Raw genomic sequence first — 72,089 nt, forward strand, 5'->3', positions numbered from 1 at the left:
TTTAATGTGCATGAATAAAAGATATCCCTGTGAACTGATGTCGTCCGCAGGCTTTTGAAATCAAACAGTTTTCTACTCCAGGTGAAATGTGGGAATGACAGATAATGTTGTCAATATGCTATATTTTTGTTAGGTTGAACAAACATGGTCAGAACAATAATTTTCATCATATATATGTGTGTGCATGTGTGTGTGGGGAGGTGGGGTAGGGGGAGTATTTAAAGAATAAGATTTAAGGGAAAAAAATCAATAACGGCAGAATTTTCCAGAAAACCTTCAGTGAGAAATATCCCTCCCTCTTTCTCATGTATATTAAAGTGAACAGAATTTGCTGGCTCGCATAATGCAACCTAGAGAGATTAGTGGAGGGGTCTAAGGGGATTAAATAATCACAACATTTGGAGGTATCTGGAAATAAATACCCGCATTCTAGAGCCCATGCAGAGTCAGTAGAATGTAATGGAGGCGTTCTTTGGGTATTGGAGGCTACACCTTACTCCTTCCTTGCCAGGGAAGGAGCACAGATTGATGGCCTGTGAGCAATAGGTTACACTTCGCGTGTGGATAACATGAAATGCAAAAAGTATTTATATCTAATGAGGCAGCCTGAGTGCGATGAATGCAAACTTTGGAGTCAGACAGAGGCTGTACTTGAATTTAGTCTTGGCCTCGGGTAAATAACCTAACTCTTCTAAGCCTAAATAGTCTCATCTATGCAATGGGAGTAAGTATTGCCAGCAGAATGTCTGTTCTTTAAATTATTGCTATTATTAATAAGTTAGTGTGGCAATAATAACAGTATGCCTTTTCTTGAGGTCCCATACTAAGATATCTACTGAATTCATTAATGATTTTAATCCTCACAGCAGCTTCATGATAGCAATTTTGCTAAGGTTGAAATAGAAATTCAGAAAGGGTAGCTAGTGAATTTCATAGAATTTAAGTTCATTGTAAAATGCAACATCACTTTATGTATCACAAAGAGAGAAAAGTATGCTGACAATTCTAACTGTAAGATGCCATCAGTAGTGAGATGCATTCCATTTCAGATGTTAAAATATTTTTAAAAACATTGCCTTAGAATCAATAAACGATGGTAAATTGCCTAAATCATGAATAACTCGTAGGATCAGGATACATACTCAGGACTATAAAAATAAAAAGCTGACAGCTTGTCCCCTTGTTTTAAGGACAGTGCCTGAGTATTGAGAAATAGAGCACCTTTCCAGACATACATTTAATCCATGAACAACACGAGTTTGAACTGTGTGTGTCCACTTATGCATGGATTTTTTCCATAAACATAGTACCTGTATCTTCATTTAACAGATCTTTAAATTACCTAAGGATGGGGGAAAGTTTGTGTTTGATTAGAGATCACAATATGTGGAATCAAAAGAACTAGGGTATGAGTCCTGATTCTATCCAAACGGTTTTCAGCATCTTGCCCTGGGGTGAGTCATTTATCAATTGCTTTGTTTTTGAGGCAGAGATAGCAGAGCATGGATTTTCAACCACGTGGGGGTCTGCAGCCCTAACCCCCATGTTGTTCAAGGGTCATCTTTACTTTGTATTATATAGGATCATATTTTGTGATATCTCAAACAGAGCATCTCGTGTGTGTGTGTATTTCAGGTCAATTTCAATTTGGGGATTTTTCTAAAATAATCATGAAAGAGGAAATAACTTATTTATGTACGTGTTTTTGATCAAAACAAATTCTGGGAATTCTCTTAGGAATGAAAGGCAGAGATAAAAGCAAGGTGGGTTGTAGTTATTGTTGATGTTCTTGAAACGATGATTTTTTAGCACCAAGATTGTGAAATGTACCAGTCTCAGCAGCTGAAAGAGCGGGACCAATATCACCTGTGTGAAGGAACCCAATGCTCAGCTGAGCGGGAGTTAGTATCTCTGCTTTTTGAAACGTATACAGGAATAGCTGGAAGCAAAAATATATATTTTTAAATATATATATATATATATATAAAAATTTGTAATGGCCAAGGTTTCTTGAGGTATATGAAATATTGCGATTGACTTGCTACATTAGAATGAAATTAAGGCAGACTTTGCAAAGTAGAAAAGTTGATATAAAACATGACCAGTTAGAAAGAGCAACACATTAGTCTGACCAGATAATTCATATTACAAATGCATACAATTTTTAAATGCCTATTGCTTGAAAACCTGCTGTGTGTCGGCAATGATGGAAAGTTGGCCCGGCCCTCAAATATCACAGAGCTTGTGTGTTACTGTCAGGAACTCCATAGGTGCTTAGGTTAATTCCCCAGTTACTAAATCCGTGTTCACTTCAGGGAAAGTAACCCACACTCATTACCTACACATTGTTGAGAGCTTTGGGGTTTACCTGACACTACCACATGTGTGGGAGTATTGTGGCATCCTAGAGTCTTCTGGGAAGTGGGCAGTATTTGGTCGTTTTATGGATGGAGAGAGGGAGCCTTGGAGAGGTCAGAGGCTGGTCCCACGTCCACATGGAGGGAAGTGGCCCTGAAACAGTGGAGAAGCACTTAATTGTTTTAGTCAAATTCCAGATAATCAAGATGAGGAAACTGGCCATTTTGGTCCTTCAAAAATTACTCAAACCTATTAACAACTGTCCTAAAAGGACTTCCCAAGCATACAGAGATGAGAGTGAATGCGCTAAGGTTTGCAAAACATATTCACACACATGGCTTCATTTTCCCTTTCAAAACACCCCTCATTTTACAGGTACGTAGACTGAGGCCAAGAAGGGTCAACTAACTTACCAGAAGGCATCAAGACAAGGAAACCAAACATCTCACTTCCAGTCCAAGCATCTTTTCTGCCCCACCATACTCTTGCTCTCAGATGTGACAGCATCTTACCGTAGCCTCAGTAATCCTCAAATCCAGGTTTGTTTGATAGGGATGAGAATAATGATTCGGGAGATTTGACCAGCTCTATTTCATGTTAGTACCACTTGAGTTAAGAGGGAGACTTTGGGGATGACAGAGAAAATATTATCTCAAGTGGAAATTTACCAGAGCCCAGGAACTGAGAAGTGCAAGGAGAGGAATGAAGGGTGGAGTACTAACATTTATGAGGCAGCCTATCTGCATCAGGACCCTGGATAGATGCCGTATCTCTTGGTCTCCACTTTCTCAGTGAGGCAGCTCTGGCTCAAGGAGATTAAATGTCTGTCCCAAAGTCCTCGGCCAAGAAGGGCTGAGCTTCTCTTGAGTTGAAGCAACTTGCCTCTGCCCTCCTAATCAGGCTGCCTCTGACCACTCCCGATTCAACTCCAAGCCATCAGAAAGAAGCCGCTTCCTGGCTGCATAGTTGGCATCTGGACGGAGAGGAGATGAGCTTTGGGGGTTGGGATGCTTAGGTCTCAGAGCCTTGCTCTCATGCACTTCAAAGGGCCTCACAAGGAAGGATTTGATGCCATTTGTGCCCCAGGCAATCCCTCACCTGGATCTAGACCCCAGCTTCTGTCAGGATACATCTTGAAACCTTTCACCTTCTCTTGGCTCAATCTGGGAAAAGAGTAACTTCTGCATGTGCTTAGCAGAGATAATTGACAAGTCAGCCTGGCCAGTGAGGTAGACGTCATCCTCTGCCTCTCCATCATCAGAGCGTCTTATTTCTAAAATGAAATAGGTAGGCCTGTGAGAAGGGTTAGTTCTCCACTTTTGTCTATATTAAAAGTTGTGTGTTCAACAAATAAAATAAAGAACATATACAACAAGGAGAGAGAGAGATGAGCCAGGTCCCGACACCTAATCAGACATAGGAAACAACAATAGCGAGAGACACAAATGTCCCTGTCCCCCAACTCCAGGAGACCAGGAGCCCCAAGGCGGACAACTTTGGCTTCTTGGTTCATAATGCTCTGAAATTTCATCCTAATTAGCACAGGAAGACATTCTCCAGAAGAAAAGAAGAGGCAGCAGGTCCAATCTGACAAGTGAATTACAGTCTTGTCATATCCCTCTATCTCTTTGTCTTTTTCTCTCTCGCTCACTTGCTATGTCTTAAAACTCCCTAAGAAATAGAGACCTGATATCAGAGGTACAGCTAACTGCAAGGCACGCCCTCCAGGAGTCCCATAGACTCAGCCTGGGAGAGTTTCAACACAGCCCTTCAGTCCTGTCCCCCTCCTCCAAGGGTGCTAGCTCTGAAGTTGCCCGAACGGCAGCAGGACGTGGCCGGGCTACGGAGCCCTGAGTCCAGAGCACACACAGCCGCTGTAAATCATTTTAGTTCCATTACAGACATGTTCACTGGCCTCATGTCTCCTTCCTGGTGAATCACAAATCTTTTCTTTCGTTTTGTGGCATGGCCGTTTGACTTTTGTTTTTCCAATGTAGAGAGACGTGTTTGTCTCCTGAAATCTGGTAGCCATAATACTAATGTAGGCCTGTAAACATGGTTACTTCTTTTTCTTTTTCTGCTCTAAAAGTTGTGAGTCATAAAGTATGGAACATAGAAAAACAGTAGAGAGAAAATAACCACATCTCACAACCCAATCATACTTTTACTCTCTGGGTACATCTGCCCATTTTTCCCTTGTGCATAGAGTGGTTTGTTTACAATTCGTGAGTGAGCTCACTTGTTTAAGTTGCAAGGTAGACAGTCGACCCTGGAACCATATGGAGTTAGGGGCACCCACTTTCAACACACTTGAAAATCTGCATATAACTTTAGTCGGCCCTTGTGACCGTAGTTCTGCATCTGTGGATTCAACCAACCTCGGATTGCGTAGTACTGTAGTACAGAATTTAATTTTAAAAAATCCATGTATAGGTGGACCCATAGAGTTCAAATCCATGTTGTTCAAGGGTCACCTGGGTGTATGTGTGTATATATACATATATATGTATAATTTTTTAAAGTAATGGATGTTTGATGCAGAAATTGATGAAAACAAAGTATAATGAAGAAAACCTCCAAATTACTGCCATTTCTGCCATATAGAGTTAACCACTGCGTATTAATGTTGGGATACTTGTCCCTCCAATTTCTATTTTTGAATCCAAATGGATTTGCACAGATGGACTACCTCACTGAGAGTGTGGGTTTTGGATGCAGACCTCAAGGCCAACATCAGTTCCACAGCTGGGTGACCAGGAGCAATGAGCTCCCTGTCTGAGTCTCTATTCCCTCACCATCAAATGGGGGCAGAGCCACCTACTTCCTAGATTTGGCTGAGAACTAAGTGAGATTCATTCATGGAGGATTTATTTTCAGTAAGTGCTCTTATTATTGTGATTATACTTATTTCTATAATGTTATGTTCAAGGCAACTGTGCTCAGACTCTATAAACACATTATGTGTACAATTTTCCATTTATTATCACATCAAGAGCATTTCTCAATGTTTTTGAAAAATCTTTGTAATAAAAAAAGTCTTCATAAAAATAATTTTAAGTTCTGCGTAGTCTTCCATGAGTTGCCTATCCTACAAAACATGCAACTGCTTCTTTTTTTTTTTCAACTGCTTCTTGCGCAGCTAAGTAGTTCCTAATCTTTCCTACCTTAAGTGAAGGTGTGAGGACCTGTTTATGCTTCCCCTACTCTCCTCCAATATTTGCAGGGTTTCTAGCAATGGATTCTTAGAGTAGAGGTGAGATCTTTATGTCAGACACCATGGGAAACTTAAAGTTAATGATATATATTGCCGATTTACTTTCCCGAAGTGGAATCCATATTTCTCCTCCCGCTGCAATGGGTGAGGGACTTGTTTCTCTGTAGAGCCCCTCCATCCACAGCTGTGGATTTAATTTGCTTTGATTCCAGGAAGCAGTCTCCCTGGGGCTTCTGGAGTGACTGATTTTACCCAGTAATGGCCAATCTCTTTGTTTAGCTTAACTGGCCACATTAATCAAAATAGCTACTCTGGTTTCATAGGCAAGGGCTGTCTGTGATGACTGCAGTTCTCTTCCATCCATAACAGTCATGGATTCACAAGGAAAGCCCATGCAGAAGTCAACATTGCCTAAAAGCACGATCTTTGAAGGACTCACTCTGAGCTGGGGAAGGCACTCAGTGTGATGGCTTTTTCCCAAGCCCCTCAACAGAGGCAAAGTGTGGTAGAGCTAATGCTGTGTCCATCACATCGTTTTCTGTCCTGGGCTCGCAGGAAGGAGTTTCCCAGCTGCCTTATGATTAGGGCCAAGTTACGGAGCTCTCGCCAGTGGAAATGTGAGCAGAAGTGATGCTTCTCTCACAGCCTGAGGAAGTTAAGAGCAAGTATCCCTTCTCCACCTCTGTCTCCCTCCCTTCCTTATTCCCTCCCTCCTTCTGCCTCTCTGTCTCTCTCTCTCTCCCACATTGGGGAACTGAAGAACTGAAACCAAGATTTTGTGATTTGTCTGTTGCAACAACTAGAGTTCCTTATCCCACTGCTAAGAGAGTGAATGATTGATGACTATCTGAACCCGTGAGTGAAGAAAGCACACAACATGGACAGATTCGGTGGGCAAGGCCTTGGAGAGATGAAGCAAAATAAACACCACGTGAGAAAACGGATTCTGTAAGCATGTTGTAGTGAAAATATTCGTGTTTAAATGAGGGTCCCTAGCTAAGCTGAAACAGCCAGAGCGGCTGTCCACATGCACCCACACCCACCCACCTCTGCATTCTGCCTCACTTATGGGCATGAAGACTTCGTGTGAGGCATGTGGTCCTCAGGTCCCACAGCATCTATGCAACATCCTCACTGCAGATGTATAGAGAGATTGTGTGAGAGGCACATGGATTCCATCCTGCCACTTTCCATGGGGGCTATGTAGGGAAGCACGCTGAAGTGACTGTCTCTAAATTGCAGGTTTAGTGGTGTTGGGATTCAAGCCCTCACCTGACTCCCAACGTCAGCTCACAAAAGTAGTGTAGGAAAAACTCCACAACATCCTCCAATTTGACGAGCCTTTTATCTACCAAGGCTCTCTCAGAGGGTTAGATGACAATTGATTCCAATGCAATGTGTGCATTGAGCCCCTTCCCAAAAGGACATGTGTAGTGTCCTTCTACAGGAGCTGTCCAGTATCGACCTCACTCTGCCCTGCCCACATGTGAGATGTGACCGTGGACTGGTCCAGATGTTTTTCACTCTTGTCCAAGACCTGTTCTTGGCGCTCAATTGGCACAGTGGCTACTTTCACGGCTAGTGGTCTCAGCAGCTGTACATCTAAGCATCTCTAGGGCAACAGTGGTGTGATGCCCTCCACCCAGCCAGGAACAGCTGTGGCCACCATGACAGACCAGCACTGACCCCTGATGCTTCAGTGCAGATAAAGGGGCTCTTTTTCTAAACTTTCCTGCACATGGTGGTGAAGCTGCCCAGAGACAGGGAAAAGTAGGCACCCAAAGTGGGTAAAAATAAAACGCTTCTCTTCAAGGGATTGAAAGTTTTAGTTGAAGAGTCAATATTTAAACACGAGGGAAAGCTTATCCCCATGGAATGCTAGAAGGAATGTGGAAGGAATCTAGCAGACTAGACTTGATCTCTTAGGGGAAGAATGGCCAGGGAATAAGCAGAAACACTTATATGTGCTCAGACATAGACACAAGACCAACCATCACAAAGCTGTCTGCAATAACAAAGGACCAGAAACAACCTAAATGCCCAACATTAGGGCACTGGTTAAATAAAGATGGTGCATAGGAATTCAATGCTGCTGTTATACAGAATGAAGCAGATACATGCAGATACATGCATGCAGATGCATACATGCAGATACATACAGCAGACACATACATACAGATATATACATGCATATAGATATATACATGCATGTAGATATATACATGCAGATACATACAACTACTACAAGACATGCTCCAAATTACATTGCCATGTGCATACAAAAATCCATACCTACAGAACACCATCTCCTGTGCAGCAATAAGGCAGATCAGATACTCGTATTGATTGTACTGGTACAGGCTATCTCTTGAAGGTTATATAAGAAATTGGTTCAAGTGGTTTCCCATGGGAGGCATTCTGAGGAACTGGGGTCAATAGTGGGAGGAAAATTATATCATTTTTACTGTGCACATTTTTAATTAAGATTGAAATCTTACAATGTGCTATATTACAATTTTCAAACAATATGAATCAAAACATCAGAAAAGTGTTAAACAAATAGAAACTGAAGCTAACCAATGGATTCGACTGCTGAGCTGTGAATGCCTGCTCCCTGACTGGCTTGCCCTGTCCCCTCTCCTCACTTCAGTTTGCTTTTCTGACAAATGGGCACGTTAATGAATCAGTGGTGAGGAGCAGTGAGATCTACATGCAGAAAGCTTGACTGAGAGCCTGGCACATGCTAGTGGTGAAGGTGGTGCCGGCAGCAGCAGGGGATGAAGGAGGACCATTGGAAGCACACAGAAGAAGGTACATTTCTGAGTAAACTAGAGCATTGGGAGGTGGCACACCAGTTTCACCAGCAATTTGAAGTTAAGCCCAAAGATTGTGTTTGTTTCCTCTCCTGGATAGATGCTATTGACCACCATCAGAGGTTGCTCTGGCGGTTACTGAGATAGTACATCTCTAGGGGTCTGGCACACAGTGTGTGTTTAGCCAGGGCCCTCTGTGCCTCTCCTCACCTCACCCCATACCCTCACAGGTAACAGGACTTGGTTCTCAGGATAAGAAAGAAAACAATATTAGAACCTTCCCTCAGTGGACCAGACAGGCTCCGAGAATCAGTTTTCTACCCTGGAGATAATTACACAAGTGCAATGAACATGGAAGCCAGTGGTTCTCAAACTTGAGCCTGCATCCGAATTGCCTGGAGCGCTTGTTAAAACAGAGTACTGCCCCCTGCCACTCCCAGAGCTTCTGATGTGAAAGGCCTGGAAAAGCCCAAGTATTTACATCTCTAACAAGATGAGGCTGGTGCTGCCGGTCCTGGGACCTTACTTTGAGAACCACGTGTAGGAGACCTGACTGTAAAAGGCAGCAGGTCCCTAAATGGCTTGAAGAGCCTGACCAAATTGCTTCGAGTTTAAAATTTCTTTATATATTATGCATAAGAAATTTGCATGGATCAGATAAGTTTTTGTTTTGTTTCGATTTGTTTTGTATCTGTGTAACTGTATCCACAGAGTCATGCACATGTGTCAGGGGTAACTGGGATCAGGGAGAGAGTGAGTGAGGTGGGCTCTGGCTTCCCCACCCTGCTCTATTTTATATATTGGATAGATGTGAGTTATGGTCTAAATGTAGGTGTCCCCCCGCAAAATTCATATGCTGAAATTCTAACACCCAATGTGGTGGTGTTAGGAAGTGGAGCCTTTGGGAGGTAATTAATCATGAGGATGGGTCTCTCATGAATGAGATTAGGGCCCTTATAAAAGAGATCCCACAGAGCTCCCTACCCCTTTCTGCTGGGTGCGGATACACGGAGAAGTCTGGGACCAGAGGAAGACCCTCACCCGACCATGCTGGCACCTGATCTCAGACTTCATGCCTCCAGGACCATGAGAAACAAATTTCTGTTGTTTACAAGCCACCCAGTCTATGGTATTTTTGCTGTAGCAGCCTGAATAGACGAAGATAGTGTAGGAATTGGTTTGAAGGAAAAGTTCTCTCATTTAAAAATGAAAACAAATGAACAAACCAAAACACTTTGGAAACTCTTGGTTCAGATTATAACCAAGGTGACCTTTGGCTTTAAAAGCACATGATTCACTCTTTTTTTTTTTTAAAGAGTGGATATATGTGTATGTATAACTGATTCACTTTGCTGTACACCTGAAACTAACACAACATTGTAAATCAACTATACTCCAATAAAAAGAAGTCTATTAAAAAGATAACAAGGCTTTTCCCACAAACGTTGTTGCTATTCCCAGAAAAAAAAAAAAAAATCAGGCTCTGGGGTGCATCTGACCCATGAGAGTGTCTGTGATTCTGATGGTCCTGGACCAGGCAGGTGATGGACACTGAGTGCCTCTGGACGGTCTGGCTTCCCAGGGGTTCCACCCGTGCAGTCACTCAGGGCCCTGCAACACTCAAAAGGCCCCAGGACTTGGTCTGATGCTTTGCAGTGGCTGTCTTGAGATTCTTACCAACTTATCTTTGACCTTGTGTTCTGTAACTGAATATGTGCATACACCTTCCTTGATGCTCCTTTGGATACAGGGATCACTGTGCCCATAAGCACAGAATCCCAGTGGACCCACGATGCGTGGGAGTTTCAGAGAGACTCCAAGTGAGCCCAAGGTCAGTGTGTTTCATCTCTGACTCAGAGGAGAGGGGCAGGGGCACTCACAATCCCACAGGGCCACTTTTTCCTTTCAAACCCAAACTTGCCTCAAATGCAGAAAGAAGGCAATAGCATTCTAAGAATGGGCAACATCCAAGGAACCTTATCTTACTCATGTGACTTCCCTGTATTAGGCAATCACTTACATTGAAAATGATGACATAGAAGGAAAGGCAGAGATCTCCCACCCCACAGTTCCTCTTCCTTTCAAGCCTTCTTTACTCATCAGGGGGATGGGGTAGAGCATGTTGGCAGAATGAGCATGGAATAAAAACAGATGCATTTGTTTTGTGCGGTGTTTCCACTGTTCTGGAAAAATCCAAATACGTGTGCAGATAGGGCCTACAAAATACAAATTGTGTAATTTTTGGTGGTTCTACATAAGAGTTAAATGCTACTACATTTGAAACGAGCACTGTACTATAGGAAGATGATTTAGTAAAATCCATGCTAAAAATTTAAACTTTTAACTTTACTTAGAACAACATGAAAAATAAAAACCACTATGACAAGTCAAGAGTCTGCTAAAGAAAAGAAAAATCCTTATATTTTAGTACCTTTAATGACATTTTCTCTGCTTTGGGGGTGAAGGTCCCCACAGTTTTATTTTGTACTAGACCCTGCAAATTATAGAGATGGTTCTGTCTTGGTTTACAAGGTTAAGTACACACCCTCAGAGATAAGAAGGAAAATGAAGAATTCTTTACCTTTCAGCTCCCAAATGCCCCCTTAGGAAGTCAGTTCTCCAGCATGGCCCCAGCCTTGTGAAGTTGCCGAGATCAGCCTTGAGAAGTATGGAGTGGGGATGGGCTTATTGCTGAGATTATTAAATCCTCATTCCTACCAATAAGTAGGGACCAGAACTGCAGTCCTGGGAACTACAAGGAGTGTCAGCACATGCAGTTGTGCAGGTTGTGTACTGCACAACTCCAAAGGCAACATGAATATTCTCACCCTTGAAATTACTCACACAGGTGTACATCCTGTCCCTGGGAGCTGGTTTACTTGAGTGGCCTCCTGGGTGCTGGCCTGCCCACCAAATCCCTTCTTTTCTTCATGCCTTCTTCTCTGAGGTTTGAAGACTCTTCTCAGATTTCCTGTCCAACACCCTGGTCCATGCTAAGGCTGTACTCCATCCCTTTCCCCTAGATTGATTGGCCAGGTTCCTGCTTGGCTCTTGATGTGCCCTTTGAAAGAACAGCTTCCACTATGAATGAACTGCTTGGAACCAGCCTCTACACTCATCCAGTAACCCCCACCACCCAGACCTGTCCCCCACCCACCAGCTTGATGACCTAGGAAATGGACCCCATCTTCACCAAGACCTTGATCCCTCTGCCCTCTTTGGTTAGTCCTTGTCACCCCCAGGAGACCTTCACTTCCAGACTCTTTACTGTTAAAGAGCCATACCCTGAACACAGCCTACTATTTTTCTACCTCTTGTCTCTCCCTTCCTTCCTGTCCTCTCAGATTCAGCCCTTAAGCCAGCAAGATCCTCCCACACACCTGTCCGCCTTAATAGGAGACCCCTGGCATGAGCTGGAGAGGAGTGTTCAGGACCATCACCCAGAACATCCCTGGTTCCCATTGCTCCAATCACATCCTTGAGGGGTTCTGACCTCTTTGTTCCCTGACCTGTGGAGTTCTTAAAAAATGCCCATGCCAGGATCTCACTCCAGGATATTCTGAGTGTCCCCCCAGAAGACTGAGTAAGGTGACAGTTAGGCATACTGACTCTGGCATCAGAAAACCAGGGTTTCCATACTGGCTCTGCCGTCTGTGATCTGTGTGACCTTAGGGGATGAATTTACCCTTTCTCTGACTCAGTTTCCTTGTATATAAAATTTGAATGAGAGTGATAATACATATCTTCCAGGATGGGCAGAAAAATTAAATGAGTTAATAAATGTAAATGATTAGAATACTGCCCAGCATATTCAATGGGCATTCAATGAAATGTTAATTGCATTGTTGTTACTCTTACCCAAAAGATTACAGACTTTACTTTGGCCTCTACTCTGGTTCTCGGTGACTGACTTTTCTTAGTAAAGAAGTGCCTTACCTTGGCCTTGGCCAAGCAAACCCAGCCTTGACCCTGGCTTACTGAGCATGACCATCTTGGTTAGATTCAACCCCTCATCATCACCCTAAGTACCCTTGGCTTAATTTTCTACAGCTTCCCTGTCTATATCACTGGGAAAACTCTTGCCCATGATTCAAAATCCAACTGAAACGTCTGGTCCTTTCTTAAGTCTTCCTCAATGCTCCTCTGTATTTATGTGCTCCAAGAATTATTGATTCAGCACATTTTATCTTAACAAATGGTTACTTGCCTGGCTCTTGCTTATTATTATAAGACCTGCAATTTATTTGTCCTCTAACATGAGGCCCTAACGTGGTACATACAGTAGATGCTCAATAAATGATATTTCTGCCAATTAATATCCACTCTGTCCTTTAGAGTCTGATTTCAAACTCGTACAGAAAACTCTGATTTGGTTTCTCTCATGAGGGACAGGATTCTAACCCCTTTTTACCACAGTCCCCATTTGCTCTTCTGTTCGGGTTTTCATGTGAAATGAGAAGTGAGTTTCAAATGTGGCATGGAATGAAAGCCAAGCCAGAACTTGAGCCCCATGGATGAACTTCAAACAGGGACTTAAAACACGCAAAATAAGAACCAGCTTCACCAGGACAGGGTAAGAAGAAGCGAGGCACTTGGTGACTCTCTCAGATGTTCTGGAAATACACTTTGATTTCATATATTTTGAATTAAATTGATTGAAATTCAAAGCTAAAGCCAACATACCACATTTCCTTTGGTCAGAAGTGAAGTGTGAAAATAGTGTTTTGAATTCTCGGTTGGATGCAGAGCTCTGGGTTTGAAGTGTGACAGACTGTGGAGGTTTTGGGTTACTGGAAATTTCAACATTCCACTCGCCCAGTCTTCCAAAGGAATTAGAGACATTGCAAACGTGGAATTGTAGGGTACTGGGATGTCAGAAGAGCATTGGTAAGGATTCCCCTAAGCTCTGTGAATTGACTCAGAGTTGTAGTCATTCCCATTGTGGCTGCCACAGCAGACTGGTAAAGTTGCTTATGGAACAGACAATAGAGTCTTTGTAACTCTTGTGCTATAGGAATTCCAGTCAGTGGAAACATGGGAATGTATTACTTTCCACTGCTGATAGAAATGCAGTTAGGAAAATCCATGCATGTTTATAAGAGAACAGATTTAAGGTTTAGTGTGATAAACAGAATGAAAACTCCTAAGGGCAAGAGTGTGCTTATCTGCCTTTTAAGAGTCAACCTTTGTAATTTATCATGTTACAAATTTCCTGAATTTTGATATTTGTAAGTACGTGGCAATTGGTCATTATATTCGACTTCTGTATTATGTTCAGCAATACACTTAAAACCTTATTTCATACTGTGATGAGGAGCCATCTCTCTCTTCCTACCAAGAAAACAAAACTCAGGATCAAATACAATGAATAAAACGTAAATGTGTGTAGGTTTGTTCAAGGGAAGAAAAATAACCAAGTTTTAGAAATAAAGAGGGAACTCAAAGCCATATATAAGCTAGAGCTGAAGTTTTGGTGGCCTACAGGACTTGGATATGCTTATAGGTTTTAGTGACTAGAAATTTAATACCCACATTGGGGCAAGAGATGAGACCATAAGCCTTCTAGGAGAGTCCAAAAGATCCCTGAAAATAAGTGTGTTTGAAATAATTAAAGAGACAGTAGAAAAACTGAAACCATAAGGAAAGAAAGGTAACTTGTGATTAAAAAAAAAAAGATAGGATTAGAAAAATAATTATATAAGACTTCTAGAAATAGAAATTATAGTAGTTGAAACTAAGAACCAAACTAAAAAAAAAAAAAAAAAAATTTGGTTCTTAATAATGGTTAAATAGATTGGTTGAACTAACCTTCTTACAGTAACAATTATAAACCTGACAGAGAAAAAAAAAATCAAATATTTGAAGGTACTAGAGAGTAACCAAAAGCAGGCAAAAACTGGAGGGAAGTCTATTCTTGAAAGGCAAGAAATGAATTGGCTAAGACTTGGGTGCTTGTGACTTTTTGTCTGAGAGCACACTCCAGCCTGTGCAGCATTGCCTGGAGAAAGGCATCATCTGGTTGGCTTCATGTATAAGAGGGAAGACTTTAGGACTGCCAGTGTGGCTGCATGGCTAACTAGGAAGGAAGAAGATGCTAAAAGCAGGGAGAATTAGAAGGCGTGAGTCTCAAGGAGCCTGCCTGAATCCTTGGCTAACTGCTGAACTAGACACAATTGGGAGGTTCCATAGGATCTGGCTAAAACAAGAGCTGAAAAGAACCGAGGTGACATTTGAGATGCTGTTTACATAAGGGAAACAGAGTTGGGAGTTTTATTGCAGCCAAGTTAACTACCTGCTAGAAAAGAAATTCACACTCCTCAGAGAAACATAACTAAATCCAGTGTCTCTACAGTGTATCACTTACAATATCTGGGATAGAATCAAAGATTACTAGATATGCAACAGGAAAATGTGACCATAGAGAAGCAAAATATAGTTAGTATAAACTGTCTCTGATGCAAGCCAGGTTACTGAATTAATTAACAAGTACTTTAAACACTGATGTGTTATCCGGGTCCTTTAGACCACTTTCTTTCTTTTTTCATTGAATTATATTTGACTTACAATATTATATTAGTTTCAGGTGTACAACATAGTGATCCGATATCTTTACAGATTATACTCCATAAAACGTTATTATAAAATACTGGATATATTCCCTGTACTTTTGAGCTGGCTCTGGGTCTCCACCCTGGCTGATGGCAGGATCAGAGCCCAAGCTGGCTCCACTCCTTCCCTGATCCCTGCACTTGCCTTGGCAATGGCAGTTTCTGCCTTAACAAGGAGCGGGGTTGGAGTAGGAGGGTCTGGAGCAGGAGTCTAGTGTGGGCTGGGTGGGGTGCATGCTGGGGCAGTCCTGGCTGGCTGGCCAGAGCACCAGGTGGTTTTCAATTGGCTGCCTCTGCACTGGGACTGGGAGCAAACAAATCTGTGTCTGTGCTCTTCAAGAGTGGCATCTTGGTTTTATACAACACTCCTATAAACCCCACAGGTTTTCAAACCAGCTACGGGGGCTCATCTTCCCAGTGTCAGACCCGTGGCTGAGTGCCTAGTATGGGGCTCACACCTTAGGGAGAATCCTCAAGCCTGTGGTACCCCTCTTCTCTTCTGGGTCACTCACTAGGGGTGTGGGTCTTGACTAGATCACTTCTCCTCCTCTCCTACCAGACTTTGATGGTTCTTTCTTTATAGCTTTGGCTGTAGAAGAGCTGTTCTACTAGTCTTCAGGTTGTTCTCAGCGAGAGTTGCTCTACATGTAGTTGTAGTTTTGATGTGTCCATGGGGGGAGGTGAGCTCAGGGTCTTCCCACTCTGCTATCTTGATCCTTTTCTGAACAGAATTTGTAAGAATTGGTGTTCTGTGGCTTTTGTTATTTCATAGCAATCTTCCAAAGAACGAAGCATTTTTAAGAATATTTTAATAGAATAAAACTCATTCTATCTTGCAATTACCACAAAGGCCCATTGAATTCATTTATAAATTTAAAATACATGATAAGATCTTAGTGATTCTATTTTTCTTATATCTGAAATATTTTTCAATTTTATCATCCTTAGGATTATTTTATCATTACTTATTAATTATTCACAATTATGTAAAACAATTCTAAAATAACAAAAAATGAAAGAATGATGAACTAGCCTTGAAGGATTATAATAGTGAAATAAATAATTGCTATTACATCACCTTTAAGTATCAATAATTCCATTAAATAAAACACAAAACACTCTAATTAAACAGCAAAGGTTTCCAGATTGGGCATAAAAGCATTATCAGCTATATGTTGTCTACCAAAGATGAACTCTAAATACAAAGACACATATAGGATGAAAGGAAAAATAATAGAAAAGTAAGTACCATGAAAATAGTAACTGTGAGAAAAGTGGAATGGTTGTATTAATATCAGACAAAATAGACTTGAAGACAGGAGTATTTTCTGAGAAAAGATGGGCATGTCATAGCAGGAGTAAATTCATTAAGAAGATGAAAAATTTGTCAGCACCAAACAATAGAAATTTAAAATATAAATACAGTGTAACTAGATAAAATTATCAGTAAGGATATAGAATATCTTAACAGAAATATCAACGATGTGACCTAATTGATATTTTTAATACATTACACACCAGAACTGCAGAGATTATAGAGATTATATTTTTAAAAAGTGTACATGGACTATTCACCAAGATATATCATATGCTGGGCTAAAAAATAAGTCTAAATAAATTTCAAAAGAACACAATTATACAGAGCATATTCTCTGACCACAATAAAATTAGATATTAATGATAAGATATCCAGAAGAGCCCCTAACAGTTAGAAATTAAGTAATGAATTTCTAAATATCTTATGACTCAAAGAAGTAATGAGATAAATTAGAAAATATTTTTCATTAAATGATAATGAAAACATAATATAGCAAAATCTATGGAACACAACTAGAGCAAGGTATAAATACAAATTTATAACTTTAAATGCTTAAATTATTATATATAATTTAAATATAGTTGTATAAATATTAAATAGGGTTATATAAATATTAAATATATTTATATATAATTTAAATACTTATATTGCATTATAGAAGAAAGGTTTAAAATTTATAAACTAGGTTCCCATCAGAAGAAGTTAAGAAAGAAGAGCAAATTAAACCTAAAATAAGTAAAAATGAAATAGAGATAAAAGCAGAAATTAATGAGTTAGAAAATGGGCATCAAATAAAATTTTAAAAAGACAAAAACTGTTTTGTCAAAATTATTACTAAATCAATAAACTCCAATCAAAAGTGATCTAAAAAATAAAAGAGAAAAGAAATTATCAATATCAGGAGTGAATAAGGGGATATTACTAGCAGTACTACAGATTTTAAAAAGATATTAAGAAAGTATTATGAACAATTTAGATAAAATGGACAGAGCCTTTCTCAAAACTAATGTAAGATAAAATTGGAAATATAAATATGAATATGAATATTTTCCAAGTTGTTTTAAAAGACCAGCAAAACCCTGATACTGAAATTTGGGGAAAATATTATAAGTAAATCTTAAACCAATATCCATTGTTAGTATAAATTTTTAAATCATTAACAAAAGATCAGCATATTTCATCCTGTCATATGTTTAAAAAAAGAAAATTATAGACATCTGGTCAAATGAAGTTTTTCCCAGGAGTAAACTTTTAACACTTGAAAATCAATCATTGGTAGAGATAATTTCATCTGGCAAAAGTGAGCATTTATTCATGATAAAAACTCTCAGCAAAATATGAGTAGATGGGAACTCCCCCAATCAGATAATGGGATCGCATGAAAAATCCATAACATCATATTAAATGAAGAAACAGAATATTTTCCCCTAACATTAGGAACAAGGTAAAGATGATTCTAATCAGATAAACAAGGCAAGAAAAATAAAGACATAAACATTGAGAAGAAAAAGGTAACATTGTCTCTTTTCTCAGTTCGATTGTTTAGAAAGTACTCAGTATTCTAATAAACAAATAAATGAACAGAACATTTAGAACCAATAAAGCCTCAAGATATAAGATCAATATAAAATAATAAACTTTATTTATATATACTAGAGAATTAAAGTTTAAAATTCATTTTAAATAGCATAGAATACCTGGTAATGAATTTTACATAATATGTACAAGACCTCTACACTAATAACTGTGATAATTGCTAAGATAAATTAAGAAAACCTAAATAAATAAAGAGATATGCCATGTTCATGAATTGAAGTCTCAATGTCTCAATATTGTTAAGATATCAATTCTATCTAATTCACTCATAGATTCCACACTATCTTAATCATAATTCAAGCTGGCTAAAAAAAAAAAAAAAAAATGACAAGCAGATTATATGAAAATGCAAAGAATCTAAAACGACCAAAGCAATCTTGACAAATAGAGCAAAGGTGGAGGATTTGACATACCAGGCTTCGTCTTACTACACAGCTCCATTAAACAAGACTGTGGTGTTGACATAAGAATAGAGAAATAAATCAGTGAAACAGAATAAGAGATCCATTAGATTTTCAACAAAAATGTCAAAGGGATTAAATGATGAATACAAATTTTTTTTCTTTTAATTATTGGCTACGCAGTGTGGCTTGCGGGATCCTAGTTCCCTGACCAGGGAGTGAATCCGTGACCCCTAGAGTGGAAGCCTTAACCACTGGACCACAAGGGAATTCCCCAAAGTCTTTTTAACAGACTGGATATTCACATGGGAATAAAAATGAACCTCAACCCTTACCTGACACCATACAAAAATTTAATTTTAATTTAATGTAAAAGCTAAAACTGTAAAGCATTTAGATAGGAAAACATAGGAGAATACTTCCACAACCTGAGAGTAGACAAAGTTTTCTTAGAGCATGGAACACAACATCAGTAAAAGAAAAAAAAATTCAGAAGTTAGATTTTATTATTTTTTAAAAAAAATTCTGCTTACCTAGAAACAAATTAAAGAAAATGAACAATAAATTTGCAAAACATTTATCTAACAGCAAGCTTTTATTCAGACTATAAAGAGCTCTTACAACTCAACAATAAAAGGAAAAAGCTAATTTTTAAAATGAGCAAAAGACATGAACAAACAATTCACATAGGAAGGCATGAAAATTGCCAATAAGCACCTGAAAAGTTTTCTGCCTTATTAGTCATCAGGGAAATGTAATTAAAAGTACAATAAGATGCCACCACACTCCCACTAGAAAGGCTGAAATAGTAATGACTGTTTAAGTCAAGATTGTGATAATGTGGAACATGGATCTCTTATATGGCTAACGGGAATGTAAAATGGCATAATCTATTTGAAGAAGTTTAGTAGTTTGCATGTTTAAGTTAATTATAGACCTACCTTTGACCCCATAATTTTAATCCTAGGGGTTCACCCAGGAGAAATAAAGACATATGCCTTCAAACAAATTTGTGCAAAAATGTGAATAAAAAATTTATTCGTAATAGCTGAAAACTGGAGACAGCTCAAGTGTCCATGGATAAGAAAATGGATAAGAAAATCATAACATAATAAAATATTACTCAGCAATAACTTTAAGTGAATTACTGGTACATTCAACAATATTAGTGAATCTTGCAGATATTATAGTGAGTGAAAGAAGCTTCACACAAAGCAGAACATGCCATATAATGTCATTTATATGAAATTCTAGGACAGGGAAAATGAATCTATGGTGAAAAATCAGAACAGTGGTTGCCTCCAGTTGGGAACCAAGAAGGGGGAATTTACTAGGAAGGAATACAGGGAAATTTCTGGAGGATGAAAATGTTTTATGTCTTAGAGGTGGTATGGTTTACAGGGACGTATTTATTTGTCAAACTGCCTCGAACTGTACATTTAAGATTTGTTCACTTCAAAGTGTGTAAATTGTATGTAAAAAGTGGTAAATAAATTTTGAACTTTAGTTAGTAGGTTTGCTTTTCACAGTGGTGTGGTTTAGCAATACTGAAATGGCTTTCTGTGTATTCTAAACTACAGCAAATGAGTAAATATATTGAAGATAATGGGATACAGATTTCTCACTGCTGTGAAAGGAGTTACAAATATGGAGAGGAGAAAACCAGATTCTAGCCTGTATTGTGTTGGTTGAAATTAGAGGACTGACTCAAATTTTTTAAAATAGATAAAGGAAAAAATAGAGATAGACATTTATTTATATTTATATAAGTCATATGTGTATATATGTAGTTATAATATACACATATCCACACACATATGCACACTTATTTTTTAAAACGTTCTACATTTCTAAGTGAAAAAGCAGATTAGACAAAGCTGAAAGAGAATGGGTAAACTGAGGTTATTACCCTGAATACCTCACAGTGTGAAAAAGAGATGGAAATTATGAAAGCAAGATTAAGCCTCATGGAAGACAGAGTTAGAAGGTCCAACAAATATTTAACAGAATTTCTGAAGGGAGAGAATAGCAAGAATTATCAAAAAGATAGCAGATGAAAATAGCCCAAAACTAATGAAAGATAGAATTCTTTGGTTTGAGGGAGAACATTGAATCTTGAAGAAGATGAGTAATAAATCCATAGTTAGACAACTTTGCAAGAAAATATGGATTTTGTATGAGGAATGCCAGTTAGATTGGAAGGAAGGAAGAGGGGGGAGGAGGAGGAAGAGGAAGAAAAGAAAGGAGGAGGGGAGGAAGAGGGGGAAGAAGAGGAGGAGGAGGAGCAGTGGGGCAGGGGAAGAAGAGGAGAAAGAGAAGGAGGGGGAGGTTCAGGGGGAGGAAGAGAGGGAAGAGGACGAGGAAGGGGAGGAGGAGAGGGAAGAGGAGGGGGAGGAGGGGGAGAGGAAGAAGAGGAGAAAGAGGAGGAGGAGGAGGGGAAGAGGAAGAGAAAGAGGAGGAGGGGGAGGTTCGGGGGAGGAGGAAGGGGAAGAGGGCGAGGAAGGGGAGGAAGAGGAGGGGGAAGAGAAAAAGAAAAAGAAGAATGTTTCAAAGTTTTGAGGGAAGGAAACTGTGTCATCTAGAATTCTATACTCAACAAAATTATTATCAATATTGACAGATTAATAATGATAATTTAAAAAGACTAAAAGAGTTTTCTATTCATAGACCATTCTTGAGAGAAAACAGATGAATTAAATGTAATTATATTGAAAATAAAGAATTCTGTGATTTAAATGACACTATAAGAAAAAAAGATGGGCTGCAGACTGGGATAAGGTATTTGCAAAGCATTTAATAAAACATATATAAATTATATAAATTATCTTATATATATTTTAGTATACATGCACACACTCCATCAAATCACTGAGATAGAAAGACAACATAGTAAAAAAAATTGTCAATGAATTTAGAAGGTATTGTAATTCATAGAAAAAACCTTAATGGCCAATAAGTATGGGAAACATCGTCCCACTCACTAGCAATCAGAAAAATGCAAATTAAACCAAGTGACACCATTAAAACAATGTATTGCTATTTCATAACATTAAGAATATGAAATTAAAAAAATATATATTTGATGATATCAAGTGCTGGAGAGGATATGGAGATAACAAAAATCTCCTATACTGCTAGTAGCAATATAAATTGCCACAACCATGCTGAAGAGCAATTTGGCAAAATCCAGTAACTTGGAGATATATGTACTCAGTGATCTGCAATTCTACTTCTGGATGCATTCATGCTACCCAGAATAAATATTGACAAAAATGTACAAGGAGACATGTGTAAGGGTGTTCATTATAGTATTGTTTGTAATAAAAAATAAGGAAACTATTTATATGCCCATTAAAAGAATAATGGATAAATAAAAGGTATGTTAAATAGCAATTGACCTAAATAAAGCATCATGTATCAACATGAATGATTCTCAAATTTTTATTTGAACAATAAAGAGATGAGATAGAGACAGAGAAAGAGAGGCAGACAGACAGAGAGAGAGAAATGAAGATACCGGTATACAAATCTTAAAAAGAATATTCAACACAACATTCTGTATTGTTTAGGGCTACTTTTATATAGTAAAAACAGAGAACATAGAAAACAGTAATAGAGTTCTGGAAAAGATTTTCTCAGGGAGGGAAGAAAGGGAATGGGATTGTATGGTAGAGGTAGGGGGAGATGTGGATGAGGAATGGTCCACTAGCCAAATCTGTAATGTTTTATATCTTTCAAGAGAAAATATCTGAAGAAAATAAAATATTCACATGTGTCAAATCTGTATTATATAAATATCTGTGTCTATTCTATTGTTATCTATATTTTTACATGTTTGGTATACTTTGTGAATACAAATTTTTGGAAAGCATTTTAACAAATAACAACATCATGCCAATTAAGTCACAATTCTACAAATATGTTACAAATTGTTATGTATACCTGAGTAATCAAAGCATAAGGTATGGATGAGAAGAATGCAGAACAATTTCAAAATTCTGAAGACTTCTGGAGATGCAGCAAGAAAAACACGGTCAGAGAGGGATGTAAGTAGACTTAGATTCTCTCCAGAGTAGTTAAAAAAATGTCAAAGTGAAAAATAGCTAAACACTCACATTTGCGAATTCTAGGTATTGGATTAAAACATTGTTATAGTATTTTTTTATATGTCAGTTTGTTTGAATTATTTCTAAATAAAATTATTTTTAGTTGAGTCCTGGTAAATTTTCCCAAGAGTTTTCCACAATTTTAGCATGAGTTGTTCTTACATTTATTCTTCATTCCAGGTAACTTGGATTCCTTGCCTTTCCCAACCATTTTTTTTATTATTTTATTCTAGAGGAAAGAGAAGAGGTAGCATTTGACATCTTCATAGGGACATAACAATGTGTACCCCACATAGAGATACACAGATTTGTACTGAAAAAGAATTGAGTATATATGTACAGAGCCTGCTAAATAATTTGCTATGTGCTGCACACATAGATAGATAGGTAGATAGATAGATGATAGATAGATAGATGATAGATAGATAGATAGATAGATAGATAGATAGATAGATAGTTTGGACCTCAGTTTCCTCAACTCTAAAATGGTTGATGATGATGGCGATGATGATGTTAATAATAGGGTTGTGCGGTGTTAATATGGGATATAAACTAGCTCAAGAACTGAATGTATGGATATATGGCCTGGCACACAGTGACCATTCATGAATAAAGTACTTTGCTTGGACCTTGTACCTATTTCTTTCTCTCTGATCCTCAATGCATTAGCTCTACAAAGTCAAACCATTTATGAATGCAAATTTGTGGCCATTTCTAACACCCAAAAAGGTATATATGTGGGGACCATATTGTCACGGCACTGACTGTGGCCACCTTGGCTCCAGAAGGTGGCCAAGGCATATGGCACCCCAGAGTGTGGCCGCTGTGGCTACTCCTAGCTCGACCACTTACCTTTTTGCACAATCTTGGATGAGATTTGTTTTTTCTCTAAGCCTCAGTTGTCTCTTCTGTAAGTGAAGACAGTAATTCCTACCTGATCACATGAAGTTTAGCGATTCCCAAATGAGAAGAATTATACGAATATTCCTAGTCATCTCCTAAGAGTTATAATTACTCACTGGGATTGCGGTATATGGTGGATCCCTAGCAAAGCATGGTAAATTTGTGTTTGGGCTTTCAGAATTTTGTAAACCTTGCAGCAAGCTTGTGGTTCAGTTCCTTAGACCCTGAGCTCTGGGGCCTCCAGCATTTTTTAATAGAATTACTACCTTATGTAGGAGGGATCTAATTCTTATTATTTAAAGTGCTGTTGGCAGCTGACACATTGAGAAAATTATTAAAATATAGTTTAACTGGCATTTTGGTCAGGAAAAAAACCCACCCTTGCTGTTCATAGAATAACACAAAAAGGAACATTTCTCTTCCAAAATAAAACACTGGCAAACTGTGTTTTACCTCAAAATCTTTTTTCCTCTGGGAATCTGTGTAATGCTTCCTAATTATCAACTTACATTAGGGGAAAGATTACAAATGTTTATGAATTTCTAACAAACTATCATCCTGATGAGGTCCTCGCCAAATGGGAAAAGATTCTGATTCGACTGGTTCAGAGGGCAGGAGTGAGCACATCAATCCTGCATTTCCACTGCCTCCTGGAGAGTTCTCCGAGGATGTCACCTCAGGCTCCACCTGTCACAGCCCTGCTTGTTACCTGCCCCCCACCAAACTAATGCTCCTTCTTGACTTTTCACTTCTCACCAATGTCTGAGTTACCGGCGTGGAAACTGCACCATTTACTCCGTCCTCTCTGACTGAGGGAGGGACACAGGGCTGAGTGAACTGGCCATGAGGAAGGACACATCCCAGCTCCACCAGCCACCACCTGTGCCACCTTCAAGAACCACTGTGTGTGAGCACCCACCGCCTAACCACTTTAGACCTTGGAGCTGATCAGTACTTTAAAGACTAGGGGGAGACGTAAGAGGGAAGAGATATGGGGACATATGTATATGTATAACTGATTCACTTTGTTATACAGCAGAAACTAACACACCATTGTAAAGCAATTATACTCCAATAAAGATGTCTAAAAAATAAATAAAGACTAGGGTCCCAGGTCCTCAATGATAGAAGGGAGGTTTTTAACCAAAAGTTAGCCACTCACTGCCTGCTGACATGTGACAGGGGCCAGACGGGTACCAGGAGACTGGTGGTAGAGACGCTGTCAACTGGTGGTGTTATGGACTGGATTGTGTCCTCTAAAAATTCGTATGTTAAAGTCCTAAGCCTCAGCACCTCAGCATGTGACTTTATTTGGAAATAAGAGTCATTGCAGATGTAATTGGTTAAGATGAGGTCACTAGAGTGGCCCCTGATCCAATAAGGCTGGTGTTCTTATAAAAAAGAGAAATTTGAACACAGAGACAAGCATGCAAGAGTGCCACGTGAAGATAAGGGCAGAGATCAGAGTGATGCTTCTGAATTGCCGAAGACTGCCAGAAACCCCCAGATGCCAGGGGAGAAGCCTGAGACAGATCCTCTGTCACAGCCCTCAGAAAGAACCAACCCTGCTGGCACCTTCATCTCAGACCTCTAGCCTCTAGAACAGTGAGATGATAGATTTCTGTTGTTTAAACCATCCAGCTTGAGGGTACTTTGTTAGGCAGCCCTAGGAAACAAATACAACTGAACAGGATGAGGATAGCCAACTGGTTCCAGCTAACAGCCAAAACGTGGCAGGCTCTGAGCTACTGGACCTTCAGATTTGACAAGATATGCCAGAAATCTCTCAATGTGTGAAACCTCCTAATTTTAAAATGGCAAATGATTCAAAAATTTTAAACAATTTTGCAACCCTGACCCTTTCACCTTCCTCCCCCCACCCCAAAAAATACCATCTCTTCTAGCCACAAATTTTAACTCGCGGACTAAATGACCTTAAATTCCTGTTCAGTTATAGCACTCTATAAAACTATGACTTTCAAACTCCTCCATTGGGAATATTCTTCTCAAATGAGTCAATCAATGAAATCAATGCAAAATCGGGGGTGAAGCAGGAGGTCCAGGTTACACACAGAAGGAAGAATAGAGGGGAACAAATATGTTATGCATACTTCCTGTTGCAGTAAATTGTTGTTTGCATTTTACACACAAATTCTCATATAATCTATACAAGAGTTATAGGTGGTGGGCATTTTTTTCCCCTTTGCACAGATGAGAAAACTGTGAGACCAAAAAATGCAAAAACATTCAACTTCACACAGCTGCTTCCTAGAAAACCAGCTTGTTGGACTCCAAGACACCTGTCTGTGGCAGGCCCCCAGGTGCCTCCAAGGAAGCGAGGAAGGCACTGTTGAAGAGTGAGGTCTTTTATGTGACCCAGGTGTTGTCAGCTCATTAGGAACGTCATTGAGGATGCAGTTGGTGGGTCCTTGAACCCTGAGTGCTTCATGCTGCAGAAAGCCCTGGGAACATTCCCATAAGCGTCCTTCACCTCCCTGCTTCCCTCCTCCGCACAAACCGCTTAATTCTCAACCACGCTGCCTCTCTCTGCTATCACTCCTTGGTGTGGTCACCATCATAGAATGGCTGGACACCTCAGTGATGTCTGGTCAAGCCTTTGTCTATTCATTCCTTTCCTCTTCCTGTTTTCTCTGTCCACCATTGCCATGTGAAGCCCCCTGAATCTCACTCTCTCATTCATGGACAACCCATGTGCAGGAGCCAAGATCCAAGGCCTTTACCTGGACAGCCAAGGCCTGCCCTCCACTCAGCTCCCTTCCCCTCCTCTCCTCAAGCCCTCCCTCTTTCCCCACCAAATCTGGTTCTAGGCTTTTCCTGCTTTGAATATGCCAGAGTCCTGTTTTGAATATGCCAGAGTTCTGCTTCTGGGCTGTTCCCTCCATGTGTATTTTCATCTCTGTACTTTCTATCCAAATCTTCTCTGTACCAACAAGACCACTCTGGAAAACCTGCTCTGAGAACCCTCAGTCTTCCCTACTAAGACACCATATTAATTTAGGGCTTTAGGATACGCCAGTGCATTTTGCTTTTCATTGGAAAAAGAAAAGTGTCACCTCTAAAAGCTGGATTCTTGTGCCAGCTCTTTCATGAATTTATGGAGTGACATTGGGTACATCCATCACCCTCATTGGACACCTGTGGGGTAAGCATAGTGGATTAGAATCAATCTCTCCAGTATTTTACAGCCTCTAAGATGCCATGACTCTGTATACTTATTTTGAGTCCTCCCCACGCTCAGCCCATTGGCTCATTCACAGGCACATTAACTGAGCAAATACCCCCGTGGGTCACGCCTAGTGCCAGACACCGCTCCAGTCAACAGGGACACAGACATAAACGAGATAAGCATATCACTTCCACTCATGGAGCCTGTAGCCTAGGTGGGGAAAGTACTGAAGGAGAAAACAAGTGAGTAAATAAGGCGATTTTCATCTTGATAAGGGTTGTGAAGAAATGAAAAGAGTGGTGAGCTAGAGAGAGACTGAGGTGGCAGGGAACACATGAGAGAGAAAGGTTAAGAAAAGAGTGGAGACCTGAAGACAGGTAGGAATCAGCTCTACAGAGATAAGGAGAAGAACCCTCCAGGCAGAGGGAACAGCACTTGAATAGACCCTACGGGACACCCCTAACATGTTTAAGGAACAAAACAAAGGTAGTGTGGCTGGGGGAGAGAGGGCAAGTGGAAAATGCTGAAAGATAAGCTGGGGTTCAAGGGCGGGGACCGCAGCCCATTGGGCTCTGTTGGTGCGCAGGAGTTTGAATCTTCTTCCAAGTGCAATGAAGAGCTATCGGAGGATCACATTTATGTCAACGACGCAACAGATCTCCCATAACTTCCTTCCAAGTTCAGTGTAGAACATCAATTACATTGGAAACCATCTGACAACAAAGTTCGGCCCATGATTTCATAGTAGGAAGTGGCATCCGTGTGGACCTGACTTAGCTCCAGAGCACAACTTTCCCCGAAGGGATATGGAAATCATGCCCTTTTAGGGAATGACTAAACAAACTCTGAATGTCAGCCCAAGGAAAGAAAGACTCAAGAGGAACACAGTAATGGCTACAGATGCCAAAAGAGCTCTCCTGGGAGAGAAAGGACAGAACGGTGCTTTGGGAGCCAATTAGGTTGAGTAGGGGTGCTCTAGAGAACGATATTTCAGCTACTAGTAACAACCTTCTAAACAGCCAGAGTGTCCCAGTTATGAAGAGGAAAGAACTCCTGGGAGCAGAAAGCTCTGCATCTTGGAAGTGTACAAGTGGTGGCCCAGGGACCATGGCAGGACTTCAGGCATGGCAAGTGGTTAGACTGGAGGCTGTGCCAACACCAGGATTCCATTGCTCTATTGCTTTCTCTCGCTGGGGATGGAAAATCAGTGCCAGGGTCTTACTGGTAGAGAAACTTCAAATTATAATTACAAATTCGCTTTTTCAGATAAAATCACACTAATCTTCTGAAATAGAGCCTGACTGGTTTTAAATACAGCGCATCTTTATCAGATTTAAACTTCCACCAAATATAGCTAAGAGGAAGGGAGGGATAGAAGAAGAACTTAGCCAAGAGTAAAAATGTAGAAATCTGCTCTTTGGTTGATGGATCTGTCCAAAAGCAAAACTTCATTTGAAGTTTCTCAAAATCATGAGAACAATTAGCTCTGGTCAGAGTCAATCTGGAAAATCTCTCTCTCTCTCTCACACACACACACACACACACACACACACACAAACACACACACACACACACAGAGTGATTGGGGTGAGGCGATGGAGGGAACTCTTTAAAAGGCATTAAAGCCAGGCTTTTCCATCAGCAATATTTCCACCGGCTATTTTATATACTCTGCGCATCTCAAGACTGAAGTACCTAAGATTTTCATTCCTAATTGCTCTCTTTCAATAGGGAATGTTTAAAGAGTATTGGTTTGGGAAGCCACCCTGGGTTTCTACCCTAGCTCTTCCAAGTAACAGCTAATCACGACAGCAATGATTCAGTTTCTCTGAGCTTTAAGTTTTACAAAGAATAAAAAAAAGAAAAGAAAGTAGGATGTGTTTTGTTGGGTAAATTTAAATATGAAATGAAATAACATATACAAAGTGCTCAGTTAGAGCACTGAAATTTTATGGCCTGAAATTTTATCTAGGTACAATGTTTAGCATATATATGCCATATATACTCTTTTCAGTGTTTTTCAGTGTTTTTGTGTATTTAAAACTAATTTAAGCCTCACTATAGTAATGTGAGGAATACACATTTTATAGATGAGGCAATTGAGGCCCAGAGGGTTTAAGGAACTTGTTCCAGGTTTTACGATTGGTACATGGTGGAGCTAGGATCTGAACTAAGAGCTGTTGTTCTTCATCATTCAGTGGAGTGCCCTTACCATAGCCCTAAGATATAGAAATAGACATAGGTATAGATACATAGATATAGATATAGATATGTAATACTATAGCAGCATTAATACACGCACGGTATTGAATAGCATCACTGAACTTTTCTACCTTTTCTTTCCTTCTCCCTCTCACCTCTACAGTGGGATCTGCCATGATGCTAATGGTCAGTTTTCTAGAGCACCATCTAAACGTGCATGGCTCTTTTCAAGGCTCTCCCACTGCCTGTAGAGAAAAACTCAAATTTCTCAGCACAGCTTACAACTTTACCTCTTGCTCTGCTAACCTCGTTTCCTGTGGCTCTATCCTTGTACTGAACACCCCAGTCACCCCAAACTTCTCCTTCTCCCCAAGCAATGCTGCTTTCTCATGCCCATGTGCCCTGGTGCCTGCTGCCCTCCAGCCTAGAATACTCTTCCTGCGTCCCCCTGCCACAAACCCTCCACTCTCTGCTTCCTTCCAGGCACCCTCTGTCATGCTGGCCCAACTCCACTCCGCTTAATCTGGTAACAATCTTGCAGGAGAGATGCCCCTAGTTGTTACGTGGGGAAAACCAATTCAGAGAAAGTTTGGTTCGACATCGTACAGCAAGAAAGTGAAGCTGACATTTATTATTTTTTAATGAATTTTTATTGGAGTATAGCTGCTTTACAATGCTGTGTTAGTTTATTGCTGTACAGCAAAGTGAGTCCATTATAGGTATATATATCTCCACTGTTTTTTAGATTTCCATCCCATTTCAGTCACCACAGAGCACTGAGTAGAGTTCCCTGTGCTATACAGTAGGTTCTCATTAGTTATCTGTTTTATACATAATAGTGTATGTATGTCAGTCCCAATCTCCCAACTTATCCCACCCCCCTTTCCCCCCCTTGGTAACCGTAAGTTTGTTCTCTACATCTGTAACTCTATTTCTGCTTTGCAAATAAGTTCATCTCTAACATTTTTCTAGATTCCACATACAAGTGACAAGATATTTGTTTTTCTCTTTCTGACTTATTTCACTCTGTATGACAACCTCTAGGTCCATCGATGTCTCTGCAAATGGCACTGTTTTGTTCCTTTTTATGGCTGAGTAACATTCCATTGTATATATGTACCACATCTTCTTTATCCTTTCCTCTGTTGATAGACATTTAGGTGGCTTCCATGTCCTGGCTATTGTAAATAATGAAGCTGACATTTAAACCCACATCTTTCTAGCTTTAAGACTCGCCTACATCCATCACACAACCTCCCTAAAATAATTGGGGAGATTATATCCTAGCTCTAACTAGACCTGTGAAGGTTGGCATGTGTCTTGATAGGGCTTCAAGGAGTATTTTAAATGTCCCTCTAGTTAATTATCCTGACCCCTGAGTGGTGCCCCCTTCTGCTACATCAGATGGCTTCTGGACCCACACAATCCAAAACACCACTGGTAGATGCAGCCACAGCTCTGGGAAAGATCTCTCTATCTCTCTGTCTGTCTACTATCTGTCTCTGCCTTGCAGGCCCATGCACAAAGCAAGCCTGGCTTGGGAAGCAAAAGAAAATGGAATAAGGGGGCATGTGCATTTTATCAGAACCAAACAAATTGTGGCTATAAACATTCCGTCGCCAGTGAAATTGCAGGCTTCTTTGAAGATCAGTGTCTGTTTTTTAATGTATCTATATTAAAAAAAAAAAAAAAACTGGACCAAATTTTCATTCAGCCAGGATGAGGAGGGGGCTGAGGGGGAGAGAGTCTAGGATTGAACCCGGGAAAATGAAATGAGGGACAAAGAGAAAGGAAGCCTTCTGTCCTGGATTAGCACACTGATTAGAAGCAAGTTTCTTTCTCTCAAGCAGCCCTCCCCGCAAAACCATCCACAGCCCCACAAGCCACTAACCGCAGCTATTTCTTAGGGTCCCTCTTTGCCTTACTTATTTGATATGCTCAGACTCAACTGCTGTGACAGTTTGTTAGGGGTCTTGGGAGACAGCAAAAAAGGCAGTCTTCTAATTGTCTGCAATCAGCTGTTGACATCTGGAAAACACTCTCTCTATCTAGCTTTTAACCCTGTCTTGGGTCAGCCCCTAGGTTCTCCCCACCCCCTCCCTAAACTAACTTCCTGGGGCACAGAGTTGCAGCAGGAATCCCCTGCCCTCAGCTCCATCCTCAGGCCCACACCCTCAATCCAGTCCTTGCATCCTCTGGACCATCTCATCTGAGCCCAGGACTTCCATTACTCTCTACAGAGGGACAAGACCCAAAGCCCTACCTCCAGCTTTGATCAATCTTTCTTACTCCAGAACATCTTCAACTGTATAACAGTCACTCCAGTTACTTTCATTCCTTTGTGGGTAAACATAAACAAAACAAAACAAAACAAAAGAAAAACACACAAATAACTCCTTCCAAACCAAGAACGCCAACTATTATATGTGTAAGCAAGGCTCACAGATTTCTCTCTCCAGCCAGGACCTCTCTCTTGCTTTCTGCACTCATGCATTTTTCTGCTCTGACCTTCTGTTCTTCTAGACATTACATATGAATTTTGTTTAAGCACGTTGAACTCTAAACGTCTAACATTGAACTCATCCCTGCACCATCAAGAGTTGCCGATATGTGCAAATAGCTAAGGATACACCGAGACTGGGGACCAGTGACACCTTCCAGTCTTCTTCCCCCTTGCATCCTTCTAATTCAATACAAATTACAGTGATTTTCCAACTGCAGCCACCACTGTTTTCAGTCACTGCTACTATCATCATTACAACCTTACTATTTCTTACCCAGCATATTTATTCACGTAACGAATTTTTCTTCCCAATCTGCTTCCAAGAAGAATTTGATGTAGCTTTGAACCTGAGAACTAGATACAGTTAAACTGGAAAATAATAAGATAAAATAAAATGAGATAAGATAAAATAAAATAAATGAAATAAAATAAATGAAATTGAACTGGATAAATAAAATAATGGACACCACTCCCAAGGAAATGAATGATTCATGTTGTTAAACATTGTAGACCTGTGTTGTCATGAATGGTACATTGTTCTGTATGTATGTTAAACTTCAATGCAAAGCTTACTAGCAGGAAAATGAACAAAAACATCAATATCCTTCAGAATTTGCCTCTGGGTGTTCCCTCTGTTGGGAATATCCCTTCCTTTATGCTCTGTCCACTGTGCTTGACTTTGAGTCTGTAAACTATTCAAGGCCTGGTCTAAATAAATCCTGCCTCCTTGGTGGAGCTTTCTGAGCTCTTCCCCAGTCAGGGTTTATCTGCTGCCCTTAACCCCCTCCCCATCCTAATGGGTTGAATTTGTCTTTCCCCAAAACCTGGTTCTGGTTCTGGGTTCTCTATCTCAGTGGATGGAACCACGATCCATCCAGAACTACAAACCAGAAACCTGGGAGATGCCCTTGATTCCACACTTCTCATCTTTAATCATTTCCAAGGTCCTAAGGCTTTTATATCCTAAATATCTCTCAAATCCTCTATCTCTCCAATTCTTCAGCTGACACCTTCGCTCAAGCAGCCACTGTATCTGGATCAATGCAAGGTGCTCACAATGCCCTGATCTCCAAATCAGTTCTCTACACAGAGTCAGAATGATGTTGTTAAAACATCCCACCACCACCACCACCCCCCACCACTTTCCCCCCTTGGTGTCCATACATTTGTTCTCTGCATCTCTGACTCTATTTCTGCCCTACAAACCGGTTCATCTGTACCATTTTTCTAGGTTCCACATATATTTGTTAATATACGATATTTGTTTTTCTCTTTCTGACTTACTTCACTCTGTATGACCGTCTCTCATTGCAGCACTATTTACAATAGCCAGGTCATGGAAGCAACCTAAATGCCCATTGACAGACGAATGGATAAAGAAGATGTGGTACATAAAATGGAATATTACTCAGCCATGAAAAGGAATGAAATTGGGTCCCTTAATTCTTAAGATAAAACCCCAGACTCCCAATAGGGCTGGGCTTCCTCACCAGTCCCAACGTGTGCAGTATCTTCTTGGCTTTTTTCACTCCAATCACACTGACTGGCTTTCAGATTTTCCATCAAGAGCCTTCACCCCAGCAGTTCCCTCTGCCTTGAACTGGTCCTTCTCCTTGATCTCAACTTGCTCCTCAGAAAGAAAACGACTGTTTTTTCATAGTTCCTTGACTTCTCCATATTCAGCTCTACCTCCTCAACACTCACTCCTAATGTAGTAAGTTGACTAGTGCCTCCCAAAAAAGATATGCCCAAGTCCAAACTCACACTACCTGCAAATGTGACTTTATTTGGAAATAGAGTCTTTGTAGATGTAATTAAGTTCAGATATGAAGATGAGGTCCTCCTAGATTTAATGTGAGCTGTAAGTCCAGTGACTAATGTCCTCGTAAGAGAAAAGGGAAAGAGATTTGAGACAGACTTGAGATTGGGGAGAGATTTGAAACACACAGAGGAGGAGGCCATGTGAAGACAGAGTCAGAGATCGGAGTGATACTGCCACAAGCCAAGGATACCTAGAGCCTCTGGAAGCTGGAAGAAGCCAAGAAGATTTCTCCTCTACAGGCTTCGGAGAGAGCGTGGGCTGCCCTACGAATTTTGAAATACTGGTTTTCAGAACTGTGAGAAAATAAAATTCTGTTGTTTTAAGCCACTAAGTTTGTACTAAGTTTGTAGTAATTTGTTTGGGCAGCAATAGAAAACTAACATGCCCAGTATGTACTCTCATTGTATCACTGCCTCACTTTTCATCCAGTCTCTGAACAGACAACCAATCATATAATGAGCAGTTGAACACTTCACTGTTCCATTGGAGTGTGAGTTTCTTGATGGTCAGCACCATTTGGCTCACTTCTTTTGTACCCACCATGACTAATCCAGTACTGCACCTGTATATCCTCATTAAATTATTGTTGAATGAACTTGAAGTGGTTTAATGCACATTTCTTTGATTGCATTTTAGAGCTTTCTATGAAAATGTGATTTCATTTGTATTTCTGAACTTCATTGGGGGACCAGGCTTATCCATGTCTAATTCTCCCGCAGCTTCCTGAACAAAGTCTGGTTTATAGTTGGTGCTCAAAAAAAATGTTTGAAGGGCAAGTAGATCTAGCCCCATACGCTCTGGAAGGCTATGGAATTTTCGAAGGTTACTATGACAGGATATTTGAGTAACATGATATAAACATCATCACTTTTCAACCCCCGGCAACTGTTCTGCCAAGCACTCCACCACCCAAGTATTTGGAAGTGGGAGTTTGTCTTCAACTAGTTGTACAGTTTTGTTTCTTCTCGATCACTTCAGTGGTTCACTCATGTGCTTCACTCAACAGATGTTTCCCAGGTGCCTTCAGGTGAGAGGGAAAATGGTTAGGATGGTGGGAGATGGAAGCTGAGTTGGTTGGGACCCCACACTTCAGTCTAAGTAAACACCTCCCCCAGTAAAGGAGGCCATTCTATAATGATATGTTTAGTTTAATGAGGCTCCAACTTTTCGATATTATTTAAAATGGCATTTTCTTATTTTTCTCATTATAGGACAGATATGTTCTCATTTGATAAAGTTAGAAAATACATAAAAACAAAAAAAATGAAATACAGCCATGTTTTCTGTTGTCACATTTCAAAGGAGAACATATTTTGATATATCTATTTCCAGGGTCTTTGTCTTTATCTAGGTTTTATTTTTTCATTGTCACAATCATATGGCATATGCAATCTTCATCATATTATTGTTATTTAAATTATTTTATAAGTACTTCCCATCCTATTATATATTCTTTATTCATATAGTCTTAATATGCTGCTTAATATTCCACTGGGGGGCTATCCCATAATTTATCTAACCACTTTCATATTGTGTCATGTAGGTTGTCCTAGATTTCTTGTTTATAAACAATACAGTGGTGAAGTTGTAAGTCATGCACTTTTACTAAATGTCAGACACTGTGTTAGCTCTTTTCAAAGATCCTATCTCCCTATCCTTCCAAGCAGAGGTATTTCCATTAGAGCACTCAGCCTTTGCCACGCAGAGAGAAGATCTGCTTGTTTAGTTAATTCACAACATAGCTCATCTTTTTAGTTCCATGCAATGTCTCCCTTCTGTGATTCCCAACATCAGTTGGAACCTCTTTTATTTGAGAAAAATACCAAAATTGCTACCATGGCTAATAGTGCTAATAAAGGCTAATTATTAGCCATTATTATTGGAATGCTGACCATGTGCCATGTGTAATCTCACGTAATCATCATCAACTCCTATAAAGTAGGTACTCTGACTGGTATTAACACTCATAGTAGCAGATTTTGTTTTATCTACACAATTGCCTATAAGCCTAGGGATGGCAGGTGCTGAATTTAGTTTCACTCTGTCAGTCCAATAACCCCTGACATAGGAATGAGTATATAGTAGGGCATGTTAAATAACTGTCAAAACATAAATGAAGTAACAATAGTGAAAAGGAAATAACAATGTTAAGTAATGACTTAATGTTAATAACTGTTAAGTAATCTTATGTAAGTCACTTAACTACGCTAAACTTACTATAAAATGGATATTTAGGGATGTGGATATAGGACTAGTTGTTTTCCAAGGGAAAAATGTAAATTATCTGTGCCACTTTTATTTAAGAATTAACCACAATTTCCTGGGCACCTACTATGTGATAGTCTCTGGGCTAGTTACCAGGTTTTTTGACACTGGTAAGATAAAACTTTTTCTGAGAATCCAGATTTTTCATGGTGAAATAGTAGCTTTGAAGTCCCAAGATTAAACAGTAAAGAATGTCACAGGGAGAATGTCTTAGAAAATAAGTAAACCTAACTTGCTGGTCCAGCCTCCATTTGAGATCACTGACTCGTAGGAACCTTCCTGGACTAGCTCACATGCCCACCAAACATACACTAGGCAACCTTGTTATGCATCCCCATAGTATCTTGTATTTCTCCATAACATTATGTGTCTCATGCTTATATTCCCTGGTAAACACTAACCTCTGGGAAGGCCTGGATTGTGCTCACCCCACATCCACAGTGTTTATCATTCAAGTATATTTGTGGGAGGAAGGAGACAGGAAAACAAGAGGTCCTGGCTATTCCCCAGGGAAATGAAATCTATTAATAATGAAAGAGAGAAAAAGACAAGTGTCAGAGAGAAGAGAGAAAATGTTTCAAGGGTCCAAAGAGGGAGAGGGCACTCCCTTTCCATACTTGAATATTTTCATTGAAGTTAGAATGACAGAATATGAATGTTTAGAGAGTATGAAGGGTGTTGGGATCTTGAAAAATTTGAAATCATATATGCAATTGCTTTGCAAGTCTCACGAATGATCTATTTCCTCTTACACTGCTGCCACTTGTTGGAGATAACTGAATATATTCAAATCTGTTTAGACACTTTGAATCTTGATGTTATCTCTCAGATTCTTTACACTGTCTGAAATTTAGTTTTTGTATTTTCATGTCTTTAATCAAGAATTCCGATGTAGGTGATAATGTAGAACGGAACAGGGTAGATAGTCCTCCTCCTCAGTTGTATTGTTCTTTTAATCTGATACTTTGGGTAAGGAAATTTAATCAGCCCGAAGTCCACCTATCATTATTTGTATATTTCACAATCCCAATGACAAAAAGAAGAGTTTAAAATATAACAAAGGGAAAAAATACACAATGTATTACCTACCAAAAAATAAGATTTAAATAACATCAGTCTTTGATGATCACCAGTAGGTGATGGAGGACAGTGAAATGACACCTTCCAAGGTTTTTTAGAGAAATGGTTTCATACCCAGAATTTACACTTGGTCAAACTATCAATCAAGTGTGAGGGTATAATTTTTTGGTTTGCTTGTTTTAACTTTCAAGAACTTAAAATTTTACTTTCTAAATCCCCCATTTGAGAGAGATTCTTGAAGGTACCTCTAGTCAAAACAAGCAGGACATAAACAAAGAGGATATTGTGGGGAGAATAAAAGGATCCAATCCAAGGGCCATTGAAAAGAAAGGAAAACTAGGATGAGAGCTTACTGCAGCCCATCTGGCCACATACTCGAGAGACTCAGAGGGCCTCCAGAATTATGTATTTAAGATGTTTTATAATAATGGAAGAGTGATGTGTTGGGTTTTCACTTATAAATTCAACCAAAGAGAAAACATGGAAGAGATAAGTAAAGCAACGAAGCAGAAGGTCAGTGGGATACTTCTGGACAAGATAAGAGTGATGATACAAATGATGAAAAATGGGAGGTGAGATGGGGAAGGGTTGGGAAAGGGGTGACAGGAAAGGAGATATTCTCATTATACCACCCTATTTATGCAATAGAAATGGAGGATTAATAGATCATTGACATACACAGTTAACCAATAGGTGAGCAAAAGTAGTCATTTAAAATTAGCAATGAAATTAACTGAATCAATGGAGAAGTTGGTAGAAAGTAATGTAGGTGAATGAAACTGGGTTTTGTCACAGTAGGAAATCAGTAGACAATATCTGATGTTGGAAAAAGGAGAAATAAGATTAGAAGACCATAGTATTTCAAAGGTTTGATAATAGAAAAAAATAAAAGTGATTTCCTTGGGAGACTGAGCTGGGAGTGTAGATGGGGTCTGGGGATTGTTGCTTTTTATCATAAACTCTTGTATTCTTTGAATTCTTAAGCAGATGTAAAGAATAATTTGATTTAACACATTTTTAAGGAGAAAAAACTATTATAAATATCTGAGCTTATTAGAGAGCTGCCTCTGCAGCTTCCTTGTTACTTTAAACACTGATCTATTTTATTTTTGTCGGGATTATCTATGATTAAGTAGTAAGATTTCTGTTTTTTTTAGAACCACAGCTGCCTCCCTCACTCCCTTCTGCTTAAGGACTGAGAATGAAATTATATACATCCTTTTCCAGAATTGTTTGAAATGGTTGAATTGAAGATGCAGAAAAAAATCGTACCCTCATCCCTAGAAGATCATACCCTCTTCCTTTCCCTAAAGTCAGTACCTCAGGGACCATCTTTCTTGAACTTGCTTTTCAAGTTACTCTGAGCTTCATAAGGTTAGCTGTTGCACACATAACAAGCACGATATTAGTAATAATGCTAAATAATTGCTCATGTTTATTGAATGACTCTGTGGGTCAGGCATTGTTCTAAGGAGTTTCAAATATCATATCATTTTAACCCGATAATAGTCTATGGGGGCAACTAGCATGGTGGTTGAGTATAGACTCCAGGAACCACTGTCTGGATATTGATCCAAGCTCAGTCATATACTAGCTTGTATCTACGACTTACTTTTTTTTTTTCTAATTGAAGTATAGCTGATTTACAATGCTGTGTTATTTTCATGTGTACAGCAAAGTGATCCAGTTATACATACATATATGTCTATTTTGTCAGAAATGCAATAACTGTTCCACAAAAAAAAGTTTCCATCGCTTCCTTTGAAAAGAAAAGCAAAATAAATGCATGAGTTATTCAGTAGTACCTTATTGCATTTATTAAATCTATTAAATAAAATATTGCTTTTTAAAAATTAAAGTATAGTTGATTTACGATGTTGTGTTACTTTCAGGTAACAGCAAAGTGATTCAGTTACACGTGTTTGTGTAAATATATATATATATTATATATATTCTTTTTCAGATTATTTTCCATTATAGGTTATTACAAGATACTGAATATAGTTCCCTGTGCTATACAATATTCCCTTGTTGTTTATTTATTTTATAAATAGTAGTGTGTATCTGTTAATCCCAAACTCCTAACTTATCCCTCCCTTCCCCCCTTTTCTCTTTGGTAACCATAAGTTCATTTTTCTCTTTGGTAACCATAAGTTCATTTTCTATGTCTGTAAGTCTATTTGTGTTTTGTAAATAAGTTCATTTGTATTATTGTTTTAGATTCCATATATAAGTATTATTATATGGTATTTGTCTTTGTCTGACTTACTTCACTTAATATGATAATCTCTATGTCCAACCATGTTGCTGAAAATGGCATTATTTCATTCTTTTTTATGACTAACATTCCATTTTATATATATACCACATCTTTACCCATTCATCTGTCTATGGGCATATAGTTTGCTTCCATATGTTGTCTATCGTAAATAGTGCTGCAATGAATATTGGGGTGCATGTATATTTTTGAATTATGGTTTTCTCTGGATATATGGCCGGGAGTGAGATTGTAGGATCATATAGTAGCTCTATTAGTAGCTCAACTTACTTTTATAATAGCTCTATTAGTAGCTCAACTTACTTTTAACCCTTCTGTGACTCAGTTTCCTTATCTATACAATGGGAATAATAACAGTACTTACCTCCTAGAGTTTTGGTGAGGATTCAGTGAGTCAGTACATGCAAACACTTAGAACAGCATCTGCCTGCCACACAATAGGCAATGAAACATAATCATGGTAGTATTATCCCAATTTTATAAGTAGGAACAGAGTCACAGAGAGAGTAAATGATGCAGCTAAGATTCCAGCCTGGAGGTCTGACTTAATCTTTTTTGCACTGAGTACCATCCTGGGGTTGGGGGTGGGGGGGCGGGTAAAGATTTTATCTTAGGTTTGCTCTATTCACCTACTTAGATGGCCAACACAACTCATTGAAGTGAAGTGAACTTGAGTTCTAAACCCAGCTGTACCCACTTCCTGTAGCTCTGTGACCTTGGTCAAGTGTTAACTTCTCTAATATTATGTCCTCATTAGTGGAGGTATAAAAATCTCCTTTGCTAGGTGGTTGAGAGGATTAATTAAGTTAATGTGTGGAAAGTACTCAAATCTTATTAAAAAGTAGCTATCATGGAAGACCTTTATCATCCTCCTTTCCTTTTTAAAAAAAAATTATTTTATTCAAGTATAGTTGATTTACAATGTTGTGTTAATTTTTGCTGTACAGCAAAGTGATTCAGTTATACATATGTATACATTCTTTTTCATATTCTTTTCCATTATGGTTTATCACAGGATATTGAATATATTTCCCTGTGCTATCCAGTGGGACCTTGTTGTTTATCCATTCTGTATATAATAGTTGGCATCTGCTAATCCCAAACTCCCAATTCATCCCTCCTCCACCCTCCCGCTTGGCAACCACAAGTCTGTTCTCTATATCTGGGAGCCTGTTTCTGTTTCATAGATAAGTTCATTTATGTCATATTTTAGATTCCACATCGCACACCCTCCTCTCCTGAGAAGTCTTGTCCAGGACTGCCTCTGCCCTCCAGAAGCCTGAACTATGAAAGGAGGTATAAGTTTAGTAAATGTTCAGTTTCAGCTGCCCTTGCTATCTCTTAAGCACCTACTATGCCCTTAGCACTGTGCTTGGCAATTTCCTATATACATATTATATAATTTAAATTATTATGGCAACTATTCCCTTTTTATACGTGAAGCAATGAAAGGTTTGACTTGATGAGGCATAAATAACAAAGGTTCTAGAACACAACTCAAAGCCCTCTGAATAGTAAAGAAATGTTTAGAAACAGGCCAACAATTGATTTTCAACTGTAAAACAAATTTTCATTTGGTCATGTGTCTGTGAATTACTAAATCAATCCCTAGTGAGAAGGTGAACTCACACTTCAAGAGAGTGATCTGTGAGCTCAGCTTTTACCAATAGTATCTGCCAATTGCTTGGGCTGGAAATAAGCAGTTTAGAGTTTTTCAGTTGAACAACTGCCCTCTCAGTTCAGCCTGATCACACTGAGTCCTCCTAATGGGCAGAGAGGGAGTTTATATGGGTGGTGTTGGCAGACGGGAAGACCGAGACTCACAGAGATGAAGATGTGTCCAGGACGAGCTGGGCAGGGGGCGAGGGACACAGCTCTCCTCTAGCTCTCTTCACATGCTTCAATCTGCTCTCCAGTAGGCTCTTCTCAGAGCCTATTTCTGGGATCCTAGTAATACCTCCTACAGATGCCAGTGGGATTTCAGGTTGGGACACACGTGTTCCAGTGTGTGTCTCAGTTACTCATGGATATGATGAAAAGAATGATCATAAGCAGCTTTGGGCATCTAATTATTTTTCAAGAGGGAAAAAGTGATTATGTTGATTTTACCTTGAAGCTCAAAACTTTGTGGCAAACTGTTAACAAGAATCTGGTCCCATTTGGTAGGATCTCACCCTTCTGAGCAGGTCTCCCCCTCCGCTGGGGATGAGGAGGTGAGGGGGAGGACCTCAGCATGACCAGAGAGTCACATTTTGGGTCCCCAATGTTACACATTGTTGACAGAGAGTAAAGAAAAGCAACAGAATCTACTTTTCATGGGCAGAAAACATATCTAATGTTCTATCGTTTGCAATTTCAATATTGATTCAGCCTCCTGCCTCTGCAGAACTCAGAGTCACAGAAAACATGTAATCTTCCCTTGCCCTTGTTTGTATGGGGTAGGGATAAATTAGAAAGTTTCTCTTTTTTTTTCCTTACATCAAACAGTACAACTTATTTCTGTAATCAACGTCAGTGAGATTCACCTTTCGGGAAATAAGTTTTCTCTTTAGCCACAAATCCGTTTTATGTAAACATCATTGACCACACACACGTAGAGATGCTTTGTTGGGAAAATTGGTCCCCCTCCCCCTCCCCCCAAATTCGTGTTTTGATAGCAAAGTATGGGGAGGGGAAATTCCACTTAGAAAGTCTATTGTTGTCTAAAGTTGTTCCACTTAAGACAATGGAGTCAAAGGTTTGTTTTGTTGAAGATACATTACAATTTCCATAAATACAATTACATTCTGCTGGAAAATATTCTGCAATCACAGTTTGGTCACATGCAGAGCTGTGATATTGGACATAGAGAATGAATATCACATCATTTCCTTAGAAGACTAGCTGATTACTAAATTTTTTCCAAATTTTCTTGTTGAAGGATATTAATTCATTTGTTCAATAACTGTTTATGAAGTACCTGTTATGTGACAGTCATCGTGTTAGGCACAGAAGATGTGGTGGAAAAGGGGCATGGATCCTGTCTTCATAGAGTTTTCTGTCTACAGGACTGATGGGATTTGGAAACATAAATAACATGTATGAGTTATAGGACTGATAACACATATGTATGATTTGGGACATGTAGCAGACAAACATGATTTAATCTTTACAATCACCTTGTGAGGGATGCAACATTACCCACATTTTAGATAGGAGAAGACAAATGCTCAGAGAGGTCAGGCAGCTGCCCAAGACCACCAGTTAGAAAGTGGTGGATTCTGAACCTATATCTGTCTGGGTACTTTCTTCTTTTAGGAAGACAAGAATAAGAATTGCTTTGGTGTTGTAGCTGTCTCTAAGATTGTCTTCATATAATACAAGTTTTCTCATTGGTGATACCATGGCTGAATTTGTTTGTTTGTTGATTTAACAGGACAGCTTCACAACAATTTCCTTTTATACTTAATGACATCAGCACGTGTCTATTCAAATTTATTACTGTGTATTTGGAAGCAAAACAAATATTCAGTCCAAGGAAATAGTTAAGTAAACTATCAGCAATTTGAAAGATAATAGACAGATATTTAAAATATTGGTTCCAAAAGTCAAATAAACTTTTAGATAGTTATCAAATAATGAAAATGGAACTGAAAGGTACAAAATTGTGTGTGTGTGTTTTTGTGTACTCACAATATTTTGTGAAATGAATACATGAATGAAAAGAGTTGAGAACAAAAGCTAAAATATTGACATGGACAGCAGGCTTTTGAAATGCATTTTATTTTTCCAAATGTTCTACAATGTATCTTTTATTGAAGTAATAAATTAAAATACAAATCATTTATCACAGCTATGTATATCTGCCAAGTACAGTCAATAAATCAGAGCATTTTCAGATTTAAAACCAGTCAGAAAGTCATCATCAGTTTTCCTTTTCCTTGGTCTTCCCCACAGCCTCAGGTGGTCTCAAACTGATACCTATGTTGTACGAAACATACTGAATTTTGCCGTGAAAGAAATGTAGAGAATCAGACTTGCATTAGAATATGGCTGAGAAACATAGTTTTAAATATATCAATGTTATCTATCTATCTATATATCTCTATGTTCCTTTTTCTTAATTTCAAAGAAAAAGTAATTTACCCTTCTTGAGCACTTACAGTATTCTCACACTGAACTTGAATTATTGCATTCTGAACTAGTAACATTGAATCCTCAAGGCCGACCTACGAGGGAATTATTATAACAGTCCCCATTTTATATGACATATAGCTCATATAAAAGGTCACAAGTCAACCAGTGGCAGAGCCAGGAGTTGCATCCAGGCATCTCCATCCACTTCTCTCCATGCAGCAGCCCTTAGACAGTTCTGGCAGCGTGTCTGTCTCTTAGCACTGCCCCTGGCACACAAAGGACACTCACCGCTCTCAGCCATGGCTGCTGCTTTATTATTATTACATATGACTTGTTTATCATTACATCAACTTCTATGGATTCTCTCATACCCAGTTACTTTTTCTCCTATTTATACCTATTTGAAAAATATAAGGAATCATGCCATGTGAAGCTTTTTGGTTTATCAAAATGTGTTCAAGTGCGGGAGATGGAAGGGCATATTTGTACTGGGTATTTCAAGGAGAATATTCCAGAAAATCTACAAATCAGAAAACAATCCCAGATTGGGGAACAGAAAATATATATGCTGTTCTGTGTGTGGGCTTGCCCTTTCTCAAGGGATGTCTACTTATGGAATCCAATGGGAACATCAGAGTCAACCTCTGCAAAAGGACTCACTTAACACCCTTTAACAAGGTAAAGTCCAAAGTCTTCAAACTGGACTTGGAGGTTCCTCCTCCTCTCTCTCCACTTTCTCCTCCCGTCTCTCCTCCTGTCCTAATCCATGATTTCTCCCATACAGCCAAACCAAACCATGCTCACCAACTGGTGCCTTGCTATTTCTCACCTCTGAGTCTGAATGGATTCTCCCAGCTGGCAATGGTACTCATCCTCCAAGGCACAGTGGGAGCATGACCTTTTCTGGAAAGAGCCCCGAGACGCTGACCTCTCTAAGGAGTCCATTCTCCCTTCTTAGAGATCATTTTGCTGGGTTTCCTTTCCCCAAACACTGAACCAACACTGAATATCGCAAACAGAGTATCACCTCTTTCATACTGGGAAGGTTTGGGAGCAAGTTCGGACTTTGGGGCATTTTCAGTGCCTAGGAGAGGGTATAGCACATGGGTGATTCTCAATAAATGTTAGTTGGATTGCTATTTGAGGGGTCAGATCAGTGAAGCAGCATTGATAACCCAACTCAGTTAAATGAAACAAAACAGGGAATTTATCATGAAGATATTGGGGAATACCATGGAGCTAAAAGAAGGAATTCTAGTACATTTCAAGAATGGCTGGAGAAAAGGACCCTCACATAGGATGCATTCATTCTCTTTCTTCTTGGCTCTTGTTCATGTTTGTTCTTTGTTCTTTTTTCCTCCTCCTCCTCCCCCTCCTCCTCTTCCTTCTCCTCTTCTTTCTCTTCTTTTTCCTTCTCCTCCTTTCTCCCCCTTCTTCTCTCTCTCCCTCTTTTTCTCTATCTCTCTCTCCAGCCCCCTTGCCTTCTTTTAGTTTTTCTTTTCCACTTGAAAAGAATACATGGCAGCTGCCACTTCCGCCAAAATCTTCACATACCCAGACTCCGTTCCATGCTTGCTCAACAAGACTGTACCTTATTTCTCAGTTTCTATCCCCAAATTCCCTGGATAAGATCATGATTGGTTTATTTGGGGTAAGATGACCAATGTTAAACTAATAAAAATAGGCAAGGAGTGAGTAATATTCTACCACTAAAGTGACTTCTATAACAGCAGTAAAGATTTTGAGAGCCAAGCTGGGCCGTTAACTAGAAAGAGGTGGTAAAGAAAGAGTCACAGAGATGTCCTGTGCACACGTGCATCACACATACACAAACACACACATTGCCCCAGGCATGGTAGGTCTGCCCAAATATTTGTTGAATCACTAATTGTACATATATACAAACATACTTAATACACATTTCATTATGAAGAAATACGTATTTATAACTGTGGCTTCTGCCCAGGAAAACATCTTCTGCTTCCTCTACCCTCAGAGAAGGAAAATAAATTCTCATTGTGGTCCAAATGCTTGCAGGGGTCAAAACACTCTGTTATCTTCAACATATGTTTAATGGTATTTGCTTTAATGAAGAGCCCCAGCTTACCTCCTTCTCCACAGCATTTGATCTTGCATTTGGGGTGTGTGAGGTCACAGAGCAGGTTCTTGCCCTGGGTTTGGGTTCAGCCTCATGGCAGCAGGACCAGAGAAGGATGGTAAAGGATGGGACCCAGCTTCCATCAGTCATTTGGCTGGGTTTCCACCGCTGCCCTCTCTCAGCTTGTGGTCCTGCAGCATGCTTCCATCAAGAGCAAAAAGGAAGTGGTTACTTTTAAGAGGAGCGTCTGTGTTTTAACAGCCATCGCAATATGCAGAGGGAAGGAAGATGGTGCAGGCGCCTTGGCATTAGGGTCACCACTGCAGGCTCCTGAGCCAAACCCGCTGGTTCACTTCTGCCTTCTTCTATGGACTAAGTTGAATGAATTTCTTCTCAGTGCCTTAGTTTAGCATAAAATGAGCATAATAATAGTACCCGGTCCACAGGCTCACCCAAGAGCTTAACTGACTCTGAGAGGGTTTGTAGTCTGCCTGGAACTCCGCGATACTCAGGTCTCAGGGCCATAAACTCACTCCCCCCGCCGTCCCTGGACAATCTTCCGCTAATATCCCAGTGTTAATAATAACCTACACCCCATGCCGCGGGACTCCTGGAAATCCAAGCCTCCCTGCCGGCCTTGTGCCTGCAAGGATCTTCCGGCTCTTTGCTCCTCTTGTGCCCTGTGCACATGCCTGACCTTCCTCACCTTCTCCTCCGGCTCTCGTGTTACCACTGCCCGGTACCACCATGGCCACCCTGCCCACTTCAGCCCGCTACACACACACCACACACCACATTACATACCACGTACACACCACATACCACACGCCACAGGCATATCATACACCACACACCATACAAACACATCACACACACACCACACACACATATCACACCACACCACACACACATCACACCATGCTGTACACTACACCACACCACAAAGTCACATCACATGCATGTACACATACATACCACACACACATACACTACATACAATACACCACACACATACTATATACCACACACCATACACACACACTCACACACAGACACTGTACACCACACACACCATGACAAACATACCACACACATACCACACCACACACACACACACACACACACACACACTACATACAATACACCACACACATACTATATACCACACACAAACAGACACTACACACCACACACACCATGACAAACATACCACACACACACACTTGCGCACGCACACACACTCACACACTCAGGTCCTGTCCTCACATGCCCGGGATGGATGCAGATCTCACTGAAAGAGCGGAAGGAACAGGGTGAACTCACTGCCCAAAGAAGAAGTACCTCAAACGCAGTGGTGCATCATTACTGCCCCTTCCACCCAGCAGTCGCTCGCGTCCTCACAGGGACCCTCTACGTTCACCCCGGGGAGTGGTTTCACCTCCCTCTGAAGAGCCAGCCCCATCGGTTGCCAGGCTTCAACTGGACTCAGAACCTCTGGGATTCCTGGGAGGGTTGCCTTTCACATATTTCCAATGACTTTCAATATCCTGCTGGGAAGCTTAAGCTCTTGGATAACTTCAAAGATCCTGGATTTTTCCCAAAGTAACATCTCCTCTTGCCCTGCACAAACTTTTGATGGGGAATTGTCCTTGTGACTGGTTCTCCAACGTGGTCCCACCAAAGACAAACACCCTCTGTCCAAAACAAGTTTCTGCTTCATGTGTGCAGTCCCAATAATTCAGAAATATTGGGGGCACAGACTCAGAGTGCTCCACTACAGCCATATGCTGCATCCAGAATGTTCTTTGAGCGTCCAAAGATCTAGGATCAATTGAGCTCACAGGTTTTACATAAAACACTCCATTATTTAATTATCCTAACAAAGCTGCTGGGCAAAGTTTTGTGAAGCTATTTTTTCAGATCTGTCTATCTATTTATCTATGTATCTATTCATCCAACTATCTTTCTATCTATCTAGTTATTTATCACCTTTCTATCTATCTACATATCTATCCAACTATCTGTCTATCTATCTACTTATCTATAAATTATCTGTAAATTTTCCTTTGTAAAACTTTTGTTTCACTTGTCTATGTATCTGTCTATCTCTATCTAGCCTACCTGTCTGTTGGTCTATCTCTCCATAAACACTTTTGTATAGGTTATAGTAAAATGTGTTTGTTACTATGGACTGAGGTTGAAAAGTTTAAGACTTTGCAGATGTTATTAAATTAAAGATCTTGACATGGAAAGATTATCCTGGATTACCTGGATGGTCCTAATGTAATGACAAGGGTTCTTATGAGAGGGATACAGGAGGGTCTGAGTCAGAGGTGGTGATTGACAATAAAGCAGAGGATGGAGTGATGCACTTTGAAGATTGGAGGAAGGGGCCACAAGTCAAGGAATATGGGTGGCCTCTTGAAGGTGGAAAAGGAAAGTAAACTGATTCTCCCTCACAACTGTAGGAAGAAACACCAGCCTGCTGGTGCTTTGATTTTGGACTTCCAGTGTCTAGACTACAAGATCATGCTGTTGTGTTATTTGAAGCCACTAAGCTGTGGTAACTTGTTACAGCAGCAATACGAAACTAATACACTCATCATGGGACCACTGAAACAAAGGCAGGGAGGGAAAAGATGATCCAACTTCGTATCTTGAGACTTCATGCACCTGGGTATGTTGCACACTTTGTTTTATGTATTCCTCACTTGAAAGGGACCCACCTTCAGATATGGGTATCAGGAATGTGATTTTATAGGTGAGGAACCTAAAGGTCCAGAGATAGTAAATAAATTGCATAAGGCAATACAGCCAGTGAGAAACCAAGCTGAAATTTAGACACAAGGTGGTCTAGCTTTTTCTACCAAACTTTCCTGCTTCCTACCAATTCTCTCCTGTACCAGCCTAACTGATGTCCCCCACGCCTACCCACCACCTCCCCGTGCCTTCCCTCTTCCAACCGCCATCTGGGTCTCTGAGCTCTGCAGCTCCAGAGGGCCTGGATATGAGGAGGACCTCTCACCACAGGAGAGAGTGCACGGTTGGCAGTGAATATTCAACCGCCCTAATGATTGGTTGGAGCCCAGACGGTGGGGAGGGGACTACCCATGCAGTTTCAGATGCTGGGCCTGGGCTGAGATGAAGATGGACGGAGAGGTCCACCCCCAATGATCTGCTCCAGCTCTGAAACAGGAGCTGAGATCAGCTGCCTTCTCCCTTGAGTGAGTTTTTAGAAAGATCACGTCCTCTTCTGAGATGGAAACCTGACCCATTTCTGCAAATGCCTGTACCCCTACTTTACAGCATTACAAACTAATGCCCATACTATAAATATCACACATGCAGTCCTTGTAGGCTGTCTTTTTTTTAAGTCAATACTTGCTTTCCTACGAGTTGTTGTTTTTGTTTTTGTTTTATTTTGTTTTTCTGAATCGAAGTCCTTTTCATCTGTTAAATTAGAACACCCATACAAAATTCAGGGAGCTGTTAGGAGGGTCACAGCAAAGAAAATCATACATGTGAAAACATTTGGAAAACTGTAATATGCCATGCAAATTTTAGTTCCTAGTTGATGAATTAGTGAAAGTAAAATGAAACTAAGGAGAATGAAAATATAAAAGGGCATAGGGAGATGTCTCTAAAATGCTGTCGGGTTACCATGTGTCTGAGCCACCTATGGTCTGACTAAAATGCAGATCCCTCACCCCTCCCTAGACCTATTAAATGTTCATATTTAAGGGAAGATATGCAAACAGCATATTTGCATGTTTTCATCTTCAGGTAATTCACACTAAGGTTTGGGAACCACTGTCCCAAAATTTTGGAAAATTACTCAAAGAAAATTGCAAATTTCACCCCAACGCGTCTGAGGAGTCAAAGCAAACACAGTTAATTAAATGTTCAGAAAGGTCATCAGCTAAGAACAGACCAGTTCTTCAGGAAAAAGTTTGTTGTTTTTTTTTTTTGTTTTTTTTTTTCTGGTTTGAGGCCTGAGAGAAATCCCTCCATCATGAGAAGCCCAAAAAATCAAGTATACACTGAGTTAGCAGACCATGGATGGAAGGTTGGCCGGGCCATGGCCAACGGCCAGGCAGTCTGGACAGCATACATCTTCAGGGTCTGCCTTCTAGAACTGTGGTGTGGCTGAGCTCCCGAGGTGTACAATATGCAAGCTGCTTGCAGGTACACAGTGACCTGATGGGGACTTCCCGGGACTCTCACTCGTTGATGTGACTGTGAAGAAAAGTTACTCAAGAGACCTGTTCACATGGGATGGGTCAGAGGATGACTTTGACCACTGATGCAGAGAAGCATAAGATGCAGTCACTGGAGATGTAGAGAAGCAACTCTGGTCTATGTACCTGCCACCACCATCCTCCAGATGTCCTTGAAACATGGTACCTCCACAAATAGTTTCTCTTCCTTTTCCTCTACCCCACTCTGACATTTAATAAAGTGCTACATTTCATTGCTTCCTAGACATTTCTTAAATAAGTCTAAATTTGATACTTAATAAATTCCTTTTAAAAGCCAGCTTTATTGACATAGATACACATACCATAGAATTCACCCATTTAAAATATACAATTCAATGTCTTTTTAGTATATATGCATAAGATTGTGCAACCGTCACTATAATCAAATTTTAGAACATTTTTGTCCCTTTACTGAAAGAATTCTCCCCATACTCATTAGCAGTAAATTCCCATTTCCCTCTTTTCCCCATTCCCACCCCTCCCCCTGCCCTAGACAACCACTAATCTACCTTCTGTCTCTAGAAATTTGCCGATTCTGGACATTCCATATCAATGGGACCATATTATACACTTACACATATATATTATTACTTACATACATATATGTATATTATATATGTATATAGACATGTATACTTTTTTATATATGCATATACTTATATATATAATGTATGTATACTTAAACATTATATACTTACTTTTATATATATATGTGTATATTTATATATATATATATATATATATATATATATATATATATATACACGTGTGTGACTAGCTTCTTTCACGTAGCATAATGTTTCAAAAGTTCATCCATGTTGTAACATGTACCAGTATTTCATCTCTTTTGATCATCAAATAATATCCCATTGTATGGATGTACAACATTTTATTTATCCAGGCACCAGTTGATGGATACTTGTTTCCATTTCTTGACTATTATGAATAATGCTGCTGACATTCATGTACAAGTATTTTTGTGGATGTATGTCCTTTATCTCACTTAGGAATATCTAAGAGTGGAATTGCAGAATCATGGTAACTCTATGTTTAACTTTTTGAGAAACTGCCAGACTGTTTCCCAAAGCGGCTGCCCCATTTTACATTTCCACCAGCATTGCTGCCACATCCTTGCCAACACTTGTATGTTGCTGTCTATCTCTTTGATTGGAGCCAGAACTGCTACTGATGGTTTTGATTTCAATGACAGTGAACACGTTTTCATATGCTTACTGTCTTTTCCTATATCTTCTTTGGAAAAGTCTCTTTACAAATATTCTGCATATTTTTTAATTAGCTTATTTGTTTTTTATTGGAGTGTAATAATTCTTTATATATTCTGGATGTAAATCCTTTACTAGATATATGATTTACAAATATTTTCTTTCATCTGTGGATAATCTTTTCACTTTATTCATTTTCACTTTGTAGCACACAATGTTTTTAAATTTTTCTAATGTCCTTTTTAATTTTTGTATTATTTTGTCACTTGTGTTTTTGGTGTCATGTCTAAGGAACTATTGTCTGATATATAGTAATGGAGATTTACAACTATGCTTTCTTTTAACAGTTTTACAGTTTTAGTTCTCACATTTGGGCTTTTTATTCATTGTGTGTGTGTGTGTGTGTGTGGCATGAGGTAGGTGTCCAACTTCTTTCTCTTGCATGTGAACATCTAGTTGCTGGCTATGTGGGTACTCAACACCATCTGTTGGAAAGACTTTTCCTTCTCCACTGTATTGTGTTGGTGCCCTTGTCGAAAATCAAGTGACCACACATGTAAGGGTTTATTTCCGGGCTCTCAATTCTATTCCATGGATCTCTATGACTAACCACTGTTTTAGACCAAGGCAAACCATAGCCCTGGGATTCTGGAGGCAGATGGGCTTTATGGATTCTGGTTAGGTAAGTAGAACCCAGGGAACAACCTCTAAATTGTACACATGCTGGTGTCTTTCACTCCTCTTTAGAAATGTTTAGTATATTTCTCCTTACCCTGTGGGAAAATCCAAACTTTAAAATACTTCATAAGTCCTTTTGTAATACAGCCCTGGATCCTACGCTCTATTTCTTCTCACCGTAAAGCTTTTGCACATGCACTTCTCTTTCCTTAGAATCCTTCTTCCTTCTACTCACCCTTCAGGCTCTTTCTCTGGGGAGGCTTTCCCTTTGCTTGTGGGTAGCACCCTAGTCCTGAGTTCCCAGAGCTCTTTGGGTCTCCTCTAGCATTGCCCTTATTACCCTGTATTTTACCTGCCTGTTGCCTTGACCTCTCTCTTCTTGCGCACAGAGAGTAGGATCCACCAAAAAGGTAGGGGATGTGCTGAATTTCATCACTGCAGGCTCAGTATCTCGCACGGTTATGGGGTGTGGCGTGAATGCAGAGCTGGGCACCTCACCCAAGTTTAAGAGGTCGGGAGAAATGGCCTGGAGGATGTGACCTCTGAGGATAACCTGCCTTTTGTACATAAATGGGAGGCCAAGTGTTTGGTAAAGAGAATGCCTGTGGTGACCCTCAGGAGAGAGAGAGAGGGGACACCATGTTTGAAATCTAGAAGGAATCCAGGTTCTTGCCTGATGGTGTAGAGAACAAGTAAAGTCTAGAAGTTCTCAGAGGGCATTAGAAGACAGCCATCAGCCACCTGGACTAGGTCAGCCAGACTTCCCCTGCCTTTCAATCTTTTTTTTTTTTTTAATTCTATATTGGAGTATAGTTGATTTACAATGTTGTGTTAGTTTCAGGTATATAGCAAAGTGAGTTACACATATACAGAATATTGAGCAGATTTCCCTGTGCTATACAGAAGTCCTTGTTGGTTACCTATTTTAAATATAGCAGTGTTTATATGTCTTATCTGTTTTCTTTATGCTTGTTCTCTGGACAAAATACAGCCATTTTGAAAACTCCAACCTGGTTCATCTGGGCTAAAAAAAAAAAAAAAAGAAAATCCAGAAACTGGACTGAGTTTTCAAGTGGCTTCAGCAAATCTTCCTTCCCTCAGACACAGACCAGGGCCAGAGATTTCCTTCTCAGATCAACAGGGGAGAGGGAGAGGCAGGGTCCAGAAGTGTGTAAACAGAGAGCTAAGGCTGACAAAAAATGGCGAGCTGAGTCTCTGCATTTCCTGCAGTGTCTGGTGGGGCACGGGCTCCTCTCCAGGTGGTACTAATAAAGTCAGGCTGGGATAATGGGATAAAAGCCCAGAAACATAAAAGCTGCCTGGAGGGGAAAGAGAAGAAGGGGCTGGGGTATGCCTTCATCCCCATGTTAACTGTTCCCGCATTAATCAGATTCAAGTATCTCAAATTGGACTTGTCTGTTCTTCCTGGAACATTAAGGGAAGCCGCAATTCCAGAGTCAAAGATCTTGAAAGCGGGAATAGCCTCTTTAATCATGTGGTCCCGCCTCCCATGGGAGAGGTAGAAAACGAGAGGCTCGGAAAGGGGCTGTGCCTTGGGAGAAGTTACAGAGTGAGCAGATACAAACTTGTTGCCCTTGACCTTTACTCTCCTCAATTAGACAGTAAGATAGCTGAGGGTAGCGACCTGTTTTTCTAGATTAGCTTCATACTACACACATTAGTGTTCTAGGGAGGAAAAAAAGCAACAAACAAAAACACAAATGATAACACAAGCTCATGGAGAGGCATGGGTTTTAAATCAAATGGGACAGGGCAATGCAGTGGTGACTGGGTGAGGAAGCACATGTGTGGGATGGGGAGGCAGTGTGGGTCAAAGCCAGGGAGGGTCAAGAGGGACCCAGGGAATTCCGAGGTCTCACCACCAGGGCAAGAAATGAGCTTATGCCAGGAGTGCCAGTGCCACACTGTGATTAGGGGTAGTTGGAGCCAAAACAAGAGAAACCAGGTGGAAATAGCAGCTCAGAGATGGGATGAGCCGAGAGACCAGATGGACCCAACAACTCAGCTGAGAAAGTCTAAAGGTTCAACTCAGCATCAATGCCAAGATGGTATAAGAAGTTTGGGATTGATCTGAGGAACTCAAGCAGCTTTTACGTGAATGAAGGTCTGACTACAACAAAAAGAGTTAGTCAAGAGTCTGTAGCATCCTTAGGGGCAGAAGCCTACTACTAGTTAGAAACAAGGAACAAGCAAGTGAAAAGGGGCTTGGATTCAGATGGAGTCATGATGAATTTCAAGGAATAAATTTTGCTTGTATAAACACTTCTTGGAAGACGAAAGATCTGCCTCTACTTGTATCTCCAGGCATATAGGAAGGTGAGTAAGTGCCTGTTCTCTGGAGCTACGCTCCTGGGTCCACCTACCAGCTCTTGGGTCTTGTTGAACCTTGGGTCTTCATTTGTATCATAGAGATAATGATAGAACCTTTCTCATAGGGCTGTTGTAACATGTAGAGCATTTAGAATAGTATGTATGAATACTAGGTGTGATGTATCATCTGGTGCTTGACAGTGTACAATACTGAGAGCAAAAGTTCACTGACACCTTAGTATAGATCATTGCCAAACACTTAGGACAGACTCTTAGGCAATCCTCAACACAGTCAATAGAATAAGGGACATTTCCTATTATCCGTTTTTCAGTTGAGCTCCAAGGCCAAGAAAAACAGGGACACATGCCTTCACATTCTAAAGTATCCACAGTCCCGGGAGTTCCCTGGTGGTTAGGATTCTGAGTTTTCACTGCCATGGCCCGGGTTCAATCCCTGGTCGGAGAACTGAGATTCAGAAAGCCGCACGGCACGGCCAAAAGGAAAATCTGTGGGTAATGATGCCAGTGGCTAATCCCATGGAAAACCCAAACCACAGTGACAGAAATAGGGGACTCAAATGACCAGAACACATGGGACCAGACCAAACATCAATGAACAATTTGATAAATTATCCACAGTCTGGTTCTGCCATTGTGAGCCCATCAGCTACCTCCAGCAGGCTAAGAATTCACTGGAATTCTTAGGAAAGAAAGAATGGACAGTAAAAGTCTCTTTGCAGTGAGCTGCTGGCATGCTGCTTTCCCATCACCTTTAACAACTGAAGAAAGTATCAGGAGAATAATTAGGGGAATGTGATATGTGTTCCCTGGATTTGGGAGTCATAGGGACCATTATCTCTTACCTATAAAAGTCTAAATGTAGAAGACTGGAATAGCTTAGGATGGCAGAAGAAAGTCGGGTAACAGCCTTCAAGTAAGCTTTTTTTCCAGCCACCCTGTTAGCAGCTAGAGTTGCCAATAGAAAGATTCTGCTTTGGGCTGCCCAGGAGAATGTCCTAAAATGGTGAGAGGATCTCAGCCTCTAGAAGTTGAAGAGACACCTTACATGCTGATGGCTGAAAGCACTCATGAAAGACCCACTAGAGGGGATATCACCCTCATCAGAAAACCGCCAATGGAGTCCCCAGGGGGAGGATCTTTGAGGAACCCACAAAAGCATCTCAGAAGAAAGACTGGCCTTTGGATTCAAATGTCAGTGTCCAAGCAACTGTGCCAAGTACAAAAGACATGATTGGCACTGACGTCCCCTCTGTGCCTACCCTCTAATGTGACTCCTCCACTGGAAGACCAGAGAGGGAGAAAGAGAAGGAGAGGGAGGTGTTACTCCTCCAGTGCTGGCATTGGAGCCCATCTGGCCCAAGCTGAGGATGAGATAAAGCTTTAAATGGACAAGAAATGCCATGAGACTGGACTCACCATTTTAACAATCCAAAGACAAGGATGGAACATGAAGGCAAGGACATGATGTGAAAGAATAAAGTTGCTTCCTGCCTGCACCCAATCTAACCCAACTCATTCACAAATTCTGACATACAAATTGAGTAGACTCTGCTATCTCCATGGTCCAGAGGAAGGATTCAAGACTTGGACAGGCAGGGTGATTTGCCCAAGATTTCACAGATGCCGAGAATCAGAATTGGAGCTCTGCATCCAGGTCCGTCTGCCTCCAGAAGCCATGCTCAAACCACCCTGACCAATACCTACAGCAGCCAACACAGAGTAGGTGTTAATGGAATGATTTAAGATACAAAGGCAGTGTGCACAGTCTCTCGAGAACAGCTTCAGTTTTGTAATGCAGAGCACAGCCTGTTTATTGATGAGCCTCTTCCTAAGTACCTCCCTCATGTTTATGAAATGATGTGTGGGTGCTGCCCCGTTTTTAATGACTCCTTATTTACGTGGAGCACGTTATTTATGGAAGCAGAGATAGCGCCATTGCAAACCCATTAGAAGGCGGAGATAACAGGAAACCATTGTGCGCTCCCAGCGAGGACAGGATTCTAATTAGTCAGGAGCTCCTGCCCTCCTCTCTGTGGTACCCAGCTCAATAAATAACACCCCGTGAGGAGACTGTGCTTGATGTAAATTGTGACTTAGTTTGCACAAATTGATGGTTGGCCAATGGAGAGCTTCCAGCATTAGGCAAGAAAGTGAGCAGTAACCTTGGAATTCAGAGACCTGGATCCTCAGAGATGGCAGCTCTCTTTCCTCACTGCCACACTTCTCAGAAACAATTTACATTTTTTATTTAAGTAATAAGTTCCAAAGAAGATATGTAGCTGAGAGATAATAGCGCTGGTGCAATCACAAGGTGTTTGGAGGTGAATCTATGGGCACTTCTGAGACAACCATCCTCAGATGTCAATTTTCATGGAGTGTTTCAGTGCTAATCACTTTTCCAAGAAATAATTCTGAGGGTCCAAGGTGGAAGCTGAACTTCAAAGGCTAATTGCTCAAATAATTTTGGAATACATGAACTCTCAGGAAATGCTAGCTGTGGGAGCAAAGAGGCTGTCATTTTGGTTTGTTAAGAAAAGATGATTTGCTTTTTTGAAAGAGAGATGGGTGGTCTTTCTGGTGTAGGGCTCAGAGCTACAAGACCATTCTGTGATTCTGGGAAAATCATCAGGGAAGGTGATGATTCAACGCCCCATTTCCCTTGCTCAGAAGGCAACAGTTGGGCCAATCCAAGCCAGTAGGAGAATAATTCCAGAAAGGGGTGGAAAATTATAAAGCTCAGTGCTTTGATAGGGAAATCTCTGAGCATCCTCCCAGCTATGGGAGAAGTTAACCAGAGCACAAGAACAAACATACTAGAGTGAAAACCTGGAAATAGACCGCACCCAGCCCACCTTACCCAAGTAGAAGCTGTGGGAATTCTCCCAAGAGTTAGCATATGCTACTCTGTACAGAGGCAGCAGCATGAACAGTAGAATGACTTCAGGTTTTCTGGTCTACAGAAGACGAATTTGCCGCCCATGTCTGCTCCTCCTGTGCTCTGTGACCTTGAGAGTGTGATACAGTTTTCATTCATTCATTCCTCATTCTTCATATTTTGGGGTCTTTGCAGTGAGCCAGGTTTAACAGCAGCCCTGGAGATACAGGCATTCTGGGCTCATAAAGCTCAACAACCAAGAGTCCCAAGGTCTCACTGAAGTCTTAGAACCTTTCTTATTTTATCATCAGCTCACAAGGCTTGGACTATTCCCTTCTGGAAGCTCAGAGCTACTCCCACAACAATATAGGACTGAGGGCATTCATGTGCATTTTTTTCATGTTTGTTTCAGGATAAGACTTCAAGGGAAATATTAGTAATCCCATTTTACAGATGTGGACTAACTTGAAGAAGGCCCCACTGCTCTTTAGCAGTAGAGTGGGTCTTCTTGTTACTGAAAGTGGGTGTCCAGCTGCTTGACTCTCAAAAGCCAATAAAGAGGCCAGTTTGGTGGAAAGGAAAGTTTGTTTTATTTTGGAGGCCAGCAACGGGTAGGGAGGGCGGACTCCTGTCCAAAGGCCAACTTCCCCCCACTGACAATCAGGGGGCAAGATTCCCTTTTATATGTGAAGGGAGGGGGTTACATGCAGAAACAGCTCTGACAGTCATCTTGAAATTGGTCATGCAGTGGTCTGATCAGTGTCACCTTGATTGTTTCAGTACAGTTAATCTTCAGTTCCAGGGTCGATTTGTTCCCATTTCTTTGAGGCCAGTTCTCTGAATTATGGCATCTTATGTCATGGCTACAGTCTGGTCATGAGGTAGTTAACTTCTTTCACCTGGGGGGGGGGGTTTCACTATCTACAAGACAGCTTAAAGGATATGGCTCAGAATATGATCTACAGCCCTTGAAGAAGAACTAAATGTCCTTGACTTCCCTTAATGACTAAACTACTATTATTTAGTCTTGTTGGACTGTTTTCTTTTGTTTCTTCATTTTCACACTTCTCTGATTAAACTTATTCTTTGGCTAAAGTTCTTCCACAGACAACAGGCAGGCTGAGGACATGGGGGACAAGGCCCATAGGGTCTTGCTCCTTTTCATTCTGGCTCTTTCTCTGATACCTGTGAGTCTTGGGCACAGCAGCAGGCAGCAGTGGGCACTTGTGCTGTGCCTGGGCCATGGACACTCATTACCCAATGAGCAGGGCAGGGGGGTGGTAGCACAGTGACTGATAGTCAAAGTTTGTCGTGCTCTCCTCCATCTGTTACATACTGGATGACCATACGACATTACTATCTAGTCCTCAGTTTCCTGCTCTTCAAATTGGTCTTGGGGAGACTCAAGGATGCTATGTTTGATGGTTTACACAGGCTCCTGGCTGAAGGCAGATGGTGGGTGAAATCCAGCCTCTCCCCTTGCAAAACTGTTGCCCTGGCATGGGGCCCACAGAAAGAAGGGATCTTTCCTTCATCACTCAATCACCCTGTATGCTACTGAGTGCCTTATAGGGGCCCAAAGATCTCCACATCCCATTCCAACTCCCTTTGAAATATCCAAAGTGCACAATCATGGGAGAGAGTGAATGGGAAACTGCAAAAACAGGTGACACTCCAACCCTAGGATGAGTTGGTCCACATGCTGGGCGTTAAAGAATCAGTTGAGGCAAAGCTGCATTGTAGAAAGAGCACAGGCGTTAGCAGCGGCCAGCCCTGTCCCTGTGAACTCAGATATCGGAATCAACACTGTCCTCTGTCACTGTTTACTGAGCATTCCAACATGCCAGGCCTGCGTGTGTATGATGTCGCTCAAGGTGCATACGAGGTCACTCAAATTTTGCCAACACTCACCTACCTCATTTTGCAGAGAGATGAAGGGGCTTGGTCACCATCACAATGTTGGAAAGGAGTCTTCACACCTGGACTGGAATCCAGGTTTCTCCAACCGGAAAACACTTGATCTTGATGGTTTTGCTCGTCCCTTGCCATTTCACCTGTCTGCATTTCTACCTCCTCGACTTCAAAGTGAAAATAACACCACTCTTCCCCAACTGTTCTTGTGATTGTCACATGCTAAGAATCTCAGGTTAGACCTATGTGCCAGTCCTGGCTTCCTCACTTTCTACCCTTGTGTCTTTAAAAAACTAAGTCTCAATATCCTCACCTTTAAAACGAAGACTATAATAATGGTCACTAGCTGAGAAGTTTGTTGAGTATTGAAAGAAAATGATATATATACACAGCTCCTAGCCCAGTGCCTGGCACACTGTAAGTGCTCAGTAAACATGAGCTCTTCATATTACTTAGTGACGGTTGAAGCGATACCAGCATTATGTGAATCTGTAGTCCAGCTCCTTGTATGACATGGGTGTTAAACAATGATCCATGAGATTTCCTTCCTCCTAGAAGAGGAGAGGGGGATTAGGACAATGCACCAGTGGGAAGGGTGGCCGTGAGGAAGGAGAAAGCATTTGGGAGCCAGCAGGCAATATTCTCAGTGACTCACTGTTGACCTCAGCTGTCACTCATGCTGGTATTGGTGTTCTTTGCAATACCAGACTTTGAAGTGCTGACAAAGCTTTTCAAAGTGCATCTCTTGTAGTTCCAGGAATTACTTGTCAGAGAACACTCTTCCAGCCAGCCCCCATTCATTCCCTTACGTAGGCTGAGGACCCAGCGATGAATAATGCCCCCAGCTGGCTGCCATACGCTGGGCTGGTCACCTCTACCTGGGAACCTGGGTGGGGAGACGTCCAGGTGGTTCTTTGTCCCTGTAGGCATCTGGCCTTCCCGCTTCTTCCCACCTTCTGTTCACTCTCCTCAGACTCACTGCTGTTGCAGCCAAGAGGGCACGTGTTGAGAGGCTGTGTAAAACAAACACACACAGCAAACCCTATAATCAACCAAAGTGGTCATTTGATCTACATGGGAAAGCGTGCCTTCCCATCATCTCCCAGGCACCAGAAAGTGACACCAGCAGTGAGGTGGCCACCCCACTAATAGGAAAAACTGCCATCTGTCCTAGGATGCCTGCTGGTTGCCAGGCAGTTCACATGCCCTTATCATTAGTCTTCGTGGCAACCCCCTGAGGAAGGTCTCGTAGGCTCCGTTTTACAGATGAAGACACGAGGGTCAGCAAAGTTAAGGAACTCGCCCACATCCTCCATAGTTAATAGGTGGTGAAGCTGGGATTCTAGCCAGGTGTGGCTGACGTGGGACCCGGGTCCCTGTCCACTCAGCTATGCTGACAATCAATTTGACGAGGTTACAAGAAATATGTAGAAAGTAACCAGAGTAGGTTTGCGTCACAAGTATAAAGGGCCCCAGGTCCACAGGGACATTTTTTCAAGGCTTCAGAAATACTCTGAATATCGCTTACTTATTGATTATTTTCTTCCTCTGGCAAGATTCAGCAAGTGTTTAGTGAAGACCTGCCATGTGCCAGGAATAGCCTGACATACACCATGATGGTAGATGGTCCTGTTCAGAACCCTAGGTCTGAGTACCACGTATAACCTTGACTGAGTGACCCCTGCAAGTCACTTATCATCCCAGAACCTCACTTCCTTATTTATACTCTGGATGGCATAAAGATCTGAGAGAAATATCAAGCACCTAGCACAGTGCCCAGCCTGGACTAGGTATGGAATCATTGATACTAGTAGCAGTTGTTATGTTTATCATTATTGTTTTCCTTGATTGATCCCCAGGGTGTCTTCCCCATGTGGCCTTTCCTTTGTCCCCACCAGCCTGTGGACCCAGCTCACTTGCTTCTATTCTCCTCACTAAGCTACTTGAGGTCTGTTGGGTTTCCGTTATCCCCAGTTGTGTCTGAAAAATAGGACTGAGAATTCCTTTCTCACTCTTTTCTTGGTTTTTCCAGGGATAAACCCAATGCCCTCTCACTTTAAAAATTTTTCTAACCACTAATCCTGACTATAGAAAGAGCTAAAAATGGTTCCAGGCAGAAGCTTATCATCTGAATGTGTTCCCGAATCCTTCTCTGAAGTGATCTCAGCGTTTTCCCTTCCACTGTGGCTCTAAGTAGCCAACTGCTCTGGGATTGATGTCTTTGAACTCATTAAAGCACTCATCTCTTTCTGATAATTTTAAAATTTAAATACAACAAAACAGAGGCACTTAAAGTTCTTATCATGCCAGAATTTATACAAATCTTTATGTAATTATGGTCAGCACATTAAATAAAGACTTGGGGTTCTACATCCTCGAACTTTTAATTAAGTCTTTTGACCCTGGATGATGCTGGGGAAGATTATCTCCAAGTTTACAAGATTCGTGATTTGTCTAGAATAGAATGGAGGAGCACATAAGCTATAAGTGAATCAATCAAATATTAACTCTCAAGGGTCCCTGGAATCTAAAAAAGCAAAAATTCCATTGTTGCTTTTCAACAAATGGTGCTGGAATGACTGGTTATCAATTTGGGGAAAAGGTGAGATCCCTACCTCACACCATGTGCATAAAAAATAATTCTAATGGATTAAAGACCTAAATATGAGAAGAAAAACCCTTAAGACTATTAGAAGAAGAAAAAAATGGTGATTGTCTCCATGGCTTTAGGGAAGGATTTCATAAACCAGACACAAATGGCACAAAACATTAAGGAGAAAATAAACTCTATTTAAAAAAACATAAAAATGAAAAGATAAGTTATAGATTGGGAGATTGGTATCCAACATTACATAAAATAGATATTCTCTGGAGATTCAGAAGAAACCATAGGATCGCATAATAACTTTAGACTTTTAACTCTTACTTGACAGTTAGTGAAACTGAGCATGTGAATTTCAGAAGAAGTAAGACTATGATATTCATTCATGAGAGAAATAGCATTGAGACCACTGCATGGACGGGGCATTGTATATAGACACTCTGGGACACAGCTGTGTCTGAGGCACAGATCCTGGCCCAGGGGAGCTCACGCGCTGTTGGAGGGACACAAATAAGCAAGGAGTGGATCACGCTGGAAACCACAGAAGAGGAATACAACTAAATGCAAGATGTATAAGCGTGGGTGTTGTAGCGACTTCCAGGTGGGAGAGGCATGAACCCTTGGTCCTTGAAGAATGAGCAGAGACTTCTCAGATACATCAGGTGAGGAAGGCTATTCCAGCATGAGCAGGGCAAAGAGGCATGAAAGACTGAAAGACTACAGTGTGTTCCAAAGGGAACAGGGCTGTGTAGCTGGTGAGCTAGATTGCTGCTTGGGGGTGGGAGGCAGGTGGCAGGAAATGAAACTGGAAAATCATTTTGGGCCCTATTGCATTGGTCTTGGTAAGCATCCAACTTATTCAGTATCACCAAGGGTTGAATCGTGACCTCCCGAGAGAGGTATGTTGAAATCCTACCCCCAAATAACCCAGAATGTGACCTTATTTAGAAATAGGATTTTTTTACAGGGGTGATCTAGTTAAAATGAGGTCATTAGGGTGAGCCCAAATCCAATATGACCGGAGTCCTTATAAAAGGGGGGAAATTTGGATACAGAGACAGGCACACACGGAAGGAAGACAGTGTGAAGACACATAGGAAAAATCCCACGTGAAGATACAGGACCAGAGTAATGTTTCTATAAACTGAAGGCTAGGAGACGGTCATGGAAGGGATTATTCCCTAATATCTTCAAAGAGAGCATAGCCCTGCTAACACCTTGAGTTCAGACTTCTGACCTCCACAACTGTGAGACAATAAACATCTGTTGTTTAAGCCACCCAGGTTGTGGTACTTTTATACAGCAGCCTTAGGAAATGGATTCAGGTATATATAGAATGCTAAACCACTAACAGTGAAGGCCTTGGCTGGATTAGAATCACCAGTGTGACCTTGGCAGGATGCACAGGCCTTCCCCTCAAAGGATAAGGAAGAGAGGAACTTAGTGGTTAAGATTACGACTTCTGACATCAGACTGTCTGATTCAGAATCCTTGCCTTGCCTCCTTTTAACAGTTTGACCAGTACCTCAGTTTCCTGGTCTATTCAGCGGAGAGATGCTAACATCCAAAGAGCTATAGACATGTACACACTGTTATATTTCAAATAGATAACTAACAAGGACCTACTGTATAACACAGGGAACTCTGCTCAGTATTCTATAATAACCTAAATGGGAAAAGAATTTGGAAAAGAATAAATACATATATATGTATAACTAAATCTCTTTGCTGTACACCTGAAACTAACACAACATTGTTAATCAACTGTACTCCAATATAAAATAAAAATTTAATTTAAAAAGTTTTTTTAAAAGTAAAAATAAAAAATAAATGACACTGATAGCTTACCAAAAAAAAAAAAAAAGACTTACATTATGTTATTAAAATAAATCAGACCGCTTAGTATACATCACTTTCTTCTGATGCTATGATAACTACTCTTACAGTTAATTTATATATGATTTTTGGAGATATTTTTACATATAAAGGAAAAGAATCATTCATGTGTATTTTTAAAATTGAATCAAAAGATATTTCTCAGACTAAAAAAACAAAACACAAAACAAACAGAGAAAGGCCAGGCTATAGGGAAGAGTAAATCACACAACACACATGTGAAGTACCTAGCAGGATGTCTGGCACCAGTGAGTGGCCAGTAGATGCTGGCTCTCATGACTGAGCCCACCTCCTTTTAGGTCTTTCTCAATTAAAACTGATCTTTGCTTGATGTAATTTGCCCGCAGGCCCCAGTGTGACAGAGGCTCTTATAAAAGAGTTTGTTTACATGCATCAAATTATGAGCCTTTTTCCAAGAAAAGTGTTCTCTTTCACTTGAGGATTTACTTACCAAACCTAGTCCTAGCCCAGGGAAAAACGATGCTTGTGGCTGGTGAGCTAGTCCTTGACCCTAAGCCCCTCCCTCGTGGCTCTGCCCAGCATTTCTAGAATATATCCCAAAGTAATCAAAAGCACAGGCAAGCATGTAAAGAGAGACATGTGGTTTACTAGGGAAAAATAAATAAAAGAATTTAGTCTGGGACCTGGATTTGAATCCCTTTTCTGCCACTGAATCACAGTAGGAACTTTGACCTGTGGCCGGGTCTTTAAGCCTCTTTTTTCTTCATATGCAAAATGGGGCAACTGCTTAGATGGCAAAGACGCCTAAGGATTTAATAAGGCAAAGGCAATGGTGAGCCCGGCACACTGCTGGCACTCTTCAGGCCCTTGGTGTCAGCCATTCTCTGCATCTTTTCTCCTTTTAGTGAGATCAGCACCATGACACCGAGGGTAGCTGATGAAATGAAGTGACATCAATCGTTCCCTGAGATTTGGAAGTGGACAAATGTCCAGCTGTCAGTCTCCAAATACTCAGCAGCCACAAGAACTGTTCAGCATCTGTAAATGAAAGAATGCACGGCTCACAAAATTCTTTTTAGCATTCTTTTTACTGAAGTCAGATTTCAGCCTTGAGCCATCAGGAGATTTCCCGTAATGCTAGAAGTGACTGACCAGCCAGATGTGGGGTATAGGGTGTCAGGAGGTTTCGGATTTGACAACAGAGGCATCTCGCTGGAGGGACAGAAGGAGGTGACTCACACAGGCTGGAAGGGCTCTGGGAGCTGGGGCGGCAGGCATCCTGCTGCCTGCCAGGCTGGGGCGGGTCCCACGGTAGCAGATCCTTCCAGGCAACAAAAGACCAATTTTATCATTACTATTGCCAGGAGAGATAAATCAAGTATTTTATACAAATTAAAACAGTCCCTTGAGGTAAGGACACTTGAGAAGAGATCTACCCTCTGAAGAAATGTTTAAGCACATAACGCTTATTGTTAACTGAGACACCGCATTGGGCAGCAGCCCTCCAGAATTTACTCATCTTCTGTAACTGTAACTTTATACCCACTGAACAACTCTCCGTACCTCCCCCGCCATCCCCTGAGAAAACAACAGCAAAAAAACCAAAGGGACACAAGGAAACTTTTGGAGGTGATGGATATGTTTATTACCTTGATTGTGGTGATGGTAACACTGTATGAATACGCCCAAACTCATCAATTGGTATATGTTAACTATGTGAAGTTTTTGTTTGTTTGTTTTTTGGCTGTGCCATGCAGCTTGCAGGATCTTAGTTCCCCAACCAGGGATTGAACCCAGGCCCACAGCAGTGAAAGCGGGCATCCTAACCACTGGACCTCCAGGGAATTCCCTATGTGACGATGTGAATATGTCAATCCCAATCTTCTAGTTTATCCCTCCCTCCCACCCCCGGTAACCATAACCGTACTACTATATATAATAGTACCCAATACTATATATAAAATAAATAACTAATAAGGACCTACTGTACAGCACAGGGAACTCTACTCAATACTCTGTAATAACCTATATGGGAAAAGAATCTTAAAAAGAGTGGATATATGTATATGTATAACTGATTCACTTTGCTGTATACCTGAAATTAACACAACATTTTAAATCAACTATACTCCAATAAGTTCTTTTTTTTAAAGATGTGAAGTTTTTATATACCAATTAGACCTCAGTAAAACTGAAAAAAAATCTTTTGAGACTCAGAAGCCTGTTCTCAGAGTGACTTGGTTTTGGATGTTGTAGCAGCCTCTATAATCCTTCCACCTTTATGGTACGTATTACCCAGACCCACATATAAATGGGGGAATGTGGCCTATGGCAAACTTGAGTAGCGTTCATGCCCCTGATGCTTCCTACACAGGTGACCTCTTTGCTGACTATGTCCTCACCTGAAAAATTAGAATAACAGTACTGACCCCCAAGATAGTTGTGCTGTCATGAAACTAAAGAATACCATACATTAACTTACACAGGGCCTGACAATTCAGCTGTTGATCAGCAAATCGCAACTCCTTTTGAATTTATTCTTATTATCATTATATGTAAAATAGGTCATTATCTGTTTTTATGCAGATGTTTTTCATAAAGCAACTGCTTTATTAAAATTCTCCAGCAGAATTAAGGGTAAATGGATTCGTTTTTCTCAGCATAAGGCATGTGGAAGGTGGGCCCAGGCCTTAGGGTACCAATGACTATGGTGCCAGGTGAAGGGGACTAAAGGAACAAAGCCCAGAGAACTCGGTCTGGCTGCCCTGGTCCTGCGGCAGCTCCTGTGCCCATCTGATTATTTTCTGCTGAGACTCTAAGCTGGATGACTTTCACAGGGGACCCACTGATGTGGTCAAGCTCTGCACCATTCCCACCGGGCTTCTGGAATTCCAGCCTCCCAAGAAAGGCAAGTGGCATGCAGATGAGTGAGGGTGAAGATGTTGCAGAGCTAATGCTGAGTTGCTCAGATTTCTAAAGAATACGGAAATTAATCACAAAGCTTAGTTCTTTGTTACTAGTGACTTAACACTTGGGTGTCACCGCACTGAGCATGATGCCGCTGGCCGGGGCAAGGGGACTGGAAAAGAACACACAGGTGTGTGACCCCAGGTAAGACAGAGGAAGCAGATGCTGTGGGGTTGGAGGGAGCTGGTTCAAAAGAAGGAAAGACAGTGACTGTGTAAGAGGAATAGCGATGCTTCTGGAAGTAGGTAGTTTGAAATATTGAAGGACTAATGAGATTTAAACATGCATCAATGGGATGGGGGGCCTAGGGAATGTCAGGCTGGAGTGTAGGGGACTCATCAAGGACACAGAGAGATCCAGAGGGTGTGAGTGCCCAGATGAGGAGCTTGAGCTCAAATCAAGAGGTAATAGGGGGGCTTCCCTGGTGGCGCAGTGGTTGAGAGTCTGCCTGCCAATGCAGGGGACACGGGTTCGGGCCCTGGTCTGGGAGGATCCCACGTGCCACAGAGCAACTAGGCCCGTGAGCCACAACTACTGAGCCTGCGCGTCTGGAGACTGTGCTCCGCAACAAGAGAGGCCACGATAGTGAGAGGCCCACGCACCGCGATGAAGAGTGGCCCCCGCTTGCTGCAACTGGAGAAAGCCCTTGCACAGAAATGAAGACCCAACACAGCCATAAATAAATAAATAAATAAAATTTAAAAAGAGGTAATAGGGAGCCACTGAAGGTATTTGAGCAGGAGAGATACTCCGGAGCTATGCTGAAGAAGATTGAGAACCAGAGCATGGGGATGTGATGCACTGGGAATAAGCTAGGAGCCAGGAAACCAGTTGAAAGGCCATTGTGTTGGTAAGAGTAAAGGAGTGAAATTAAACTCCTACCTTTCAAGACAAGGGGTGCGATCTCACTGGGAGAGGACTGGTGCTTTCCCAGCTCCTGGCTGATGACCATCACTAGCACTCAGAGAGCAATTATGGATGAAAGCCTGATTATGGGAAGGTCAAGCACCCTGCCCAAGCTCAGAGGGCTGTTCTGGGGCAGCACCAGGATTGGACCCTCTGGTCCTCAGGCCACTCTCCTCACCTCGGTGCTCTGTTGTCAGAGTAGGTGGCAGCAGTCAGGAGACGTGGGTCTGGGGAGGACCTCAGAGTCAGGGTTGGGCTCACTAACCTCAGGCACTGGTCTAGGAGCATCTGGGCTGGCGGATCCATCAGGAGACTGGAAAGGCAGATGAGAAGTTGGAAGAGACATCTGGGGAGAAGGCAACTGATATGGGGTCCACCCCAAGGTCTTGTGCGTGAAAGCCTTGTTGATGGGTGAGTTCCTTGAGGGAGAGAGCACAAACTCGCCAACATCTTGATTTCAGATGCCTCACCTCCAGAACTATGAGAAAATAAATTTCTCTTGCTTTAAGCCTCCCAGTTTATAGTACTTTGTTACAGCAGCCCAAGCAAACTAACAAACACAGTCCTTGCAGTCCGTTACCAGCAGGCAAATCTATTTCCTAACTAATACAAAAGGCCATTGGGAACCCTCAAGCCAGCAGTTTTATACGAGCAATGCGACAGAATCCAAACTGCTAGTAGCAAAGGGTGGTATCTGGGGGAGGAGGGCGCTGTGATCCTCCTTTTTAAGATCTTTAGGTGAAATATTTTAACTTCTCCAAGTCTCAGTTTGCGCAAAATGAACATGGAGCTAATAATAACACAGAGATTTGTTGTTAAGAAAAATAAATGAGCTATTGTCTGTTAAGTGCTTAGTGCAGAGCATGAAAGGAAATAAGGAGTCTCGTGTTGAATAAATGGAAACAATTTTTAAAAGAGGCAAAGGCTTAATATACATTGTAGGTTGAAATGCCTGGGAACTTCATTAGAGATTCAGTAACTCACGCTTTCACTCATCAAATATTAATTGAGCTTTTATTGGGTGCCAGCCGCCATCCTAGGCACTGGGGATACGTCTTGAAAGGAAAGGATACAGTTCTTGTTTTCTAGAAGTTCATTGCTGGATGAAGTCATTGCTACTAATAAGAATGCTGCCTCCCTCTCTGAGTCGGAAGAGGCAACGCAGGGGACAGACTCAGGACAAGAAAATGAGCTGACCACCTACCAACTCTTACAGCTGAGAATCTGACTGCTCTGGAATTAAAAACAGAATAGAAATGGATAATAAGGACCTAAAAATAAGATGTGTTCCAAATCAGCAGTTAGAAGAGAGGGGGAGAGAGAGAAAGAGAGAAAGAGAGAGAGGAAGTATTTTTTACTTGGAAGGCATTGTTATTTAAAAGCATTGTCGGAAAGATTATTATTGTCCTTGTTAATGGATGGACCTAGAGATTATCACACTAAGCAAAGTAAGTCAGAAAAAGGAAGACAAATATGATGCCACTTACATGTGGAATCTAAAATATGAGATAAATCAACATATCTATGAAACAAAAACAGACTCACAGACATAGAGAACAGACTTGTTGTTGTCAAGGGTGGGGGGGGGAGGGGGAGGGTAGGGAAGGAATGGGAGTTTGGGGTTAGCAGAGGCAAACTATTACATATAGGATGGGTAAGCAACAAGGTCCTCCTGTATAACACAGGGAACTATATTCAATATTCTGTGACAAACCATAATGGAAAAGATTATATATACACACACACACACATATGTGTACATATATATGTATAACTGAGTCACTTTGCTATACAGAATAAAGCAACATTGTACATCAACTATATTTCAATAAAATTTTTTAAAAGTTAAAAGCATTGTTTGAAGACCATGTGTTTGCAAATATGGCTCTTTGGTCATCTAGGTGTCAGGCTTTGAAAGAGCTGTAACTAGTTATGCTCCAAACAAACAGACAAATAAATAAACCTGGACAATCTCTAAGACAAAATGTACTGGACCTCCACACAGCAGGGTCACCACCTGCTGATGGCAGCTCCTGGGCACAGGACCAAGCCTCTGACATCTATGGGACTGCATACCCACCGGGTCCTGTTGCCTCTTTGGTCAGGGCTCTGTGAATTCAAGAAAGGTCCAGCTTACGAGACTCTAAATTCCCCACAGCACACAACTCTCCCACCCACCAGCAAGCCCTAGAATCTGCCTTTCTTATTTGTATTAGATCCTGATTCCCAGAGCGGCTTTCACATGTTTTAAATATCACATAGAACTCAGCTCAGAGGTTTATGAGACTATTGAGCTGTACCCGAAGAGCCCTTGAACCTGAGCAGGTAGGATGTGCATCTCTCACTTTGTATGTCATTCTTTGTGACCTCGCCCATCTCCCCACTGAGAACATGAGCTTCTTGAGGGAGGCATTTGTCTAGCTCATCTCCATATCCAGTACTTCCCACAGGTCTGGCTCAGTGAATGTTCATCAATCCATGAATAAATGAAGGAATGCATGAACACCTAAGTGATGGGGGAAAAGAAATACTCAGAGAGGAAAAAGTCAGAGAAGATTTTGTCCATGAGGTGATGCATGAGTGGGTCTTGAACGATGATGATGAGTTTCCTACATGAAAGGAGAGGGGGTAGTTTTGGGAATAAAAGAAGCATTTTGTCCGTCCCCTGCCATATCAGCGAACAAAGGATGCTGTGGCCACTAAGCCTTCAGCCACTGCGGCCCCCAACCCACCCCCCCCCCCACTGTGCACCCTGAGGGGATTCAGGATGGAGAAAAAGAGGATACTGGTGCTAGATGGCTAAGGTGCATATCTAAGGAATAACTTCAATGAGCCCAGACTCTTGAATCTTCCCATACATAGAATAAGCATTAAATTCATTAACTTGATGTCTTGTTTTTCTTTACTTAACAGCAATCTTTTGATGTACCTGTTTTTGTGGAGGTGGAGGGGTGGAGGGTTAGTTTTGGTTTTTTTGCAAAAACTCTTATATATCCTGGCTCCTCCCTGACCTCTTCGGAGCCATCCTTCAGAGCTATCAGAGAGGCTGCCTCCTGGGTTTAAGTCCTCAGAAAGTCCACCAAGTAAATATAATTCTCAACTTTTAGGTTGTGCATTTTTTCAGTTGACAGTTGCGTGCACAGTTCCATTGTCCTGAAACAGTACGCCCTGTGTGAGGACTAGTGAGAAGCTCAAGCTCCGGGAGAATTAGGGGCAGTCATGGATTTGCCTGAGATGAGCCTGGAGATCCGATCTGGACTCGACCAGGAGAGACGGTGCCTTCATGTTGAACTTGGAGTCCCTCTGGAAAGCACCCGAATATTAAGGATGGATTTTGAGAAGAGGTTGACAATAACTGATTTCAGATGTAGAAAGACCACTCTGGTGAGTAGGTCACGTAGAGATGGAGGGGACCAACCTGGAAACCAGCAATCAAGGGACCTGGTAGAAAATGGCAAAGGTTTGGCCCAAGAGGATGGACATCAGGCAGAGAGGAGGGAAGGCATCTAAAAGACATTTCCTGGGCACAGTTGGTGACCAGCACAGGAAGTGAAAGGAAGGTTTTGAACTTCAGGGTCCAGGTGCATGATGGTGCTAATTAGTGAGATGGGCAGTAGTGAGGACATCGGAGCAGAGGGGGAGGCTGGGGTTCAGTCTGGATTTGTTGAGTTCAGGTCACCAGGGAGACAGCCAGGTGGGAATGTCCCAGTCTAGGGCTTTAAACATAAAGTTAGAGCTTTAGTGTTGAACCTCACATGGAAAGAAGATCTGCAGGTCATTAGTAAAGAAGCCATGGGGCCATAACTGTATTTCAATATTTCAATATTGTTTTGAGTGAAAGGATGCTGGAATCTGCACTGGGGCTTACCATGGGAAAATTGATTTTTCTCACTTTAAAATTCAGAGCATATGAATACAATCTTCACCTCTTTATAATCCCCACCACCACTGCCTACAGCTTAGGCAGCCAGGGTTATGAATCTGATGTAGCCTGTTTGAGAACCCCCAAAGTGGGGATGCTTCTCTATTTCATGGAACTCTACACAGAGCATCTTGGGGTCAACCCAGGACTGATGGTTTCAAGCCCAACTTCAATCCCTTTTCCCATCCTGGTGTTTTGACCCCTGAAGCCATCATAAGCTAGGCTATGAAAACACCCGTGAGGTTTGCTGGTGGATTCCCTGGGCACGACCTGGGCGAGGTGCTGGGGACCATAAGGATGGGCTGTCAAAGTATCATCGACAGAGGGAAGGCTGAGTGGGCTGGCCTGGACCTGGGGCAGGGGTAACACATGCTTTTTTTGCATCAGAGTATGGTGGAGGGGGGACCAGAAGTACATGAAAGCAAAGGGCGTGTGCATTGGAAATAGACATAGTTGAGCTCAAATGCCAGCTTCAGCACTTCTTAACTTCCAGATCACTTCAATTCCTTTAGTTTTTTTTTAAATTTTAGTTTTAATTTTTTTTCCAACTTTATTGAGATATAACTGACATATAACATCGTTTAAGTTTAAGGTATATAACACATTGATTTCATGCACTTATATACATGTTACAAAATGATGACCACGATACTAACACCTTCATCACATCACATAATTATCAATTCCTTTTAGTGGTGAGAACATTTAAGATCTACTCTCTTAGCAACTTTCAAGTATTATTAACTATAATCACCATGCTGTACATTAGACCCTCAGAACTTATTCGTCGTATAAATGGAAGCTTGTATCTCTGACCAGCATTTCCCCATTTCCCCCACACCCCAGTCCCTGGTAAGCACCACTCTACTCTGTTTCTGCAAGTTCTATATTTTTAGATTCCACATATAAGTGAGGTCGTGCAGTATTTGTCTTTATCTGGCCCATTTCGCATCGTGTAGTATCTTTGGGTCCATCCATGTTGTTGCAAATGTCAGGATTTCCTTCTGAATAATATTCCTCTGTGTGTGTGTGTTTGTGTGTGTGTACAACTTCTTTATCCATTTATCCTTTGACAGACACTTAAGTTTTGTCCATATCTTGCCTATTGTGAATAATGCTGCAATGACCATGGGTGTGCAGATATCTCTTTAAGACAGTGATTTTACTTCTTTTAGACATAGTCCCAGAAGTGGAATGGCTTGATCTATTTTTAATTTTTTGAGGAAACCCCATAATTTTTTTCACAGTGGTTGTACCAATTTACATTCCTACCAACAATATATAACAGTTTCCTTTTCTCCACATCTTCACCAACCCTTGTTATTTCTTGAGTTTTTGATGCCAGCCGTTCTAACAGGTGTGAGGTGATAGCTCATTGTGTTTTTGATTAGCATTTCCCTAATGATTAGTGGTGTTGAGCATCTTTTCATGTACCTATTGGCCATCTGTATATCTTCTTTTGAAAGATGTCTCTTCACATCCTCTGCCCATTTTTAAAATCAGATTGTTTAATTTTTGGCTACTGAGTTGTATGAGTTCTTTACATATTTTGAATATTAACCTCTTAACAGATATACGATTTGAAAATATATTCTCCCATTCCATAGGTTGCCTTTTCATTTTGCTTATTGTTTATTTTGCTGTGCAGAAGATTTTTAGTTTGATATAG

This window comes from Eschrichtius robustus, chromosome 1, assembly GCF_028021215.1.
Source record: "Eschrichtius robustus isolate mEscRob2 chromosome 1, mEscRob2.pri, whole genome shotgun sequence".
Classification (NCBI taxonomy): Eukaryota; Metazoa; Chordata; class Mammalia; order Artiodactyla; family Eschrichtiidae; genus Eschrichtius; species Eschrichtius robustus.